At 38.4% G+C, this 60,948-nt stretch overlaps 3 protein-coding genes and 2 long non-coding RNA genes across 9 annotated transcripts; 1 reads left to right on the forward strand and 4 right to left on the reverse strand.

Moving 5' to 3' along the window:
• The first annotated feature begins 8,993 nt into the window (after window positions 1-8,993).
• Window positions 8,994-9,949, forward strand: LOC6503055. Its single transcript, XM_001963303.4, has one exon. The coding sequence runs from the start codon at window positions 9,075-9,077 to the stop codon at window positions 9,837-9,839; it is 765 nt and encodes a 254-aa protein (XP_001963339.1). The 5' UTR covers window positions 8,994-9,074; the 3' UTR covers window positions 9,840-9,949.
• A 7,916-nt stretch (window positions 9,950-17,865) lies between these two features.
• Window positions 17,866-18,105, reverse strand: LOC123257539. Its single transcript, XR_006507634.1, has 2 exons — window positions 18,053-18,105; window positions 17,866-17,994 (listed from the first exon to the last, which is right to left on the reverse strand). It is a non-coding gene; the product is annotated as an uncharacterized LOC123257539 (long non-coding RNA).
• Window positions 18,106-22,599: 4,494 nt separating this feature from the next.
• On the reverse strand, window positions 22,600-23,631 carry LOC6503050. Of its 2 annotated transcripts, XM_001963304.4 has the most exons (5): window positions 23,376-23,631; window positions 23,133-23,313; window positions 22,877-23,061; window positions 22,781-22,817; window positions 22,600-22,716 (listed from the first exon to the last, which is right to left on the reverse strand). In XM_001963304.4, exons 1-5 carry the CDS (start codon window positions 23,524-23,526, stop codon window positions 22,674-22,676), a joined length of 597 nt encoding a protein of 198 aa, XP_001963340.2. In that variant the 5' UTR covers window positions 23,527-23,631; the 3' UTR covers window positions 22,600-22,673. The 2 variants fall into 2 exon arrangements, with proteins under 2 accessions (XP_001963340.2, XP_014761292.1); XM_014905806.3 differs by having other exon boundaries at window positions 22,610-22,817.
• Window positions 23,632-25,257: 1,626 nt separating this feature from the next.
• Window positions 25,258-27,021, reverse strand: LOC6503049. 2 transcript variants are annotated; one of them, XM_001963305.4, is made up of 3 exons: window positions 27,003-27,021; window positions 26,614-26,761; window positions 25,258-26,548 (listed from the first exon to the last, which is right to left on the reverse strand). In XM_001963305.4, the coding sequence occupies exons 2-3, from the start codon at window positions 26,683-26,685 to the stop codon at window positions 25,304-25,306; spliced, it is 1,317 nt and encodes a 438-aa protein (XP_001963341.1). In that variant the 5' UTR covers window positions 26,686-26,761; window positions 27,003-27,021; the 3' UTR covers window positions 25,258-25,303. The 2 variants fall into 2 exon arrangements, with proteins under 2 accessions (XP_001963341.1, XP_032308950.1); XM_032453059.2 differs by lacking the exon at window positions 27,003-27,021 and having other exon boundaries at window positions 26,614-26,784.
• A 10,772-nt stretch (window positions 27,022-37,793) lies between these two features.
• On the reverse strand, window positions 37,794-60,188 carry LOC26514321. Of its 3 annotated transcripts, none has more exons than XR_006507580.1 (3): window positions 60,032-60,188; window positions 59,879-59,957; window positions 37,794-38,221 (listed from the first exon to the last, which is right to left on the reverse strand). It is a non-coding gene; the product is annotated as an uncharacterized LOC26514321 (long non-coding RNA). The 3 variants fall into 3 exon arrangements; XR_001408537.2 differs by lacking the exon at window positions 37,794-38,221 and adding an exon at window positions 59,430-59,631 and having other exon boundaries at window positions 59,903-59,957; XR_004310459.1 differs by lacking the exon at window positions 37,794-38,221 and adding an exon at window positions 59,430-59,631.
• Between the last annotated feature and the right edge of the window lie 760 nt (window positions 60,189-60,948).

Consider the following 60,948-nt stretch of genomic DNA (forward strand, 5'->3'; position numbering starts at 1 on the left):
TCCCAGTCGTAGTTCTTCCCAGCCGGTCATCTCACATCAGTTCCATGTCATCGCCAGCCGGAGAGTCCATCAATCTGTCAGGTGAGGCAAGTAAATTGAAACTCTATTGAAAGCCCAAGGAAGCCACCATGACAGATGGGGCGGCAAAAGAAAACTTGCAACGACAAAGAGGTATATTAATTACTCGACTCTGTTTGAAATTTTCACAACGGAGATTGTCATGGATTTAAGGTAATTTTTAAATTCATTCTAGGAAATACTACTAGTCTACTGAGAAATATTAATCCAAACTATTTATTTCTTTTCAATATCATACTTTTTTTAAACAAAAAAACAAACATGTTTGTTGAACACTTTATAGACTTAAGGCCTTTAAAATATATAGTTTAATTAAAAGCTCCCATACTATTAATTTTTATTACCCTTTTTCTTAAATCGCCTGCAATTATTTCTTGAAAATAATAAATATTTTATGCTCGGTGTGTTCTTAATTGGTTTTCCACCGCTTTTCCAACAGCGCCACGGCGTTGAATTCTCAACCGAATAGCAGCCTTTCCATACGAAAACCGCACTTTGGAAATAGTTTACCTGGAAAATGACAGCCACCTCTGCCACCCACGGTGGCTTGAGGTCATTGTCGCTGGTTTTGGGCCAGTTTATACGGTTCGGACGGCTTGTCCGGTTCGGGGCAGTTCTCTTCATTTATTCATGTGCAATTCTCGGACATACACACACATCCCGCCCCCCCTCCCGGGTCGATGTGCGAGTGGGCGTGAGTGTGTGTTTGTTTTCCACGTGTTTTAATTAGTTTTCCAGAGTTCATCAGCTTACTGTTTTTCCCAGTCTTTAACTCCCCGAAGGATTTTTCATCTCCTCCCCCACTACCATCTCCTGCCACTTGCCGCTTGCCACTTGCTGCTTGCCACTTGCCACTAAATTGTGAATTATGACGGTCTCAGTCTCCTTTTTTTTTGACTCTCCGGAGTCTCTCTGGTTTTTAGTCTCCGGGTTCATTGCCGAATAATGAACATAACAAATCAACGGATCGTCATTAGGCACAATGGTCCTTCTGCCTTCATCCTTCAGCCTTCCATCCGCTATCCTCCATCCTTCATCCTTGGGCCTTTGGACTGCGGGGCGTATGCATAATTTTTCAGCTCACTGAAGCAAAAACAAAGTGTTGATGGCCCGAACGGGGATCTCCCACCCACCACAGCAGCCACACTGGCTGTTAGAACAGGTGGAGCCGCAGGAGGTGGGTCTACAAAAGTAATTACAGAACAACCAGCTGTTGCCTAGATTAATTGCCTCCAGACTTTGGAATGGTCTTTTGTGTGAAATGTGAGCAGATCGAAATAATAATTGTCTTACAAAGTATTACTTTCCTTATCCTTTTATTTCATTTAATAATAAGCTAGCCAATTGGTGTAAAAACAAATAGGAAGTAAGAACTTGTAGTTCCTGTTTATATTTTTTTACTTGGCATACCCTTCAATACAAGGTATATGTGTTATTTGTATTCCTTTCATAAAAAACTGGCTACATTTTCATTTAAAATTGTTTAAAAAAAAGCGGCTATTGAATCGCAACAATAAAAGGACTCAAGAATTAATTAAATTTTTAGCTTTAAAAAAAGTAAAATCTCATTTGAAAACAAGTAAATAATTAGAGTATACCAATCCCACTTTTTGTATTTTTTTTGTATGGATGCAACCCCCCCTTTTTTGTCAGGGCGGAAATAAATGTTATTCGGTTCGTTTCAAATTGCTTTGTTTCAGGGCTATGTTGTTTCTTGCGTTTGTTTTCAGTTTTACAGGGTTTTTTCCAGGATATTTTTTACATATTTTTTTGATAGAGGGGCTGAGTATACCCCCGGGTCCCTGGGCCAATCAAAAGGAATCAATTTTCCGAGCCCCCCCCCCCCGACAGTAACGCCGATAGGAAATGTGTAATTAAAACCAACTTCATGCACAAATTATAATTTCGTTAAATGTAACTTTTTCCTTTTTCAGTTCCGTGCCCCCCAGAAAAATGCAATGGAGATAAATTTAACAAAAAAAAAAAAATATACAAAACGTGGCGCTGGAAAATGAAAATTTGATTTGTCTGCATTTTAATGAGATGTGCCTCCGGTATAGTTGGTAATTACGCGATAAAAACGCTCGCTTCTCATACGTTTCGCGGCTTAATTCGATTCGTCAATAAAAAATGCGAAAAAACCCCAACAGAGGGAGGGAAAAATAGTGGCACTCGCTGGCATTTAATTGAAAACATTTACTTAACCGCCAAATAGACAATTACAACCTAAAACTCAACTAAGCTCCATAAATTTCTGCAGCATCATCAAATGTTTTTCTGCCTTTTCCCCATTTTTTTCTGCCGAGCATACACACACAACATGCAAATTAGCCAAAAACGTTAAATGGCTAATTCAATTAAAATTCTATGGCAAATAAAATAAAAATCAAACGAGAGAGAGATGGGCGTATATGTGTATTTATGTGGGCGGGGCATAGGTAAATCAACACGCACAGCAACAAATCTCCAACACACACTCCAACCCACACACAGCACAATGAAGTTTATGTTTTTTAATTAAAAATTTTCAAGCGCCATTTCGAAAAGAATTTTCACGGCTCTAAATGAAATATTTTTCGGTGTTTTTCGAGAAAAGTGTATGGAATTTTTGATACTTATTAGTACGAGTATTAATTAGGTAATAAAATAAAAGGATTTAAAGGGATATAATATAGATATAAAATAGAAATAAATTAAATAATTGGAACCATAGACCATTGAATAATTATAATAATATTATTTATTTATTAATTAATTTATTTAAGCATTTATTTTACTAAGACTATCTATTTTATGTGAAGACTTTCCACCTTATCTACTAATATAGAATATTATATTGAAGAATAATGGCAAAAATTCAAATTTCTTTTGATACTTCCCAGACAAAAAACCATTTAAAATTAGACTCTTATATTTATAATTTTAATTTTAACATAGTTTCCTATATATTTTAACTTTCATAATAAAAAGACAGCCTAAGACACCCTCAAGCCCCAACCGCTACCCTAGGAATGCGCCAAAACAATTGCCTCGTTGACCGCATTATGCGCAGGTGTGACTCAGGTGCGCGCTTGGCTATTTAAAAATTGGTCGGTGGTCATAAATTTGAACCAATTTAGGCCACGTTAACAGAATGTAGCTGGCCAGCGTGGGTTTTTGGCTTTTTCAGTGTGAACTCTAAATGAAATCAAGCATGCCCGATGAGCATTTCCCGGCCAGGATAATGGCCGGCAACGAGAGGTTGAGGTTGGAGACTGAGAGGCTGTCCTGTGACTCCTGTTTCCGGTCCATGTTGCCATGTCAAAATAATTGTGTTGCGTTTGTTTGTTTGTTTGTTTGTTTGTCCGTGTGTGTGTGAGCGTTTCGGTGTATTCGTGTTTATATCCATGTTTATATTTATGTTTATGTTTATGTTTATTCCACCTCCTCCTCGTTGGCCATTGCAGTTTAATGCGTTTTTAAAGCGCCCGAAAATTATGTTCCTGGTTTTCGGTTTCAGCTTGTTCTAGTTTTTCCGACCGAAACATATAAAAATAATTTATGGCAAATTAAAAAAATATCAATTTCCACATTGGCTTGCTTGGTGGTTGAGTTGCGAGATTGTTCTTTTCAACTGTTTGCTTTGATTAAATTTTAAACGGAGGCAAAAATAAATAAATAATCGAAAGTGGAAGGGAGGTTTGTTTATGGAAACTAATTGAGATATTTTTTATATAAATTAGATAAAGTTAAATAAACTATAATGGAGAGATAACTTGAGGTAATTCTTTTGATCTTTTAAGCTCTATATATTTTTCTGAAAAAGTCTCAAGAACTAAATCATATCATAGGATGGAATCATATACTTAAGCTTAAACTTGCTTGCCATGGTTTGTGTTGTAAATATTATGAATAGGACATTTTAAAGCTTCAATAAGGTATATTTTATTTAATAAATTAAATTTTATATTATTTTTTAGTAGATGTTATTTATAGTACTTTACCCATCGACCCATATTTGTCTTAATGGCAATGGACAGATCTCAATGCTAACACCTGCTTAAGCTTTTATAGATAAATCATGCCAGATCTAATATTTTAACAGTGCTCATAATTAAAAGTTTTATTTTAGTTTGTATATTAATCTCATTAATTATTATTAATAATTATTTTATTTATAGTAATATTTATGCATATGTATCTAAAATGAAAAATTCTGATATACCCAAGAAACTTTCTCCTTTTTTGTTATTTATGAAATCGGTGTCTAATCGATTGGCAAATAGTTTAAACAATCGATTGGCACTCAAGACTTTTGATTGCACTTGGCCCCCACTTGCCACCCCCTGTATGCCACCCCCTGCCTCCTTTCACGCCTCATTTGAGGAAGGCAAAAAAGAAAAAATTGAAAAAAATGAGTGGCAACGTCAGCTTCAGAAGGGTGAGCGATTAATTATGCGCATAGCTGACTGCCAGGGGCGCCCAACCCCACTCCCAAAAAAGGGGGAAAGAGGGTTGGGGGAGGGGAGGCATACACACACATGTGACGTGTCGGTGTTGGCATAATATATGCATTCTTATTAACAATCTCGTCGCCATTCCGACTCTCAACAACTTTGGAAGAAACCTCCAACCCAGGCCACAGGCCAACTTAAAGCCCCCCCTTTCACCCACACCCCTGCGGCTGCTTCATTTGGATGTGTAAACGTGTTATTTATTTCCCCCGCCACCCCTCCCATACCCATACCCCATCCCCCATCCCCAAACAAAAACGCAGAAAAAAAAGCTCGACGAGAGAGTAGAAAGAAAACTGAATGTTGCCTTTTAAGTGGCAATAAATCAAATTGTCCTGTTTCTTGCCCTCTGGGAAGCTGGGCTACAAAAAAAAAAAAACACCAGAAAGAATTCCAATGGATAAGGGGCGGTAAAGGAGGGAGGGGGTGTGGCATTCAGTCAGCGAGCTGTTGGCAACTTACTTTCATATTTGACTTAGTCATAAAAGGCAAAAGCGATTCGCTTTCCAGCTAGCCGAGCCAGAGCATCATCACACAGAGGATAAATATTTAGGACACTAAATGGTAGTCCATAGGGGTTTTTATTAAAAGATTTCAATAAATAATATTATCCTTCCCCATATCCTTTTCTAGTCTTTTTTTTTTTGAGAATTTAAGAATGGTAAGTCTTCAGAACGTCTGTTCGATTGGGATAACTATTTTTGATAAAATAATTTAATAAAATATAATAAAATTTTTCTGGCTTTTGAAAATGTAATAATGCAACTATTTATTAATTTCAAAGCTTGATTTTATTTTAACATACTTTCTAAATTATTTCTTTAATTCATTTTTCTAATAAAACACTTTCAAAAATATTTAAAAAATGAAAAAAAAAAATTAAACCTTCCTTGAGACTTTTTCTTTTGGTGCAGAGATCCAAAGGACTAAAGACTAAGGATCTGCCTCAGCCCCCCCTTTAAGTCAGTCAGCTGTAAGCCACTGAAGCGTGTGTGTGTGTCTTCTGTCGGCGTCTCTGCTGACGTCGCGGCTTTGTGTGTGCGCTGTTTGTTTAGCGTTCCATAAGCTCTTAAGCTCATTTTGGTTGCGTTTTATTTGTAACTTGAGGCACACACCCCATACACCCATAGACCCACACCCTAAACACACACATATAGCAAAAGCTGACTTTATTTATTTAAAATAAAGCTGCCAAGCAGCTGAAATATTGAGTCAAACAATTGCAAGACGACAGCTGCAGCTTCCAAATTAAAGGCAAAGGCAAAGGAAATCTGGGGGAGAAGCACTTGCTTTGGGAAAATGGAAAAATTAAGGAGAGAACGAATGGTTTTCCGCAGGGCAAATAGTTGTTAATCTAAGCCAAATGTTGTCAGCGAAAAGGACTCGCATTAACGGCGAGAAGTAAGGCAAGTGTCTGAAGCTTTTGGCTGTAAGAAGGTATTCATTCCAAAGGTAATTGATAAAAGAAATAAACAAAAAAAAGGGGATATTTGGGGATCCCCCAAAATGGAATTAAATCTAATCCAAGCTCTCAAGTTTAAGTGAATTTTTGAGTGAAGCAGTTGGGAGGTTAACAGCACGGGACCAACAAACAATTGACTATTAATAAAGATTTTTAAACGAATATATGCAAATAGCAGTAGGTCCTTTCAACCCAGACACACACACACACACACCCCATACAACCACTTTCCCCATTTGGTGGTGCATGTCTTTGTGGTTCTTTGTGCGCTTAGCAACATCAGAATTTAACACCTTTTGATCGGCAGACAGCAAACGACCTGGGGGAGTGTCAGTGTGAGTGCTACACTCACTGTTGCTGTAGTTATGGCACAAAATAAATTCCTATAAGCTTTACACACACACACTTGTATGCTTAACACCCACAACACACACACACATCCCCCACACACTCTTGCAGTTTTGGAGACTGCGAGTCCGACTTACATATGCTCGTTATTCATAAACTTAATGCCAAAGAGAGCATAATTTTCATTTTGCCAGCGTTTCGGGTTTTGTTTGCTACCCGTTTTCAAGACACCACCACTCCAGACCACCACCTGCCACCACAGAACACCCAACCGCCCAAGGAAGAACCTCCAAGCCACCAATCCAAACAATGTTACCCATTCAAATACAAACACGTTTAAAAAAAATATAACGAGTGTCTTATAATTTAATATATATAATATGTATATATAAATCTTAAAAATTCCTTAGAGATTAAGTTCCTTATTTTATAAGTAAAGCTTAAAAAGAAATATAAATTTTATTTATTTATTTATTGATTAGATTTTAGTCTTTAAAATACACTTTTTTAGCCAATCATATGCATTGAAAATAATTAAAAAAAAAATTAGAAAAACTTCCTTTACGACTTCCCTCATTTCCTATATTTTTAGAAATTTCTCTCACTGCACTTATGGCAGACTTAGAAACATACAAGGCAAATAAAAGCCAAACATGGCCAAGAAACATGGAACAAGGAACAGGAACAAGGTGGCCTGCCAGGGGCGCGTTCGGGAAAAGGGGATGCTCGGGAGGCTCTGAACGGGTACAACAATAAACTTGTGTAGCAGCGTCGGTAAGTGGGAATTATATAAACATATACATCAGTAATCAAACACACACTCGCACACACACGCACTGGCACACGCACCGCTGGCAGCTGTTGCGGCTTCATATCAGAGCCCGGATCACGGGGCGTATGAGTAATATGCGCAGTCAAAGTTGCAGGAAAAATGCGATGAGCTGAGTGATTGAATGACTATCTGAATTGAAAAACATACAAGTAATTTAAGGAAAGTTTCTTCTTTCAATTTCAATTTGAAGTAAACCTTTAAGGTCAAAGGTCTACCCAGAGGGGACTTGTGGGAGGGTCGCTATTATATCTTTGGAATTATATTTTCTTGCAGGGCTCCGTTGTCATTTTCTTATCTGCTTGTCGGGGCATTCACTCGATTCGTATTTCAATTATGCATTCCGGCAGCACGACCCAGGACCTCTGCAATCCTGTCAGTCGCCCTCAAGACCCCTCCTTTCTGTTTTTTTCTGCATTGCAAGTTTCTGAATAAAAAAAAAACATACTTATATATGAAAAAAAGAAAGCTGAGAAAGCAGCGGAGTGTGGGCGGCGAATGTGAAAAGAAATTTTCTGTTACATTCCACATTCCGGTCATTAATACGCCATCAACAGAGCAAGGGGAAGGGGTGGGGCAGGACCTCTAGACTAGAAAGGGAGAGAGCATAGCTGCAGTCTCCGCTCGGCAGTCGTCAACCTTCTTAAAAGCAGTGCTTACACAGTAAACAATTTTAAGAAACCGTGAAAAAATAGCTCTAAGTAGCTTTGAGATACATCTATTCTATATTTTTTGTAGGGGGGTACATGGCTGTCAATTTCAAAATATCCATATCTTTGGATATTTTGATTCAATTCACACCCGATTCTTGATAGCAATACATTAATAGACTTGTGGGCCAATTCGCCACGAATCTGCATCGAAATGCAAACAAAAACTATTTTTTCAATATTTTTCCAAAATTTTCCTTATGCCAAAACCCTTGCCAAAACCGGAATTGTAGTATTGGCCCTTCCCGATGTCTATAACTTTGGCAATTCACATCCGTTTCTTGAGGAAAATAAATAAAATATTTTTGGGCCGATTCCCCATCAATCTGCATAAAAATCTTGTCACAAAATATTTAAAACAAATTTTACAAATATTTGTGGGGGATCCCCTTGCAAAAATCACAATACCTGTATATGGCTCCTCCCAATGTCTATATCTTTGGCAATTTTTATGCAATTCTTCAGCGGAATACCTGAACAGATATTTGGGCCGATTCGCCACCAATCTGCATCAAAACCTTTCAACACAATGTTTTATTTAAATTTTTCAAAATTTTGTGGGTGCATCCCTTGTAAAATCGGGGATTCTCAAATATAGCCACTTCCAATGCCTAGAACTTTGCCAATTTTAGTACGGTTCTAAAGCAAAATATCTTAAACATTTTTTTGGTACATTTCCTTTCAATTTGCATCAAAACCTAGACTTGTAATATTTTTTAATAAATTTTATGAAATTCTGTAAAAGACGCTTTTCCAAGTGTCGCGTCATGGGCACGTCAGGTTGGCCCGTGCTCTTCTATTTTTTTTAGTCGCCCTCCGCCGGACACGCACGGCCGGACAGCTGGAATGCAGTTGCAAATGGCGATGACAATGGCGATGCGAATGCGGATGCGGATGTCAATGGCAGGAGAAAGCTGTCGTTGTTGCCAGTTGGTCGGTAGAAATGTTGCACGCACGTTCGCCCCCCAGAGCGAAATGAAACGAAATGCTAATGACGGCAGTTAAAAAAAAAGCCTTTTTGTAATTTGTAATATTAATTTAAATATTTTTTTAGGAAATTCGAGCCAATCTTGATCGAGTCCCCGTAGCGTTTGCCTTTCAAAATCAAATTACCAGTGCAAGGAAAGACATCAACACAGGACTCTTACTGAAAAATGGAGCTCAGCGGCGTGTCCGGGAAGCGGATAAGAGAGGGCCGGGCGAATGGCCAGCCGGCTGTCTGCCCGGTCGGCAATTGCCGGACAATAGTGGCCCACACCCACCTGTTGCGGCACATGATCAGCGACCATCTGGACCCCCGGGCACGCGCCCTGCCCTTCCAGTTGCGCCTCCGCGAAGTGGCCATTGGCCAGAAAACGATGCTGATGCTGGCCTACCGCCAGCTGGTCCTCGACCGGGACTATTGCCTGGCGGTGCTTAACTGGCGCCAGCCGGACATCAAGCTGGGTCCCGGGGAACTGGCTCCCGAGCAACTGGATCTGCCGCCGTGCCACCAGCCCCTGGCCGGCCACCTGCCCGTTTTGGTGATGGTCTGCCGCACCACCTGGAAGGCTCTGCTCACCCACGAGGATCGCACCATCCGGTCCGAGCAGTACGCTATCGGTGCCCGGCATCCGGACCCCAGCCGCGAATGGGGCACCGTCTACCTGTTTTGGCTCCTCTGCCCCGCCACCCGGCGGCCGGTGACCGCCACCCTGACCGTTCTCAACAGCGAGCTGGAGTGCATCGAGCGAAGGAATCGCCGCCGGATCCGTAACTTTGCCTGCCGCATGCCCATCGAGCAGTTCATCAACGGCCTGGATCCCACATTCGTTACCATCAACGAGGAGAAGATGGACAGGTGTTGTAGGGGCACGGGTAGGGGAGACAAGGCGTCCGCCATCGTGGAGGTCATCATCGAGGGGGAGGCTACTCCCTAATCCACAGAAGTTTCGCTGCATATGGTACTGAAGAGTCTTAAATTGTAATTTTTAAGAAATTGTTATAATTTTTAAATATTAAAGACATCCAGGATCTGGCTGATCAACTGTTTTTGTGGTAATATTTGAAAATTTATGCAAAAAGTAATCAGGCAAGTTTCGAGTGTCCTTGCGTCCTTGGCGGCTTCGGTTAATAGGCGGAAATCAATCTCGATGGGCGTGGCGCACTTTGGCACCTTTTGGCACAAATTCTGTGCCACTCGTTTCGGTTTCGGTTTCGGTTTCAGTTTCGATTTCAGTCTCGGTTTTTGGGGTTTATGGCCATTCGAGCCTGGCTGGGCAATATTGATTCCGTTTTGCCAACTTTATTGCCCCTTTTTTTTCTGGGGCATCGCTGTTTTTATGGCCCAAACAGACACACCGGATTTTTTTTGTTTTGGTGTCGGTGATGGAGCTGCAAATGTGCCATAAATTGTTGTCCTTTATGTTTTTATGTCCTGGCAGGCAGATCAAATCAGATCCGATCAGCCACACAAGCTGCTTCAAACAGAATCTAAATCAAAGATTTCCTTTTCACAAATTTCTTTAAAATCGAAACAATAAGTTTAACAAAAGTTTTCCCAGAAAATCTGTGAAAATGCCTGCCTTTAAGTAGAGAAAAGCATGGGAGGGAAAATGGCAAATAAAAAGCAAGCAAAAATAGACAATGGAAACTAGAGGGGGCTACTTGAGATCCCAATATAACGCGACGACATGTTTACGATGCATTTGTATCTGAGCATAACGCCCTCCAACTCTATTTTCCCTTTTATATTTTTCTTTTTCCCTTTTTTTTGTTTGTGCCTCATCTTTTGGATTTTGTATGCTTCCATGTTGGCATTTTCATTGATGCGAAGAGGCAAAAAAAAAAAGAAAAACACAAAAAATCAGTAAAGTCGGCGCAAGGATTTCAAATTCCCATTCTCCCCCCTTACTCTTCGGACTAAAACCTCTCCGACTTAGTCCGTCTGTCGTCCATTTGTCCGGCCGTGTCCGTTTGTCCGTTTGTCCGCCAGCCTCTATGTCCGTACGTGTGCGTGCTCCAAAATGGAGAAACATCCCTTGGGTGGGGCAACCACGACAACGATGAGGACACATAAAGGCTAAATTGGACTTGAATGTGCACCGTGAAAGACATTGGGCCATTGGATGGCCAATGGACAAACACTCAAGTCATTTATCCACCTAGGCTACCATGCTACCATGCTACCAGGCTCCCAGGCCACCATATCCTACATCTCCTCCAGGAGCCGTAAAAATATCAGGCAACCCCGTCGGAGCCTATTGAATTGGAAAATTCAATGGATATAACCATTCAATTGCGTCCTACAAGTGTATAATTACGCAGCGTTCTCCTGTCTCCTGTCTCCTGTCTCGAACTTGTCCGATATCCTGTTGGCTTCAATCCTTTACCAGCCCCATCTCCGCCCTCCATGGAAATCGCACAACCAGAACGTGTTAACATGAAGGCCGAAACGTGTACTTTCGGCCAAGTGAGTGGGAGCCATCAAGGCGAGTCGTGCCGCATGTCAAAAGTTTTTGTTTCTATTCTGTTTCTGTTTGCCCAGTAGTTCCCAGTAGTTGGATTTAAAGGTATTGCTTGACTAGCGGATGACTAGCACAAATTTGACAAGGTATGCAAATAAAAAAAGTGTGACCATACCATTAAAGAGATTCAAGTGGGGTCTTGCTTTGTATTTTTGTGGATTTTTTAGGTACTTTATCTTGAAAACTACACGGTAACAATGAGTTATAGAACCCTTAATGAATAGATTGTACATTGTTTTTGGCATACCTTTTCGTTTCATTCAAATATGGAGATGTTTTGAAGAACAGGAGGCTCACCGTTTCTGGACAACTCGGAGCCAGAATGAAGATGCCGGCCGTAAGCCTCCGAGCGTTTCTGACAAATCGGACAGACTGAGAGACAGACTGACAGACCATTATAGAAAAGGGGGCGTCGCTGGGGATGGATTTTTGTCAAGTGAGCAGCTGCCCTGAAAGGTTGTTCCAACTAAATGAGAGAAGAGCTCCAAGGTTGTGCCTTCTGGCCACATGAGCCAAGTAGACTGAGAATATGTATGCAGAGTTGTTCTCGTTGAAAGAACTTGGGGAAATGATTTCCTTTGGACATGATTTCACTTTTTACAGAGTGAGAAATAGGCGACCTTATAATGTTATACATAATTCATAAGTTACACCTTTTAATGATTTAAGTTTTGTAAATAATGAATCGTATTTTTTGGGAAGGAATTAATTTAAAATTTTGAAGTACTTGAATCTCTTTTTTTCAGTCCAGACTATGTTTGTTAGCTGACAAAACTCTGCTCTGCTGGAAACTGACTGACTGGCTCTCAGGACTCTCTCGGCATCGATGGCTGGCATAATTGCAGGACTCACATCGTTAATGGCCAAACCACTCGAAAGGCAGAGGAGCGTATGCTCATTAAATGGAGATGCTCTATCTCCAGATACCTTGAGCCAACCGAACCAACAAAAAAAAAAGGAGACTATTTAAAGCGAGAACCTTCGCCCACTTTGGCCCACTTTTTGGGGAAATCTAATGCACATTTAAATGCTGGCACTTGGTCGCAGTCTGTTTGCTCAACTTTTCTGCTGACTTTTTAGACTAAAAGTCAAATATTTCATTTGGAAATTCCTAGCGACGAGGCGAGAATGAAATGTGAAAATTTCCACCCATTCTCCTTGTCTCTTTCTCCCCACATCTGGCTGGCTCTTTCGCACATTCGACTTTTCTTCCATTTCTACTCACTGTGATAGCTGCGAAACACATTTTTCTAACTGAATAAAAAGCAAGCCTCCCACTTTGGTGGCTGCTTAAAAACTATAAATTAAGTTTACAACTTTTCCGCAGAAACTTTTCCTTTATTTTGTTCCCCAGCATCCAGCACCCAGCACCCACACCCTCCTGCTATATAGTACATATATTCTTGTTGTTTTCCGGTGCAGTTACTGTTATTTTCGCTGTTCTATCACAGTGTGACAAAATGGCATTGTCAAGCAACGGAATTGGAATCTCGACTGTCTCCGCTTGGCCCATTTCTCTGATAATTCAAGTGTTACCAAAAGCAACTTTGACATCCATCATTCGGCATCTGTTGTTGGCCCACTTGTTGACCTTTGTTGGAAGCAAGTTGGAGAGGTTGGATTGGGTTACTTGGTTGGGTTGGTTTGGAGAGGTGGTTTGTAGGTTTACCCACCTGACAGCTAATCAAAATGTCGCACAAAGTTCATTAACAACATTTTCCAGTCAATTGTCTTGTCAGGTTTAGGAAGTATGAGATTTGTAACAAAAAAAAACATAAATTCAGGAGATGGGTGGCATATTTCTGCAGCTATTGTATTTATGTTTGCAACTGCCACCCACCAGACTGGCTCACCCTTCGTTGAGGTCGCCGGCTCACTTTGTTAACAACTTGGCATAAAGTTGTTTGTCTTTCACCTCGTCGTGTCGATGACAAAACAACGAATACTTTCTGCCGGCGAAAGGGAAGAGGTAAGTTGGCTCAGGGGTCAGAGGGCAGAGTGCTCTGCAAAATTATTGGAAACTTAACGAACTGCTACAAACAGACAGTACGGCATTTGGTTGCCCGGAAAACAATTCACTTGTACGAATTTCAATTTGCCTTAAAATTAACTTAGACTTAGGTGTACCAAGTGTCAAGCATTACAAAATAATAACTACTAAAGAATGAGTTTTAGATTTAGTAGAATAGTCTGATTTAAGATTAAACCACATTTTGAAAAGCAGTCCTACGCACTTCCATTTATAAGCCTAATAAAAACATTAAATAATTCTTTATTAAATAATTTCAAACTATAGTGCAATTGCGCCAAAAACAAAAGCGTCAGATTTGGCGTGAAAACACCAAGTCTGGCAGTCCTGGCTTCCGGATAAGACTTTTAAATCAGTTTAGATTAAAACTACTATTTATTAAAACTGATTCTTAAAACATTAAAACACAAGTCCATGTCTTGATAATAATGTCAAAATAATAAATTTCCCCCCAATCGTTATTAAAGCACTTGAATGATATAGGATTCCGATCAGAATCGACAAACCTAGTCCAACCTAGTAGAAATGGAGGTCAGAGAGGGATCCCCCATTTCGTTTCAAACATCTCTAAAAAATGACAACACCCTGCCTGAGTGTAGAAACGCCAGATCTACTCTTAATACAAATGCAATTTACCCATTTTTTCCATTTTCTTGGGAATATAATTTTTTTTGCAAGGACTCGAAGTAAACCAACCAAAGGCCAGGGGTGTAAAAATCAATCAAACAAAACGAACTGACACTTGGACAGACGATTAAAGGAAATGGAAGTCGGAAAATGGGATAGAGAATGATATGGAGATGATTGTGGGGGAAAGGCTGAGGCGGCAGGACAGGACAAGGAAACTCAATATGCAAGAAAGGAAGAAAAAAAATAAATATATCGGAAAACGAAAAGAAGACAGATGGAAAACTTTATAGATGGACAAGGAAAAAACATAAGGAGAATGGATTCTGTCATTGTTTCGGTCAAACGCACAACAACATAGCGTTAAATTCGCAGAAAACGAGCCAAATGAAACGAAGAAATGAATTCCATATCGCAAGCCATAGTAGGCTTTGCACTCTGGGATTTTTTCGGCATCATGAAAAATACTGACCCTGGCCACATTAATTTCCAAAACATCGAAGTGGTAAATTGTCGCACATTTTCAAGTCAGTCTGTTGACTCGCCTCGTGGAGGAAGGAACTACTTTCCTTACTTCCTCCTATTTTATTTATTTATTTTTTCTTTTTATTTGAACCAAAATAATATTTTTGCCTGGGCTTCACAGTAAGTCCTTGGCATTATCTGGGTCGCTGTTTTTATTTTTATTATATTATAACCGGTGGTACCTCGGAATCATATGCCTCAAGCCGTAGTGCTTCTGTTTTTGGTGTCCAACTTCGGAACATTCTTATTTACTTATTTTATTTCAACATTTTTTTTATTTTATATACTTTATTAACCATGGGACTTATATGCCTCATGCCGTAGTGTTTTCATTGTTCCCATCATCTGGAACCTTCTTATTTTCTTATTTAATTTCTAAATTATTTTATATACTTTATTAACCATGGGACTTATATGCCTTATGCCGTAGTGCTTTCTTTGTTCCCATCATCTGGAACCTTCTAATTTTCTTATTTAATTTCTAAATTATTTTTATTCACTTTATTAACCATGGGACTTATATGCCTCATGCCGTAATGCTTTCTTTGTTCCCATCTGGAATTTTCTTATTTTCTTATTTAATTTCTAAATTATTTTTATTCACTTTATTAACCATGGGACTTATATGCCTCATGCCGTAGTGCTTTCTTTGTTCCCATCATCTGGAGCCTTCTTATTTTCTTATTTAATTTCTAAATTATTTTTATTCACTTTATTAACCATGGGACTTATATGCCTCATGCCGTAGTGCTTTCTTTGTTCCCATCATCTGGAACCTCCTTATTTTCTTATTTAATTTCTAAATTATTTTTATTCACTTTATTAACCATGGAACTTATGTGCCTCAAGCCGTAGTGCTTCTGTTTTTGGTGTCCAAGTTCGGAATATTCTTATTTTCTTATATTTATTCAAAATTTTTATAGAATTTATTTACCTTGGCACTTATATGCCTCATGCCGTAGTGCTTTCTTTGTGTCCAACTTCGGAAATTCCTTATTTTGATTTAATATTATTTTATATACTTTATTAACCATGGCACTTACATGCCTCGGACCGTAGTTCTTCTGTTTTTGGTGTCGAATTTCGGATCCTTCTTGTTGTCTTATTTAATTTAAAATTATTTTATATACTTTATTAACCATGGGACTTATATGCCTCATGCCGTAGTGCTTTCTTTGTGTCCAACTTTGGAAACTTCTTATTTTCTTATTTTTATTTAAATTTTTTTAATTTACTAAGCATGGGACCTCGGAATCATATGCCTCAAGCCGTAATTTTTTTTTGGTGTACAGATTCAAGATGGTTTTTATTTTCTCATTCAGTTAATGGTCCCTTATTTTCTTATTTAATATTTATTTTAACAATAACTTACTTTGGGACCTATGTTCTTGGTGTACAAATCAGGCGACTAATTCTTTCTTCGCCATTTTGTTTCATCTCGACTTATTTTTTTTTAATCCTTATGGAACCTCCAAATTATGCTTTTGTTTTTGGTATCCAAGTTCAGCAGTTGGGTTCTTTTTTCAAACTTCTATTATCAAATTGATCATTCATCTTGGTTGCGCCAGTGGTTTCTTATTTTTTATTAATTCATTTTTTTATTTACTTCGCAACTTGTCCCATTTATAAAACTACTAAACCAGTGGAGTGTTGTGCTGATCCATTTGGTGGCAATTGTGGTCTCTTATTTTCTTATTTATTTAATATTCCCTAAAAAGTATCATAAAAATTCAAATCTGAATCTAATTTTTTTATTTTTGGTTAATAAAACTACTGTAACAAGCGGATAATGATTGGGCTCGGAAGCACCTGTTGTCTCTTATTTTCTTATTCATTTAACTTCTCATATTTTATTTTTGACAGAGGGCTCCTACAACGAAGTTTTGTTCTTGGTATCCAAGTTCAGCAGTTGGGTTCTTTTCTTACATATTTTATATTATTTTTTATTTTTTTTTTGTTAATAAAACTACTCACACCCTTACTCCCTTATTTTCTCGATTAGTTAATATTATACGAATATTTTTTTTCCCAAGCTTAAGGCCTCGGATCTCTGTCTTCGATGTACAAGTCCGGAAGAAGTGGTCTTATTTAATTTTTGCTATATTTTTCTTTTAATCTATAAAACTTCCTTTTTCTTTTATTCATTATTTTTATAATGAATGCCTAATGAACGAGCCTCGGAATGATATGCCTCACACCGTAGTTACTCTGTTTTTGGTGTCCAACTTCGGAACCTTCTTATTTTCTTATATTTATTAAAAATTTTTATATACTTTTTAACCATGGGACTTATGTATATGCGTCATGCCGTAGTGCTTTCTTTGTGCAAAACTTCCGGAACCTTCTTATTTTCTTGCTCTTTTTAAAATTTTTTATTTTATTTACTAACCATGGGACCTCGGAATCATATGCCTCAAGCCGTAGTGCTTTTGCTTTTGGTGTACAGATTCAAGATATCTTATTTATTTCATTACTAGCAGTACCCTGCCACGTTTCGCTGTGGCATATTGTTGTTGCACGCATAAAAAATAAGTCAAACAAAAAAGAATAATTTTCAAATTAATTAAATTCTGTAATACTTGTGGGTATACAATATTCTTTGTTTCTCCTCCTTAATCATTCATTATTATTTCTGTATTTTAGTACATAGGTTGCTCTTCACTTAAGCACCTTGTGATACACGACATTTTTTGTTTTATTATCAGGCGCAAAAACAAACAACGCAGATGGTCTTCCGACCCGTGAACATGCCACGTATAATTGACCATGGGAAAAACATGAATGTTCTAGATTTAAACCACAAACTTTTAAGGATTGGCCTTGTGATTTGTTGATTGTCATGGCAAATGCAAGACGTATCGGAAATTGAAGTCTTTTAAATTCAAACGGCATATCGGTTGGGATCATCGGGATCCTCGGAATGAGAACTTCCTCACCTTTGAATTTTCCTATCATTATCGTAGCGTAAATTACATTGTTCATCAATTTACTAACCACCAAACTCGTACCGTTGCACAGTTTTGGTTGGTTTATGTTTCGAAGCATGATTACTACGGAGCCAACCTTTAGGCGTAAATTGTGCGGTGGTAAGCCAGGCACGTCCAAAGAGTTTAAAAATTCAATTGGATAGTTGGTGGCTTCATCTTCATTTGTGACGCAGTCAATAGATTTGAATGAATGCATTGTTCCAATGATCTTATTTTGAATTATGTAGTTCAGGTCATCTACATCTTTATTCTTAGCCGCTAAAATTGCTCGCTCACTCAACCATTCATTATTTTTGTAGTTAGAAATAATATTTGGAAATACATTGTTGATAAGTTCGTCTTTTGATGAGACAAAATTACAGAAATTATTTGGAAATGATATTAAACCGCTCGATTCTATCTACAAAATAAAAACCAGATTCTTTAACTACATTCTATGTAAGTACAAAAATAAATACCTTAAATGTCGGATTAAAACCTCCTTCTTCGATAATGTCTGCCCCAAATGACGTCATTTGGAAACAACTATTGTATTTTCGAGTATTTGCAAGAAAGTGGCGTGATTCTTGTGTTTCGCCGCAAAGCAATGAATACAATGGCTCTTGTGGCGGAGTCAACACTGGCAATTTCACTTTACCATTAACGCAGCATAATCCAGGCGTTTCTCCGGAAAACTTTAATGCACCACAATACTCGCAAACAACGTCCATTTGCCCAATGCAAACGCTAGGATGCAAGCTGTAATCATTGCTGCAATCGTATCGAAACGCAGCTCGATTCAAATCAGCTAAATATCTGCGTCGCAAATTGAAATCTATTTGAGAAGCACGAAGTCGAGCCATACTATTGCGGCGCTGTTCACGTGCAATTTCTCGTTCTTCTTCAGTCCTTTCATATGCAATATTTTGTATTCTTCTTGCATTACGGCTTTGTCGGGAAAGATTCGACCGTCTTGGTCGCGGCATTATTAATTAAACTTCACTTCACTTCAATCCACTTGTTAATTATTTATTTAATAGAAATAGTTTTAATATTGATTTCAGCGCAACACAATCTTTTTGGTTCGTTGTTAAATTTGAGAGCCTGACTATGAATTTGACTTCGTTTGTAACTGACATTTTGACATTTGACATTTTCTTCTTAGCTGTCTGCCTAAATAAAAAAGTATGGGCCAGGGAGGAACGCTGTCGAACGGGACAAAAAGTATCCTATGTCCTTCTCCTGGCTCTAAGCTACCTCCCTACCAATTTTCACTCAAATCTGTTCTTCCGTTCTTGATTTATAAGTGGTGTAACATAAAACACGATGTTCTTTTATATATATAGATTAATAAATATTTTTTTATTTATTTATTTGGCCACATGTTTTATTAATAAGACCATTTAAGACTGATGGCCTTACAAGAACTGCCCAGCCTCCCTGTACTTGGCGACCAATGCACTTCCCACTATGGTGGAAAGAAAGATAATTTACTTTCAGTCGCAGTGCTTTGATTTGCCAATTCTATTTCCCGATGGGTGCTGATCTTTCATTTAAATCAACGGGGATAGTACACATCCTGTGGGTATTGATGAGTCTCTTCAGTTGACTTGGAAAATAAATACTACCTAGGGAGCGATGGAAGTAGCGGCTATCGTATCCTTTTTCTTTTTGCCTTTGTTTTGCCAATGTTGGCCATTGGCAGAATAGATTATTTTTGCATACCAAATGGCCGAAAGAATAGTGGAGGAGCGAGCCCCTCTACGAGCACCTGGCCCCCTCCAGCATGCCGCCTACAACTGGATCTGAATAAATCCTTTAGAGCTGAGGACACGCACAAAAGCGCAAGCAACGCAAACAGGTCAAGGATATTATGCATATGTGAGTAGGCAAAAGCGAATGGCTAAAAGAGTGGGTCAAAAATGGGGGACAAGGGGGCTGGCTGGCTGGCTGGAAGGTGGAGGTTGTGTTGGGCAAAAGGAAAACTCTCATTTTGACTGCCATTGTCACCATCAGCAGCACCATCTCCATCTCCATAGTCATCGTCATCGTCATCGTTGCGTTGCAACGTCATCTACAACATCATTGTTGTGCCACGCCACTCGAAAGTCGCACAAATGAACGCGTAATTGTTTGCACATGAATACATTGAGTAAATATTTGCAAACACATTCAGCATTCAGAGGCATTCCACCGCTTTTCCCTGGCTTTTCATCCCATCCGCGCTTTCCACAACTCAACGCATTTCCTTTAACTGCATCCTGAGCCGGAGCTGAGCCATCATCATTTGCATGCCGAGGCAAAGGACTTGAATTGCATTGCCAAGTCAAAGAAGGCCTTAATCTGCTTACCTTGCCTCGGTGACATTTCTTTTCACAATTCTCCCGACTCCTGTCACCCTGCCATCCCTGCCACCCTGCCATTTTCCTTTTCATTATTTTTTTTTCGTTGTTGTTTTTGTTGCTTAGTAAAGACTAGGAAAATGGAAAACCGCCGGAAAAGTTGCTTAGCTTCGCAGGGCTTTGCTTTAATTACGGTGGCCCCCGACTTTGAGAGCATAAACAAATTGCAAATTGTTTATGGCATGCAAATTAATCAAATCTCTTTCTCAATTAAGCCTGCAAGCCAAGAACCGGAGAAGACTCTGGAAACTGGAAGAATTGCAAAAAACGAACGATGGAAAACTGGAGAAGAAAAATTGCTAGAAAATTGGTAAAGCAACTGGCAGATTCAGAATACGCAATAATAAGGGCATTGCAGAATATTTCGTCCTTCTATGTTCCACAAAAAAAAATGCAGTTTTAAATATTAAACTATCATACTACATTAGCTGGAATATAATCCAAACTTTATTTAACGTTTCACTGCGTGTATGGCAATTAAATAAACTTAGCTGGGTAGTTCAGAGTGAGCTTCCCCCCTATTAGTTAAAACGGAGGGAGAAAACTCATGTAATTGAGTGTAAACTTGTCAGAGCATTTATTTAATGCCTAATCAAGTGATGTATAACACATGACTTACCCCCATCCCGGTTTTATTTCAACCGATTTGGATCGGACCTGGATGTCAAGGGTTAAAGGCAAGGGGCTTTTTCGGAGGAGGGTTAAGTTGAAGTGCAAAATGGTAAGTGTAAAGTGGCATCGTGTCACTTTTAGAGGAGCTTGTCAAAGTTGTGTTGTCCAATTAGCATAATTTCTTGTCTCAACTTTAGCCCAGATGCAACAGATATGAGAAAGTATCCTGTATCCTGTATCTGCGACACATCTAAATTGCCGGATGCTTTGGCTTGGAATTTGTCCAAAGACCCGACCCCAACCGCCCCCATTAAATTGTCCTTTCCCTCCGACATGGCCGTTCATTAGGAGAACTTATCCAGCTGATGGCATTTTCTGCTTAGATGGATTCGCTCATTAAAGAATAAATTGTAATTATTTTAGATGTGCCAGCAAAACGATTAATCACAGCTATCTACCTAGGATTATGTGCAGAAAATGCTTTGTGTCTGGTCTCTATAGGTGGAAATGGTGGACTAGTTTTTGTATAAATTGGACTTCGAATGGGTTATATTTTTGAAGGAATTTATTTTATATTTTCACACTAGAAAGGACAGTATGTTTTACAAATTTAATATCTCCAAATAAATTATATAAACAATTAAAAAAAAAAACACTTTTCTTAAAACCTAACGCTTATCTGCACTTTTGAGAAGCGCAGAGAAGGGCGCTGTATCTACAAATATTAAAACGAAAAAAATAACAAAACGCCAAGAAACATCTAAAATCTAAAATGTAAAATACTAAAACGTTTAGGAAGCAACTATGCAACCTCCACACGCCTTCTCCTCCTGGCCCGGTGGCAATTATGGCCAAAACCAATTAGAAGTGAACGGCGTTAAGAGAAATATCAACAGCTGGCAAAGAGCGAGCCAAGGTCGTTCACTGGTGCCGGGCCTTCTCTTTTCACCACGCGAAGTGAAGGCGGCTGAAAGGATAACGAGGACTACTCACCACACAGCGACGACGATGGTCGAGGACGAGGAAAAGCGGTCGGAAAAGCCGAGCATTTTCCGTGCGGCGTTCAGTCTCACGTCGAACTTCGCAGCTATTTGTTGCCAAATTCAAAACAACCGGCTGGCACAGCCACCGAGCTTACTGGGCCACTGAACCACTCAACCACTGAGCCACTAAACAACTAAACCCACTAAAAATCAAAACAAACAAAGACACAACCTCGACAATTTGTGTAGTGTTGTTACTTTTGGGCAAAAATATCAAAATAAAAATTTCAAAAAAAAATATTACAATAAATAAACCAAAAAACCATGGAGTTTCTTAAGTGATTTTGTGATTACTTACCTGTTTAAATTACAAAAAGAAATACAAGAATAATATTAATAGAAATACCATTAAATAAAGTCCTTACATGTGGCACTTTACTAAAAATAAAATCACAAATAAGTTGTGAAGAATTTTGATCCATTCAGTTAGTCCTTTTTTTTCTGTTTTTGTTTTGTTTTGCCGGCACAACAAAACAACCGAGTGCGTACGAAAAATAATTATAATGATGGTGTGATGGTTGATTCGAGTAAAAATTGAATAACAAGTGAATGCAACAAATGTGCATAAAATGAAAAATTTATTCACACAAGTGTGAAAAGAAACCCCAAGCTGACAAAACTGAGATAATCAGCAGCCAAGCCAAGCCAAGGCAAGTAAAAGCCAAAGAAAAGAAAAACCCAATCAACCAAATAAGCTGAAGGCTCCAAGAAAGTGCTCCAAAAACGGTTAGTAAACACAAATTGTTTGTTTTTCGTGGTTTTTGTTTAGCTTGGGGGTCCTTGCTCGCTAAAATGCTAAAACAGAAAGAAAATAAAGTCAAGCAAGGATAAAAGAGGATAGGGGGGGATATCCTTTCGGCTGCGAAGTAGTAATCCATATGATCAAGGATACTTGCTGGCGGTAATCGTTGTTGCTCTTTTCTTTTCAAGCTTTTAGAGCCATTTCCACTTATAATTATTACATTAAACAGTTCCCCTGATTGATTTCCTTTATTTGTTTTTATGCCCCGGTATAATACATGTTTAAAATAATACTGTAACGTCTAATTGCGACGCATATTAGAGCCCAAAGTCTTGAAACAGGTACTAGAAACAATTCAAGTTCGAATTAAAACAAATGGGGAACGTGAACGGGAACGGGAATACTAACCGGCAGTGTGCGCAAACGTACTGATAATTACAGTAAACTGAAAATAGGAAAATATACATATGTATAAATCTAATCAAAATACTTGACAATATTTACCTGTATAGCAGTAACTGCAGACCATGCCAATTCTTAGTGGGAAACGGTGGCAAATGCACCAGACTCGGTTATCGCCCGGTGGCTTCTCGGGATAATAGAACAGGTAGCGTTCCATCGGCGGTGTTATGAAAAACGATAGGAACTTCATCAATAGACCCTTGAGAGTCTTGAAATGGTTCATGTCACTGGTTCATGAAAGAAGAAGAAAATTTGCATAACCTAAACACGTGTTTGCCAAAAAAAAATAAAAACTTACACCAGCGGATTGGGAGCCCCGAAAATGATCAGTTTTCTTTCTGTGCGGCTGATCAAATAGGAATTGTCGAAACAGTTAAGAGAATCCATCAAATGAATAAAGAAATTCAGGTCCTTAACCACAAACTTCTTGCTGCTGCCCTGGTCGATGATAAAAACTTGATACTCCTTGACACGAGTAACTGTTCATGGAATTAATCAATTTGAAAGGTTTCTTCACTGAATGTCAATGTCGAATACGAACCCATTCTGACTTTCTTGTAGCTGGAGCGATACAGTGGTCTTCCATTGGCTTTCAAGGCAGCCTTCATGGGCTTTGTGGCCATCCATTTGTGATCCTCCTTGCCTTTCAAGAGCTGCAGCTTGTCGAACACGTTGTTTGGCGAAGGTTCCATGGTGCTTCAATGATTCTTTAAGATTTTTTCACTGAACGGCAGGATTTTCAATGTTATAAGCACAAGCACATTTATGAAACTGATTTTTTTTATTAGAAAAACCGATTACTGCTTTTGACAATTGAAAATGTTGCCATATTACCATTATAGTGTTGGGCAAAGCTCAGTGCTTTTAAAACTCAATCGAGCGTCGCCACAAATAATCGATTTTAATAGCGATGATCCACTCCCAGGGCTGCACAAAAAGAAGACAGTATGCCCAGAGCTAATCATATGCAAATGAGGGCCTTATAGTATTTTTTGGTATTTCTATAAGCACTTTCAACACTTAACTGCCCAAAGCTCAAATTTCTATGAAAAAACAAGCCATTCTTAGGCGTCACAATAAAATCCAAAGAAGATCTGCGTAAGTAACTCCATCCGAAGAATGAAAACTATCCCGAGTAAGGCTAACAAGGATAACAAGGACATGGGCGAAGGAAAGTGTGACAAAAAACACAAGGAACCGTCGTAAAGGACCTGCATGATTTATAAGGCACATTAAATTGAATATTCAACATAATGTAGCATTTAAATGACCCACGCACAACGCGTCCTGGCATAAAACAGAGCCAGGACACAAGATATATTATATGTCAGCGGTATGTATATAAAATATATATAAATTTCTGGAGTCGCTCTGGATTCCTCTTGAAGGTCATCGCTGATGTCTAAGCAACAAGCTTCCCGCCACTAATGGTGAAAAAAGTGAGGAAGAGAACCCTTGGAACCATATTGTTTAAATGCGAAAATCGCTTAAAGTTCTGCCAGCGATTGAATTCCATTTCCTTGGAAAGAAAAGTGTGCTAACGCCTGTGTGTGTGTGTGTGTGTTGGTATGCCAAAGTAATTTACCCACACAAACGCAGGGAAGCGTCATAAATCACACGTTTTGGCCAACTACAGAAAGTGACACTTGGACAGGAGCGGGGCCCCAGCAAAAAAAGAAAATAGAGCGAGAGAAGCCAGTGGCGGGGGGACACGCGTTACGTGTTCAGGTCAAATGTCAGAAGTCAGCCAATTTGGGAAACATTTTGACAGACACTGCGCTTAGTCGCCTCCGGGCTGCAACTCTAGTGCGAAGCGATTATCCCGCCTGATGAGTTACTTTCCCCATCTAGACGGGGATTATTCGGTATACGTGATTTTTTGCTGGACCCTAAACCGGAGGCTGGAGAGCATTAGCTGCTGGAATTCTACTTTAAGGCTTTGCTGATCACCTAATCGTGTGGGAGACTTTATACATATATTTAGGTCTTCTATAATCTTTTGGTATTTTAATCAAACCAACAAACCAGAGTGAAAACTTAACCGAACTGTTAACCAACACTACTATTAATTGTGAACAAGTTTTCTGAGAATTTTGATTGTTTGGGATAATAAACTAAATAAAATCAAGTATGCCTTACGTTTAGCTGCAATTTTTCAAGTTTTTTGTGGTTTCTGTTGAAAGTTATTGTCTCATTATGGTTTTGAATCTATTGAAGACAAATCATAGCTTTTGCCTTATCGCTTTTTCAACACTGAAGTGAACTGGTTCATTTTTTAGTGTTTAAAAACAAGTTCCAAAGCTAATCAATTGGTAGCAGCTTTTCTTTGTGTTTAAATGGCTTTTTTCAATTATATTAAGAATGCTATGTAAAATAATAAATAGTGGCCAGGAGAGAATAAAGAAATAGCTCAACTCAGAAAGTCCTTTTGATTTTTTTATTAAAAATATATAGTGCCTTAAATAAAAGCTACTTCGATACCACAAACTTAATTTTCAGTTTTGGCTTCCGCTTGCCCTTTTTCTTCTCCTCGGCGCTGCGCTGCTCCGCCTCGAGCTCCTCCTTGATATCAGCACCGCCATCGGTTATGAAATCGTAACAGATGCGCTGCAGCAGATCGAGAACGGTATAATAGTAGATATTCCAGGCGTTCACAAAGAAGTAACCGCCCTGCATAAAGTCCAGATTGCGATAGGGCTCCAGGTCCAGTTGCGGCTTGTTGGCGGCGCACAGATTGATGATCAAATGGTCGAAGAAACGACGATGCTCCAACTCGATGAGACCATCCACGGGTATCACGGCCAGCTCCTTGACGACCAGCGATCCGCCAGGACGAATGCTAGTGCCCAGCATTAGGACGAAACTGCAACCGAAGTGTCCGGCAAACTCCCGGATGGCCATTTCAGCGTTTTCGAAGGCAATAAATCGGGTGAGGGCCATCGGGAAGCAGCACTGCAGCATTCGCATGGTCCGGATGTCGTCTTTGATGTATCGGGAGGCCTTCACGATTTTGAATTCCCGCCTCAGGATCTGGGGCAGCGACAAGTGGCTTAGATCGAATATGGAACGCACCAGAGTATTGTACAGAATGGTACGCTGATCGTCCCTCAGTTTGCCCAAATAGCGCTCGAGGAAGTGCATCATACGATAGTCCTGGAAGAAACGAAGCTTCGCCACCGGAATGGTCTTGAAGTTTCTGTTTGTCAACAGCAAGGCGGCATGCAGCAATTCAAAGACCTGTACGCAACGCACGGACGCGTAATTGGACATCGAATTGGCATACCGTGCGGCTGCCAATGCCGCGCAGGACCTCACAGGGTACATAACGCGCTGACAGTAGGTGGGTAACCTAGCTGCCTCGCTCTGGAAGCTCCTGTAGTCGTATACCTCTTCGGCGCAATAGTGAAACGGGCTCACATGATGATTGATCAATATGAAGCGACTCTTGAGTAGCAACTCCTCGGCCAGATCGTCGCGAAATGTCAGATGGGTTTCCGCACGAATGCCCTGTTTGGCGAGCAGAAAGCAGACCTCTGTCTTTACCGGAAAATCGGAGCGTTGCATGTCCAATACCGGCACATAAAAATGTGGCAGGCATCCCTTGTTGCAATACCGCAGATAGGCTATGGCCAATGTGCTAACCACCGAGTCCAGATCGCAGCTCTCATGGGTCAAGCATAAGTATATCATCTCGGGTCCGGTATAACCAGGTGCCTAACTCATGTCACATTATCATTATTCTTGCAATATTTTATTCATTTTTTTTCTTCAACACTCACCCAGTCGATTAGACGCTGCGACTCTGCCAAGTAACTTGTAAAGTCCAACGTCTCCGTTTCAGGATCCCCCATTTTTGAGAGACTCCAGCTTATGCTGTACTTTCCGTTCCGAGTTTCATAAAATTATGAGCTCTTACTGAATTCAGTCCTATCGAGTAGAAAACCAAAAGTGTAATAGAAACTACAGGCCTACTACTTGACAATGATTCGAAATAAAAAGCGTAGCTATCTAGATGTTCAAATTTTTCGTTAGCTTGAAAAACTCGCCTCTAACGTCATTCAATTATAACAAATTCCAGCTACTGGCTATAAAACTAAATAATTTCTAAACAAAAAGTTCTCAACACCCGAAAATAACTTTTTCAATAACTGATTAAAAATATACACACCCGAAAAGTCCAAGTGGCAGGGTCCAGGCGGCTGTGAGTTTCCTATAAAAAAAAAAAAAAAATATAGAAAAAAGGAAATGTTATTAAATAGTTTGGGGAAAACTCAATTTACGCCCTGACCCTACGAGATTATCCAGAACTGCCTCGACTTTGAAAAATCTCAGCCATTAACTTTGGAGTGACTGTGATATTGCCAGTAATCCATTCCCTTCCGAGATAATCACTCAGGGAATCCTCTTGACCCCAAATATCATATTTCCCGCCATGAATTATGAGCTGTTTTCCTTTCTTTATACATATATATATATATTTTTGGGGCTCTGGGGCTAACAAGATGTTTATAAAAATGATATTACGATTCACCTAACCCACACATGACGGCGGGGACGGCGAGGACACGCACAATGTGTGAAATGAATGTCAAGAGGGGGTTGTCGGGCCCATTAGACATCCCATTAATCTAATCATATGAGTTCCTCTGTCGGCTCATCTTTTTTTCTAGAGATTCCTGTTCCCCGCCTTGGAAATCATGAACTCTAAAATGGTTTAGGGTCCAGAACCAGCGACTGACAAAAAAAAAAACGAAACGGAAACATATGCAGATTTAAATTTTTGTGGCTAGAAGTTTGGGGAGTTTCTTGGTGCTTTTAAGACTTAAAATATTCTATCTCTACTTAAGTTTAAAAAAATTTATATTTTTAAAAAAATATTACTTAAAAAAAATATAAAAAATTAACGAAAATCATAAGCTATGAAAATATACTACCTTGGCGTTTAAAAAAAAGGGAACTATGCCAAGAGGCAAGTTTTTTAAGTTTGAAAAATAGCAACATTTTTAAACGATTTTTTTTTTATTTAAAGTTTAAGTTTAAAATTATATAAAACACATTTTTAATACAAAAGCAGTCTTGTAAAACAAGCAAATAAATTCCATAACCCAAATAAGACAACCATCAGAGGAGAGATAAAAAATCCTCTTATAGTTTATGAAAGATGTCACCCTCTGTGCTTTACAAATACCAGATCGGATCAAATAATATAATGCCCCCTGCCAGGCCAGGGTATATATATATAATATATATACAAAAAAAGAAGAACAACCACACCAAGAGACATTTGCGAGTTGATTTATAAGCGCGCTGATGTCAGTTACGTGCAAAATGGCAGCAAGTTCTGGCCCACGCACGCACTCAATATTGTTGTTGCTTGCTTACCTGCCTTTGTGCTCAGGTGGGACAAAAAAAAGGAGAAGGGGTGGTGGTGGTGGTATGGGGAATGGGGAATGGGTTTGAGGGGGTGAAAGGTTACTAAAGGGGATTTGGCGAAAGCAAGGCTGGCTGCCATTGCGCAAATTGCTTGCAACACTTTTTGTGCCCCCTTGCCACCTTTTTTTTTTTGGTTTTGGCTTTTATAAATCGTTTAGACACCACCACCCCCTCTACCAGCCACTACTACACCACCCCCTAACACTCCACCACCGGCTCCACCACTCCCTGCACCGCCAAACAGAACAACAATAACAAAATGAGACGACGACGCCAACGACGACGACGGTGCCGAGTCAAAAGAAGCCCGAAAAACAGGAAGCCACTCCCGCCAGTCGCGGCCTCGTCCTCGTCCTTTTCGTCCTTATGCGGCCTGGGCGCCACTCAAAACACATCCATCAACAGCGTATTTATATGAGAAGCAAAAGGTTAAAGGTGTTTTTCTGTTTCTGTTTCTGTTTTGTATCCAGTATCCCAGGCATCCCTCCAGCCCAGAATCCAGGAGGCTTCTCCTAATTGTCAGAGACTTTGCTTTGGCTTCCAACTTGTTTTTGGTCCTTGCATACTTTTGTATGCCTCGCGTAATGAAGATAATTGCTGCTAAGCGGATCCACCAGGATTTCTGAGACACCTCGCACCAGCCCACTCCTCCAACGAAAATCTCACACCACCAACCCGTAAAAAAAAGTCATAAAATCGACACTCTTTCAAGGCGGTAATTTGGCTGGAAGACGTTTCTTTTTTTTTTATCCTCAAGGATCTAGATAAAGTCGGTGCCGCCAAGAAAAAAAAATGTCAGCTGACTGTAATTCTTTTCAAATTAAATTTTTATCTTACACGTACATTTCTGCTCGTAATTACAAAGTCAAATCATGATTTTGGTTTAATTCCGTCTTGAAAAAAAAGGCTTTAAGGAAAAAATATTCTCAGACTCTGGTAGCCTTCGTATTCCTTGGGAGTCCTGTTGGGAATCTATGATATTCGCGTTGAACTTTAGCACCAGCTGCTGGTTTACTATTTAATATGCTTTCATTATATTTTCTTTTTGTCGTTTTTAATTTGCACCCGAGGTGCAGGCTTTCTCCTTTTCTTTGCTTTTTATTTTTTAATTTTTTTTGGAGTAGTAGTAGCAGCGTCTCCGGTTGCCTTAGCAAGGACTAGCATTAATTAAATTCTTTCAGCTGTTAAAAGGTGTCGAGTCTGCCATTGAGAGGGGGGTGGGTGGCTAGTGGGTGTTGGGCGGTGGTCTAATTGGCAAAATGCTTTCAAGGGCCGGGCTAACGAGGCGTATGCGTAATGCGAGCAAAGCTGCAGAGAAGCAGAACAAGAAAAAAAACTTGGCTTATCACTATTTCAGGAGCACTTCGCTTTCCTAATCTTCGAACAACTAGACGAGAAATCGAGAAGTGTTATCTAGAGACTATGAGATACCTGGTACTACTAGGGATTTTTGAGATTTTTAGCATACTTATTGGAAAAAAACATGATTATAAAACACTTTTAAAATAATAAATAGGAAAAAATCTAAAAGTATTACCTAGAGGAATAGAATTAGCTGTATGGTACCCGGTACTTATTCAGATTTAAAGACATGTAGCCTTCTTCTGGGCCTATAAACTATTCGGAGCTAGAATCATAAAGAATTATGTAGACTTCACTCTAAACTCTTAAAAAAAGCAACTATAAACTTTGAAGACTGTCAGATGCCCGGTACTTTTTACAAATATTCAAAGATTTGCAGCATACTTTTGGGCTTATATTGTTTAAGTCTCAAACTCAACACAAACACCAGCCACCAACAGAGCCTGCCTCCCGATTTGTTTTGCATATTTAAAGACATGCCCATTGAAATTTTTCAAGGTGGGGAACACGAAAACAAATGCATATATTTTCTGGCGTAAAATTATTGTGACAGACGTTAACATTTATGACAAACAGCCCACTAGAGGCCCCTGCATAGATAATATGTAACAGGTAATTGTTTTTCTCTCCCGATATTAGTCATGAAAAAATTCCTTGTTCATTTTTGGCTTTTTTGTTTTGTTTTTGGTTTTTGGTCTTGTTGCTCTCCTTCTGCCTATTTTGCTCTACTTTATTTTTTGCTTCATTTGTTTTCTGTTTTCGGTCTTCTGGTCTCGTTTGTTGGCATAAATTTATTGTGTTCGCCCGCCTCACGCATTTGCATAAATATTTTAATTTGCATTTCAACGAACACGAAAGCGAAACGAAGCCAGCCCAGAAATCCAAATAGCTATATATATATATTATATATATATATTTAATATAATATACAAGTGTATATACAATGTATACAAGAGGGCTAAAAGTCTGGGCCCTCATTGTTTTGGCCATTTACAGTTTATGGGACCATGTTCCCTATGAAAAAATAATAATCAGTTGCTGTGGAACCGAAATGACCCAAGACTCGACCGAAAAAAAGCCATCAAAGTGTTGTAACTATTTCCAAATACAAATATCCTTTATATCCTTTCATGTATCCATGTTTTTTTTCTATTTATATATTCATCAAAGTAGCTTTTGTATGCAAATAAGTTTGGCAGACTTTTGCCCAAAAATTGGCATTCAATTTCTCGTTTCTCGCATACAAAATTGAATTAATTTATAGTTATATGTTTTCAATTTTTGGTAATTTTGGATTTATTGTCTAGGATACTCCAGCTACCAGCTACCAGCTAGACTTTAACTTTAAAATCAACTAGTGATTCAATTCACAATCAATTTCAAGGATACGAGACCAAGGACTCATTTGCATTTTGCAGGTGGTAGTCGTCGGTAGACCAGCCAGTTAGCCAAAGGATCAATATTGACTTTAGTAAGACTTGGGCACTGCTTCCAAAATCCATAGATCGTTGAAACTTTGGCCAGAACATTGCGTATACGACACGTAGCACAGTCCAAGTTTTTTGCTTGATTCTTATCGAGGCAGAACACAAAATACAAAAAAAAAAACGAGGAGGGAAAGCCAAGGGAAAACAGAGCAGAAAATTGCAGGAAAAAATAGTAGAGGGTGGTTTCTGGGTAGGGTGTGGTTTGCAGAACAAAAAAAAAAAAAACTAAACAAACAACCCCTCTATACTCTTGGCCAGGCAAATATGTTTTCATTTTCCCTCATATCGCACGGACAATCCACATGAGCCTGGCAAAATGCGAGCGTTGTCTGTGGAGGGAAAGGAAAACTTTCCATTTCAAAATATTTTCTTAGCAAGCTTCTCATTGCTGGCATTTCTTCTCCGGCCCAAGGACTTGGCTGTGGAGTCCTTCTTCATATTTTTGCTTTTTGTGTATGTGAGTGTGTGTGTGAGCTATTGCATTGGGGCCAAAAACCAAAGAAACAAACAAAACAATAGAGTCTCGCCTTTCGTCTGGTCTTTTGCCATTTTTGGCCCGAAAAAATTCCCATCGAAATGCAGATGTTTTGTGTCCTGGTAGGTGCCTTTTTGTAATTCAGCAAATTCATTAGCAGCCATTTCGATAGCCATGCTCGGGCTTTAACAAGCCGATCAATAAAGTTAAAAATTGAATGCAATTTAATTGCCAATGGCCGATTAAGAAAAAGCTAACTGCACTAGAGGCTTTAATTTTCTCAATTTCTTACATTTATTTGGTAAATTATTCAAACAGTTAGGCCCAAATCCACTTAATTCAATCTGGAAGAGTTAAAACGATTCGAGAATGCCCAGTGGGAACAATCACTTTATTAGCCAGGCCCAGGAACACACACTCCTTGGCTCATAAACCGAGTAATGGCCATCAAATTTGAGGCAAAAATAAGAAAGGAAAATGCCTTTCATCCTATTTTCAGGCCATGGCCCAGAGAACCCAAACCCTAAACTGTTTCTGGCCTGTTTATCGATAGATAATATATTTATATTTAAATAACACTTCATCATGTCGACGCGGCGTATGCGTAATATTGTTTGCTTTCATGTTTTCTTATATATCCTCTTGTTGTTGTTGTTGTTGGTGGGGAGTGAGGGAAGGCATCGACTTATAAATAAACTTGATCCATTACAATTTGCCCTGGCTGTGTGGGGAGTGCGATAAATTTTGGGCTTATGATTTTATCCCTTTTTTTAACAGAAGGCTTTCCTTGCCGAGGGCTGAGGACTCAAGCCAAAATGCAAACGCGAAATGCGAAATGTGAAGCATTTCCAAGTCAATTCCTCAGTTTCATTTTCATTGTGAAAGCAACAACGGAACGGGTGGCTCATTCTGGTTGAATCCTTCTTATTGTGAGGAGGTCCTGGCCAGTCATGCATGAAACAGCGCTTCAGAAACAGACAAAACGGAGAGACATTGTCTGCCGCTGGGAAATAAATAAACTACTCGTCGTAACACACAATAAGCGAACGAACTCAAGTCAACCAAATTAGTTTATTCGGTTAACTTTTGGCCGCAAAATGTATAACTTTCAAGCATTATATGCATAAATAACCGATAACGGAAACTCAAATTGGCCCAAAAGCCGCCGCAACTAGAATGGCCAAAAAAAATACAAAAGAATAAAATTAACGCAAAAAAATAGAAACGGATATTCGATAGGCCACCACACACACACACCCACACACACAGAGTGTAGTAACCCCAAAAAAAAGAAAGAAAGGACCCCTCTTTGGAATCCTTGAATGGATGTTGGCCCTCGAGGAGAGTGCCTGGGAATTGCTTCCTTTGAGATGAACTCGAGTGGAAGAGCAACTTTGTGGACGGAATTATCTTCTATGAAGATGTAATTGATAAATGGATAATAGAGGACCGAGACCGACACACATACTGGAGTTCCTCTCCTCCATAGGAATATGGGAATTGAAATGGAAATGAAAATAGGAAATATTAGGCCGCTCCTGCTGGTCACTACTGAGGCGGTTTTGTGAGAGCTCTTCTTTGGGTTTAAGTGGCAAACTTTGTGGCTTATTTAATTTTGGGTAGAAGATATTAGAAAATTTATTTATAAGGATGGTTTACAGTTTAGTGCCTTTGGTATTTAAATATTTGTGGTGTTTTTGGGGATTGATTTCGAATTAATGATATTAAAGAAGGAAATACTATTCTTTATCAATTTATTACATAAGGATTTGCTCTTTACAAACATAGCTAAAGAAGGTAGGGGAACTTTTCAAAACTAGAAATAATTAAAATTTTTACTCAAAATGCATCATAAATTATTCGAAAATAATTGAAAATGTAAGTGTTGTAAAAGGCAAAATTAAACTTATTTCAGTTTAATTACAAGTTAATAACATTTAAGTGTGCCCGTTTGCGTTTTTTTTTATATAATACCTTAACGCTTCATTGCACTTAACTACCCAATTTTGAATATGAAATAAGCATACCAACTAAACAAAAAGCATTATCAAAAATTAAAAGCGCACTGCTGGATAACCAGAATTCTTCAAAAAATATCCTTTAATATTATTATTAAAATGGCTATAGATTCTGTGCCAAAAACCTAATCAAAACCTCTTCAAACACAATAAATCCGGCAATAAATCAACCCAAACTCAACAACGACAGCAATCAAACAATAAATATTATGCCAAAAATAAAAGGAGAATTTCCAGGCAGGGGGCATTATTTATATAGACACTTTAGCATTTCATTCGTCTGGCACTAGATCACTTAACGAGGCAAGGATAATTCCCCACTCAATGAATTCCAACAACAACTTATCCGCAGATCATCTCAATGGGTATTACCTACTTAAACACACACACACACACACGGACATACATACATCCTTACATTTCCATGTACGCCTACGTAACGAACGTATCCTTCGCATCCTGCCGCATATCCTTGTGTGTGTAATTATGTGCTACATCATCTTTTATGGCGCCTCAACCAACAAGGGGGCCATGCATCATTTTCATCCTCCCCGCTTCATCTCATTCTCTTAATCTTTTTTATATATTTTTTTCTTACTTTTTTTATTTTTATTGTCAAGTGTATCAAACGGAATATTGCCAGGACCCTATCCAACAGCAGTGTGTCCTCCAACATGGCGACCACTATGTCTCTCGTTTGTTTGTGTTTAATCTCGTTTTAATGCCGTCGAGCATCATCGTAAAAATTATTACATTAAATGTCAACGCACCGAAGCCTGGAATGGGAAGAGACTACTGCCCGAAGAAACATAAGAAAAGAAAGCAACTCCCACGTACACACATATGAATAGGCACTGAGAGAAATTGGTCTAAACATATTAAGGATATTTTCAAACAAAACTAAAAATTAGAAAACACTAAACAGTAAATATATAATTTTTTATTTTATAATATTTATATAAAATACATTGTAGTTTTCAGTGTATATTTTATGCGAAGAAAGTGAAATGAGCCCGGCTGTTAAAAATGAAAAGGAAGAGATCCAAAGGCAAAGACGCGAAGGTCTGTTGGTTTAAGAGGGTCGTTATTATTAAATTTTACACACAACCACTGACACACACACACACACACTCCCCTACACCCAAACAGTAACAATAAAGTGTGTGTGACTACACACCCACAAGTCTCTTACAAACAATGTTACGCCACTAAAATTCAATTTTTACGAGCATAATATGTTTCAATGGCAACACACGCACACTAACACCCACAAGGACATCCCCTCATACACGTGGCACACCTTTTGCTTAAGGTATCCTTTTGTCTTTCGTCTTATTTTCTCCCCTCTCCCTGTTAGCTTCTCTCCTTCTTGTCTCTTCTGCAGTCATTTTCCTCCATTTTCCACAATCATTTTGGCAACTGCTTTTTATGTGTGTCGCACATTATTAAATGAATTCAAGCGCAGAAAATTGCCTGACTTGCCAGCACTTCCTCTCTCTCAAAAAAAAAAATAAAACACTTAAAAAAAAACACCACTGACTTTTAACCATATCCTGGTCCTTGCTTTGAGGAACAACTTCCTATCAGATGGCCCACAAATTGTCTTAAAAATTTCAGATTACATATAAAATATGTGATTGTTTTTTCAAGTGCATATAAATATGTGTATTTCCATAAATTTTTACTCTTTTTTCTTATCTTGCCCTGAACGGCTCATTAGTTTTTTTTGAATTTGAAAGAAAATGGTGGTATAATAGATATCATAATCATTTCAAACTATTTATCCCTAAAAGGAGACTATAGAAATAGGGCTCGAAGCTAACCCACCTCTAGCTTTTTTCCTTCCTTCAAGAGATGCAGTTTGTATCCTGATTCACTTCCGTCTGACTTTATTTTTAGCAGAAAAAGTCTTGACACGTTCCGTAGCTTCTTCAAATGCTGTCTTCTATGCTTTTTGCTCAACTTCCTGGTCTTATTCTGGCTTATTAGCCAAGTCTTTTGCCATTTCCATACAATGAAATGTAACTAATGAGGCGTATAATCATTGTTATGTCAACAGTTTTGCTGCCTTTTGACAAACGACACACACACACACACACACACACACAGAGCAAGAGAGAGAGAGACGACAACAGAGTCAGAGAAAGAGACAGGGAAGAGGGCACACTTGAGTGCATGGGGCATGGTCTTTTCTTGTCGTATTTTTTTTTGGGGCAAGACGCTGCTAGAAATCTTTCTGCACATGTCAATATAAATAAACGACAAAAAAACCGGCAGCATCCAGGGGGAGTGGAAGGAACTTCATTATTAACATCAAACATGGTGTAGAAAGGCATACACTGTTCAAAAAAATATATATATTTTAAAACTAAAAAGAAATAAAAGTTTAAAAGGTTTTCTTTTCTATTATATTTTTTGCTTTTAATGAAAAAGATTTCTTATATTATAATGTCTTATAGTATATTTTAGTAAGCCCCTTAATAATTTTTCTCAGTGTAGTGTTCACCCACATAACGACAGCTTTTGACACATGCTTAGACGTAATTGCTGCCAGCCAGGACATCATGTAGGAAATAAGCAATTTGGGAGATCATTAAAAAGTTGAAGCGACAAAATAAAAAGTCCTTCTCCTGCTTCTCCTCCTTTCCCCCAAAAAAAATCCAAGGAAAGCGAACAAAAGATGAAGAAATAAAAACGCCATCAACGCCAAAGGATATTAAATGCCAAAGACACACACTCCCACTCCCACACACACACACACCAACACTCACATTTGGCGGAAAAGAAACACAACTTGATTTCTGCCTAAAAAATAAAATCACTTTTTCTTGTAAATAGTTTGGCAATCGAATTTGTGGAAACAATTTTCAGATTCAATATACAATTCAGTTCATATTTCTGATTCTGATTCTGATTTCTTTTTGATTAGTTAGCAGCTTAGTGACTGTATGTCCTGTGAGTCCTGTGTGTCGTTACCAGTCACCAATCGTTTCAACTGACAGCGATTTCCACAAAATCGCATTCAAGGAAACTGAGTCAATTGCCATGGAATTTTTATATGGCCAAAAAAAAAAAAAAGAGGGGGAGGGAGAAAAAAAACATGGCCAAAACACAAGCATCACAAGGCCACAGGCAACAAGCTGGAAGAAAACCTCAAGAACACAGTCAGCCAACCAGCCAGGAAAAGCCAACCGAAAAATTCACAAAAAAAAAAAAAAGAAAATTTGAAGGAAAACTCTTGTCGCTCTCACTCCGGGTCGGAATGCAGTTGAATGCACGCATTTTGTGGCTTTGTTTGGGGGGGGAGCCAGGAGGCTGGAGGCTGGCTGGGGTGTGACAGGATGGGCATTTGATTGCGACTTTTTGTGTTTTTAGTTTTGTTGGCCAGGCCAAAAGACTTTGCGTCAAAAGCAGAAACAGGCAGTCGCCGTAGCAGCCAAAAACACTCGACAAGCGACAGGCGGCAACAAAGCAAATTTTGTTAGTGGCTTTAACGTTGCCCCCGGCTCTTGACAAATGCACTTAAAAATATTATTTTCCAATTTAATTAGTTGCCTCATTTTTAGAAAATGTTAGAAGCCCTCAAGAAAAGAAAACTAATTTTAAAACAAAATATTTGTGACTTTATTTGGAAACAATTTAGAAACTATATCCTTTCTACCCAAAACTTATAGAACTTATAGAAATAAATGTATATTTTCTATACAAGTCTTAACTAGACTGTATTTTGGTTAAAAATCTAAAAAGTTTTAGGGATTTTAAGTTAGCAGTTTAACAATAAAAAGTACAATTTAAAAACAAAGCAAACCATTTAAATTTAAGAAAATAAGTAAAAATACTTTTTAATATAAACATACTTATTATTTTATATTTAAAATAAAAAAATAAATAAATACCTAAAAAACACCTATAAATTAATATTAAAAAAATATATATAATAAAAAAGACTTCAAAAATACCCTTCTTTCTTAAACTAACATTTTTGTTTCTATATGTTTTATCTTAAATCTCAAAATTATTTCGATATTTATTTCACACCTATAATTTCTCTCAGTGCAACCCTAGTTGCGGCTTTCCTTTGGGCCCAGCTGCGTGAATGCCACTGCATTGTTCGGCACTTATTTCTGGCTTTTGTAAATAGTATTTGCATTTCATTTTCTGGTCGTGTCCTGGCCGGATCTCCCCTTGCCCTCTCGTCCTTTCGTCTGATGTCCTTCGTCGTCTTGTCGTCGTGGCGTGCTAGTTAGCGACTTTTCACTGCACTTTAAATGTCATTTGTTTGCAGTTTCGGCGCGGCTGCCTTTAAGTAAATTAGTGATCCCACCCCCTTTCCATTCTTTTTCTTTTTCCAGGGCGACCCATTGTGTTTATCCAGGCGCGTTTCTTTTTGTGCAACATGCAGCATGCCCCCTTCCCCACCCTTGCCACAGTTCTCCCTGAAGTCCTGGCAAGTCTCGTCCGGCGTGAGTCCTTCGTCTGGCCGTCTTTGTTCAACTCGGCCGCACAGTAGTTGAAATTCGTCGTAACAAGATTTGCTTTTGATTTGGATTCGCTTTCCAACGTCTCCATCTGCAACTTTAGTTTTGGAATCCATTTTCCCTATGGCCATGCACTGAGATAAATATTTATAAGAGTACTATTAGAATTATCTGGGGTTAAAGTGGGTTTTAATGGCATTTTCTTTGAAGAAAATAAGATTTTAAAACGTTATATATTTTTAAAAAAATATTTCTTTCATTTCTCATTGTGTTCTTGCCTCTTTATATGGTAGACGCCTGCAACGCCTTTACGTAAACAACGTACAACTTTCTTTGTGCAACGAAATGCGAAGAGAAAAACAACAAAAATAACTACAACAAAGTCACAACAGGAGGGCGAGGTGGCTGGAGAAAGCTGGAGGGGGAGTGGCAGCTTCAGTGGCAGGAAAACAGTCAAATTGCAGGCCTGCCGAGCACTTGAGCCAATTAGGATTTATGACCCAGCGGGCTGTCCTTGCGTATCCTTTTTCCTTCCCCCTGCCACTTTCATTTTTTTTTTTTTGGGGCAAGCAAGCTCGATTGCTTAGAGGCATGCCCCATTGTGGTCACGATTAGCAGAGTTTGTGACAGTTGTTGGACAGTTGAGATCAGTCTTGGCCAGTTTATGGAGGAAATAAATAACTCGGCCATTGAAGGACATCAGGAATTAATCAGGTTCTATGGGTGTACCAGGCGTATACTTAATTTTTGTCGAGATATTATTAATCATACGCCTAGTTGGCTTCTCTAAATGAAAATCTTACTTAGACTTTTTGTTGAAAAAAATACAAGACGTATACTTAATATTTTATAAATAATTACTCATACGCAGTGTTGTCTTTTTAAAAAATGGAAATTTCATCAACACCTCTTAATAAAAACAATTTTAACGCAAATGAAAAAAACTTAACTAAATTGATTTAAAAAATTCATTCAAGTGCAAGTATTAATTTAAAATTTATTAAAAAAAAACTCGTCCAAAAAAATGATTTAAAACACAAACATTAATCTCACGGCCATAACTTGCGAATATATGTATGTACGAACAATTCCACGGATTTTATTAATATTTTTTTGCCTTCTGCATTATTTGACTTCCTTTATTTTTTTTGCTCCTTTCGGCAAACATCTATCAACGCGAATGGCAAATGCCCCGAGGATTCAAAGTCGGATATATATCATATTAGCCCATCTGCGCCACTCGGAATCCCATTGGAATCGAAATACATATATTTTCGGCTTTATACATATGCATCCCGACCGTGTATCTTTATCTGCACGCGTACACTCAGACACTCGGCGAAACACTCACAGCACAAAAATGAGATACAAAACAAAAAAAAGCGAAAAAAAATAGGAAAAAAATTGTGCGAAACACAAGCGAAACATTTTCAGCGTCAATTTTATCTACGAGGATGCACAAGGCGCCACAAAACATTCCCTTCTCCCGCTTCTACTCCTGCCGCTCGTGCCACTTCACCCCTGGCAACACCCCTTTTCCAGTCGACTGCTTTATTATGCTAAAAACTGTGGAGCTAAAGTGTGTTATATGGCATAATCCACTAACGAAAATTGAGCACGAATTTATTATGTTTTCGCATTTTTTCCGTTTCCTTTCCTGATCCTGATATGCCTAAACAGAGCAAGCGAGTCCTGCCGCATTGAAAGGCGGTAGGGAGTGGTGCCATAATGAATTATGCAAGACATTCATGCCCCCCCCCCCCCACACACACACACACACCATACAAACACCCTCTCTATCCTCGGATATACTTTTGGCCCTATCAATAATTCAAACCAAAAGCCCAAAAAGAAAAAAAAAACACACCAACCATAGCACATCGCCCATCGCCCATCGCCCGGCAAAAAGCCCAAAGAGAGCGAACAAAAAGCTGCCGACTTGATGAATTATAGAAGTAAATCTGAATTGAAATATAACTGAACTACATATGTGCATAACTTTTCTATAAATACAAATATCTGCAGAGGATATATGCACATTCATATGGGCAGGACGGACGCCCACCTGAGTCCAATCAGGGATGGAACTATAAATTAATCGTTAGAGGCTTAGAAAGTGACGGGATTTATGGGTTAAATATAGAATAACAATATATTATAAGCTATTTTTTAAGGGTTATAAAAATGGTATTAAAAATTATATTAAAATTTATATTAATATAATATTAATATAATTATATAAAAATTATATTATATTAGAGAGAAAGGTTACTTTGAAAATTTTTTTGAAAAATAGTTAGAATTAAAAGTACCAGTCAAGAACTCCAACTCTAGACCTTATATTTAATTAAGTTTTAATCATAGAACTATTGATAAAAACTTCCTCAATCACATTATCAAAAATTATTATACCAGACTTATCTGAAACCCTGAAACCCTAAAACCCAGAACCCAATTCTCATCTCCAATAAATACAAGAAAATTTATATGAAAACTTTTATGTGGATATCATTTTTGTGGCGTTATTATGAGGAAATGAAATGCATGCCATATGAAGTGTAATATTTCATCGAAGTCAGTCAGAAGACAGGCCGAATGATGATAATGATATCGTGGAGCGAGAGTGCCGGAGGGAGAAAGTTGGCTGAATTTTTCTTTCTTGTAGATGGCCAGGTAAAACGGCCTACATAAATAAATAGATTTATTGCCCCACTCGTTTCGTGTTGGCCTCATGTGTAAAGCCAACATTTGAATTAATTCGTTGGCTTTATCAATATCAGCTCCACTTTCTCGCTCCACCCCACCACCTCTCAAATAATAAGCTTTCTACTTATCCTCTTCTTATAGTATATAGATAGTTATATCCCCGATATACATATGTGCCAAAGTCCTAAGTAGTTTTCCTTTCTTGAGTTGCTTTTAGGAAAAAAAAAAAAGAGGAACTGAGATCAAATTTTTAGTGGGTTCTGATGGAATGACTGACAAAGTACTTTTACTTGGAGTGCATTTCTCTTTTCTACTTTCTCCCGGCTACTTTCTCTCCGGCATTTTCCTGCATTTGAAGTTTTGTGAAGTGAGCTGGGAAAAGTGGTAAGATTTTCTCGAAAGTTTGGCCAAACAAAGGCCGAGAAAATCAAATATTTGAAGACCATAGAAGTTTTGTTAGCTTTCAAGGTAAACTGGGATTAAATAAGGATATTTTAGAGGAAATAGAGATTTTTCTTATTCAATTAATTGTTAATTATTACCCTATTTTACCTACAACGTATACATATATTTAACTATTAACCTTAATATATTTCTCTCTTTCCTCTCAAGTCTATAAAATCCAACCAATTACCATAATTTTCAGCATCCTATCAGGTTGCCAACTTTGGCAAATTAATTTAAACTTAAAATTCCCCTTCGATCAATGGATGCCGGCTGCCTCCTGTTTCTGCCATCAGAGTAGTTAGAAAAGTTAACCCACCACCCATCATTCGTAAATTCAATTACTGGCACAGCCGGTATCCGGGTATCCGAGTCCCAGAATCTGTATCCGGGTCTGGGTATCTGGGTATCTGGGATGGATACCACTACCGTAACGCCTTTCCATTTGCCTCGGCCGTGAGTTACGAATTAAGCTACTTAAACAATAATTGACTTCAACAAACTGCATTTGTTGCGCATTTATCTTGAGGCATCCGCGTTGCGTTCTAACTATTTTCACAATGAAAGGATGTTGCCACAAAAAGGGGGGGGGGGGGGGGAGGGGGGTTGCATGGAGGAGAGTGGAATAAAGGGGGGAGCTAACTAAAAACCCCAATGAAACCACTCAACTAGGCGAGCCCCGTCCCTCTCATTGGAGCCTGAAGAGCCGCAGAAGATGAAAAATAAAAAAAAAGAAGAGTAAACTTTGCGCGAGGGGGGCTTCAAGTGCATGGGGCTTTGTTTACATAGCATGAGGCATGCCACGCCCCCTACCATGCCAGTTGCCCCTCATTCCAGGCACGCCCATTATCCTGTTGCTGTGGTGCAAGAGGCAGTAGTTGCTAAAGCACAGTTCACTTGGAGAAAGAATCCTTAACATTTTTTATTTTAAAAATATATATACAATAAAATATAATATTATTTCTTCAAGTGTAATTTTCTCGGCTGGAGACTCCATCGAATTGCAATATCCGCGACAGTAGCGACATCGACATTAAGCTGCTCACATCGATATCGCCTGGCAGGTCCTTTGTCCTCCCCCTTCCCGCCAACATCCCCTTCCTCAACCCTCCTCCTTTTTCGTCCTACTGGCTTTGTGTCTAAGATTAATGCATTTTAGCCATGGCAGAAAGAGTGTTGCTTGGCTGAAAAGCGAGTATCTTAATACTCTGGTTACACTTCAAAATGAGCAGCAGCAGCAGCAGTGGCGGTAGCGGCGGTGGCGGCAGCAGGATGGCAGGACTTCCCAGGACTTGCCAGGACTTCCCACCTCTTTGCATATCGATGGCCGTAAAGTTAAAGAAGTTTTCGAACAAAGTATTACCCGCGATTGATGGGCGGCATCATTGATCAGGTTTAAATAGTTTTAAATTGCGGTTCTTTGTGTTCTCAAGTTGCAAGTGTTGCAACTAGGAGTGCAAGCAGCCAACTTGTTGATATTTTTTCAATCTCTTTTTTACAAATTTAGTCAGAAATGAGGTTTAAAATTTGAGAGGACTTGAAGGGATTGAAACGAGATTTTTATTTAAAAAAATAACGATACCTGGTACTTATGGAGTTCAATAGGATACAGTTCATTCAGTAGTGGTTACTTATTAAAATTAATTACTATTTTATATAAATAACTTGTTTTAAAAATCTTCTATTGTTCCCGGTAGTTGCAAGCATTTCATTTTTTTAAAAAACCATTATTTAATTTATTCTCTTGACAAACCTCCCCAAAAATGCCTGTAACCTTCTCCTTTTGGCCATTTTTTAATAGCCCTTTTATGACAACTACTTGTACTTAAAATGTACACTTTATCGGCCAGCTGGTGCAACATGTTGCAAGTATTCCTTTTTCGGAAGTAATTTCCCTGATAGGCCGCAAGCGCCATTCACATTAATGCACTCGAGAAATACTTGAAAAAAATCAGTTTTCAGTTTACAGTTTTCCACTTGCGCGGAAAACGAAAAGGCGAGCAACAATATAAAAAAAAAAATTGACCAAACAATTTCCATTAGTGCAAGTGCCGAGGCTAAATAATTGATTAAAAAGCTTGTGTTGTGATGTGGCGCAAAAATGTCGCCCGAGAGTGACAAAGTTGCAATTAAATTACCATTTACAACAAGCCAAACACAAAGAAATGAAAATATCGCAGCAAAGGGCGGACATATGGCTGACACATGCAGCTAATTGAATTATATATTTAATTTAATTTAATGTGACAATAATAATGTATAAAAATAGGACATGAATAGGCTTAAAATAAAAAGCGTTGATGTGTCTTTAGTTTTTAAATTATAAATAATTATTTAGAAGCAGCTTAAGTAATGATTAAGAATCATTAAACAATGATTCAAATTTATACAAAAAATTCTAATGAAATAACATTTTAATATCGATAACACTAACTAACTATCGATAACAATCGATAAAAGAGCTTCGATAAAAAACTAAAATCAGTGCTGGAAAATGGTTTTTCTTTCTTTTCCCTTTCTAATAAACATAATAAGATAAATAAAATAAACTCTAAAATATAATAAATAAAGAAAATAAATAATAAACTCTAATAAACAATAGATTCTCTAAATTTAAAATATAACTATTAATGTATAAGAATCGAGGGACATAAAATATAGAGACAGGTTCTTCTAACAAGCATGTCCTTAATTTTCAATTTATAGATACTTTCAGGATACATATAGTATCCCTATATATATGGACAGATTTGGTAGCATGACTCAAACTTTCACAAAATTGTTTTGCTAACGACAACAACTGAAAAAGCAGCAGTAGTTGCACTTGCAACATCAACTCTTCCAGTCTGCAGCAGTTGCAGCTATAAATCTTAGCATACCGCAGGGCGCCCAGCGCCAGGCAACTTTCCCCCAATTTTTCTCTTCCCCCGCCTCCTCGCCCCTCCCCAACTACCAAGTGCCACAATGTGGCTTAAGCAATTTGTGCAACGACAACAACAACAACAACAACACAATCAATGCCAGCAATAACATTTAGACACTGAGAAAAAGTATAAGAAATATTTCTCTTAGACTCTGTTAAGCTTCGAAATATCCTTTGTAAAATCGAAAAAAATATTCTCGCAGTGCCGGTTCATAGTCTGTTGTAAAAGTATGTGCCACGGACTCGCATATATAGAATGCTTTGGCATTAGTTTTTAGTTTTCGCATCACATGACGCTCGGGGGTGTCATATTGAAAAAAAATTGCTTTCAAATTGGGCCAAGCCAACCAGAAACACAGAAGGCAAGACAAAAAATGAAAACCAAAACCCAGCACACACCTAAAAAAATAAATAAAAAACCAAAAACCTAAAAAGCAAAGCACAGAATACCCAAAAAAAAAAATGTCAAAAAAATAAGAAGAGAGTCGAGGAATACAACAAAATGGCAAGGAAACAAATAGCCGACGGCATCAGCAGTAGAAACAACTACAAATTTTTGTTTCGAAATTAATTGCAGTGGTTTGCGAAAAAAAAACAAAAACAAAAAAAATCGCAAAAAACAAATGGATGAACAAAAATGCTGGAAAAAATTGGAAAGAAAAAAGATTGAAACCCGTTTGAAGTTGGAAGGCAAGTTTTGTAGTTTTTTTATTTTTTTGGAAGCCAAAGTTAAACAATTAACTAGGCAGGGACGTGCAGTTTGGTAGAAACACAAAAAAAGGAATGGGTCAGTAAGGAGGAGGAGGGTTAGGACCAAGTGAGATATATGCAGACATGTTGACATGATGATGGCCAAAAGCGCCGGAATGCAGTTCATGGGATGAGGGGCGGCTGGATGGAATGAATGATAGATGGACGAGTGTTAAATGGCTCTTGGGCAGAGAAGAAGGATTTGCGTGGAGAATACCAAACTGAGGAGCGTGGAGAAAGCAGAGCGAGCGGAGAAAGTAGCGACAGTAGAGACAGCAGAGAAAGCAAACCACCATGAATGCGCTTCCATGATAACATTAAACAGAAACATTGCCCTGAAAATGACAGCCTACAGAAAGCTACATGACAGCCACTACTATATGCTTTCAACAAGATTTATGGCACTAAAATTTTATTTAAAGCAAAGGGCACATAAATAGTACTTTTACTCTTAATAGCCATTTTACAAACTATTGATAACAATCGATAACATTATTTTAGCAATTTCAATTGCACATGCAAACTGCACATAATGCTAGAAAAGGCTTGTGCTTTCCGATTAACTTCACTATTATTACATACTGATAGTTACCATTTATCGATACTATCGATATCTCTAAATATCTCTCTACAAAGCCCTTAAAAGCCTATAAATCAAAAACCAATGAGTAAAAATAGACAAATTCCCTCAACCACCATCAATTTGCATTGAGTTTGTGAATAAAAATTGAACCTTGTCGATAACTATTGATAAAAATCGATAAATTTACAAGTTCTACAAAAAGTACAGATAATAATCTCGATATACCTTCACATAGCCACTAAAATCCTAAAAAAAACCTATGAAACAAAAACACCTGCGAGTAAACACAGACACATCCATTCAGGAACCATCAATTAGCATTCAGTTTGAGATGAAAAGTTCAGCATTGTTGACTGTTTGCTGAGGGAAGTTCACTGTACCTGGGCGTATAGATAGAAATACACGTATATTCTTTAATGCCATGTTTATATTGATTCCGTAGGATGTTTAATGAAATGCAAGCACACATAGCGCCACCTCTTATATACACACAGTCCATATAATATACGCGGGGATATCTGTATGGGGAGTTGGTATATTTACGATTGGCATACGTTGTGCAAATACGTAATAGTGGCGCCCAATGAAAACATCAAAAGGTGGGCAAAAAAAAAAGCAACCGACCAACAATCGACAATCCAATCGACAATATCGCACAATTACGTCAATCGCGAAAATTACTGCCAAAGTTTTGCAGCACGAATGGTGGGGGGTAATCAATATTCAGTTTGATTACACATAAATGTACGCGAATAAAATTAAATTAAAATTAATTTTATTTCCAATTCTGTCAATATGGTCCAGACTCGCCGGTGTCCTGCTGCTCGAATTGTTTATTAGCGACCACCGATGGGGTAGCAGGTAGCAGGTACCAGATTCTGGATTCATTTAATCATAATTATTTACTTCAATCGGTGATATCTACACTTAGAATTGAACTTTGAACCCAGACGCCTGAATAAAACACGATAGCGGTTTGGTTGTCAAGAACCGTCAAGGATTGGCTAACCACGCCCACTTCACACCATATAAATTAATCAATTACAGACATCCGGAGGTTCCCGAGGAGAACCTCTTGACTTATCAACGAAAACTGAAACTGAAACTGGAGATGAAGTCGGGGGCTGTCAATTGGATTTGTTGTCGTTGCCATGACAGACGATTGCACAAACACTACTGGGCACTAACAGATACAGATACAGATACAGATACAAAATGCTATAGATACATATACTGACAGATACTGACATCCTGAGTGGCGAATGTATCCTGCCGGTTTCGCCTTTGGCTATTTGCTGTGTGCTCGTCTATAAATCATGTTAATTACGTTATAGCAAATAATTTTCCAGCACACGGCGGGCACATGTCTTGCATAGACAGATTGTCGGTGGAAACACCACTCTGGCACTGCCACTGCTGCTGTTACTGCTGAACCACCCGCTGAATCCAACTGAACCACTATAACATTGAAACGCCACCCGTCGAGTCGTGTCCCCATTCGTCAGTTGCATGTAAAATGCATCACTTATTTGCGTTCGCTGCCATGCGGCTACCAATATTTGCGGTCCGGTCTCAGCAACTGTACTGTGTACTGTGCCCCACACCCCAAAAAACACCAGCTCCACATCCCACCCATACCAACAACCACCCAAAACAGCCAGCCATCCATCCAGGCATTAAACCACTCAAATTTCGTTTGAAAATATCGACGAAAAAATCATACATTTTCAGTTTATAACTAGCTCTATCACAAATACCAAGCTTTAAATCCAGTAGCTAGTCTAGAATTCAGGGCCACTATTTCTAAAAACCATGCCATTTTCAAGACAATAGATGTTGCAAGTTTAACCAACTGAAGTGGCAGGCACTTGATGAGAAAAAGGCATTTTCTTAACATGATTTCGTTGGGCTCTTTCTTTTCCCTTAAGTACGAGGAGATACTTTCCCCTTTTTTTTCATCCTTCTAGTTTTTGTTTTTTCGAGTGGCAAGTGGCTTGGTTTAGTTTTTTTTGGGGAAATGGTGATATGGCCTCGGCCGTTCGAGATTTTCGACACACAAGTGCCAGACAAAGGGCGATAGGAATCTTCAGTAAGCTCATTTGGGCCTCAGAATCGTGACCATTGTCATCTGTTTCGGGTTTCCAGCAAAGTGTTGGTCTAATAAATATTGTGGGAAAGAAAAAAGACTACTAAGTTTTGGGAAAAATAAAAAAAAACTCATTTTCTAAATTATTTACGGCATGGTGACGAATTTGCCTCAATATGTTTTTATTTCAGTGACGATAACAAATAATAATTATTAATAATATCTTTAGATCAGATTCTTATATTTAAAAACACCAAATACTTTAACATTAAAAAAAAGGGAATTTTCTAAATGCTTTACAGCAAGGTTACGAATTTAGTTTAAAATACTAAATTGTTTTAGTGAAGAATTATTTTTAATTCTTGTAGAAGTATGTTGTAAACTACCCAGTCTTTTAAACTTAAAAACTTTTAAGAATTTACTCCATTATATTTTTAAGAAAACAAAAACCTCCCATAAAATTCAGTTTTTGTGACGAACGCCCCTGATTTTTTCTCCCTGTATCTTTGCTTTGCAAAATATATCCCTTTTGTTAAATGAATAAGTATGGCAATTGTAAGGTCAACTTTTCTGGTAATGCAGTGGAAAAATGATTTGACTTGAAGGCTTCCGTTTCGTGGTTAGAGACTTTTCTTTTTCCTTGGATTTGATTTTATTTTATTTACTTTTTTCTCTCGTTGTTGGCCTATTTGAGTGTGTGAAATTTATTATTTGCCAGAGTGACTTTGAAAATCAGAGTCCTGCCGGAGAAACAGCTTCTTTTAGGCCCTTTTTTTAAAGGATTCTTATTTTTTCTTTAAATTTCGTTTCCTTTTGCAGTTTCCTTTGGTTTCGCTTGACATTTCACTTTTGGCGTTTGCCGTTTGCTGTTTGCCTTTTCATATTTCGTATTTTATTCGGCAAGCCTTTTTTTCCGGTTTTTGTATTTGTGGCTAAGGCCACTGACAAAGGCACAACCCGCAGACCCTTTTGCCACTGCTCCTTGGCAAAGGATGCGTGCACAAAGGATCCAAGACTCGAGAGAGAACAGAACACGTTCTTCCAGCTGCCTTCTTGTACGTGGTGGCGTATACGTTATATATTCGAGATTGAGGTCGAATTCTTTTTCTTTTCCTCCTGCGGGTTGCCGCACAAAAAAAACCAACCTAACCTTGATGCCACAAAAAAAATAAAGAAAAACTCTAACTCTTGGTTGAATATCTTATTGAATTTAAGTTGAATTCCAAAAACCATAAGCCATCACTTTTTAATTAAGAAATGTTAAATTTCCTATATTATTGATGGAAAATAGAGCACCCTACTTTAATATCTTTTAAAACCTCTTTTTGGAAGTCTTCTCCTCGAAAACCCTTAGGCTTATCACAGAGCATTTAATATTCGACAATCTGCGGCATAAAACCGCCTTCTGTTCCGGGTTTTTTAATTATTTTCTTATGCCTCACTTAAGCCGCCACAGCAACCCTTTCAAGGCATATTGAGTGCTTTGTAATTTTTGTGGTTTTTAAGCCTTTTCGCGGCAGGATGGCAGGCTGGCAGCCAGGCAGGCCTCTTGGTTGATGATTCAACCTAAAAATAAAGAAAGCGTATCAATAAAAGGGGATTTCTTGGCGGGTTGGCTGTGGAGGAGGCTCTGTTCTCTTCAGAACCCATTCTTCACTATTCGTCTGGTTTTTTTTTGGGGCTTTCGGGGGTTGCCTTGGGTTGTCGCGATTTAATCTTTGGCTGCTGTGGATAATTGCGAGCTTAAGCATGCGCATAAAAGTCATTATGTTGAATGCCGCAGAATGGGTAATTTAGATTTATTCTAATTAGTGGCACAACAACAGCTATAGTGTAGCAGCAACAAAGGCACGTATTTCAAATGGTAATCACTGAGCCAGGCGGGGGGCAAGGGAGAACATTGAAAAATGTCACATCTTAGGCGATGAAGTTGCTTGGAAAATTAAGTTTTTTTTTTGCCTGCCCTTTCTGGCCACAAAACGGAAACGACAACCAAGTGACAGGCAGCTGTTGTTCGACAAAGTACTTAGACAGGGTATTTTTGGCCAATAACACTCCAGCCACAAGAGAAAGTGGCCCAGCAAACGAAAATATGGCCTAAGCCTTCTTGTTAACTTGATTAAATGATGGCTTAGTCCTGTGTTATGACTTTTTGGACCAAAATTTATTCAAAAAGGGAGAGGGTAGTCCGAAAGTCGCCTTGCCCTGAAAAGTAGACAACAAAAACTGTCTCACCAACACCCACGTGTGAATTAGCCTCGAAATACCCCCCGAAAAGAAAAAAGAATTTATTTTAATTTAAAAGAAAATGCCGGCAAATGAAAGGCAGACAAGGACGGCAAACGATAAGATTGAACTCTTTATTTATTCTAGAGGGGCTAGGACTGGGCGAAAATCAGTGGCAACTGCTGTTCGGGATTAGGATTTAAGGTCCTTGACGGCTGTTCTGGTTTTTAAATAAAATAGAGTCTTAAGGAAAAGTAAGAGAAATGGCAGGGCCTGCTAGTCTAGCTATAATAATTATTTAAAATAATTCCTTAAAGTAAAAAAACCATTTATTGTTATTGCCTTGATGTCTGATGGCTAATTTCTGGCTTGAGTCTTTCGGGTAGAGCATTATCCATTACAATTTAAAGTTAACTACCAACTGGAAACCCTATCAGCCAATAATTGGCTTTCAAGTAACTTTCTCCGGGCCAGAACCGCAGGCTGCAGAGAAAAGTTGGAGAAAGCTTTTGGCAAAATGTAAACATTCTATGGCAGGGTAAACACTTTCCAACCACCCACTAAAAAGCCAACCAACCACTCACCCACTCACCCACTTTCTGCCATATTAATTATCCACACAACGCAAACACTTTGTTGCAAAAATTTTCCAAACGCATCGTGTCCTTGTCGTCGTCGCCATCGTCCTTTCCCATCCAGTCCCGTCCCGAACCGTCGCAACCCTCCATTGTCGCTGTCTCGGCCATTAAATATTTAACGCCTGCCAAAAACACTAATGACAAACACTAAAACTGAACACTAAATTTGGAAATGCTTTAAAATTTTATTTAAGCATCCATTAAGGGGCGGGTGGGGAGCAGCAAGCAGGGGAGCCAGGATACACGAAGGCAGGATGTGATCGCAAAATAAACGCCATATAAAATCAGGCGGGTCCAAATAAATTTCACACTTTAAGATGTTAACCGTGTTGCTGTGCGTTGGTTCATGGTGTCTGTGTGTGTTTTTTTTTGTATCTGTGTGAGTCCTTTTTGGGAAGTGAGTGTTAGTGCCGGATTGAGGAGTCACTATTTTGACGGGGAGAGCCACCCAGCCACACTTTGTTTTTATTGCACGTGCTTGCTTTTAACGATTTGCCTTTGTTTTCCCTTTGTTTTGTTTTTACCTCGCTTAGGGTCCTGCAGGATAAGCAAGGACATTGGCAACTATATATTTTATATAGAATTTGAATTATACAAATAGTGTTTCTAGGAATTTTCAAGAAAATTTATTGTGAAACGAAGTATTTTTTGTATAGAATATTTTTAACACATTGTTTTCAAGAACTATACTTATAAGAACTCCTGAACATATTAGACCTTACGGGAATTTTAAATAAATTTATTGAATAGGTTTTAGATTATTGTAAATAGTTTAAAATAAATATGAATACAAAAAAGGATTTCCGTTCAGTAATATTCAAATAAAAGACAAGATCCTTGTATAAAAATAAAAACAAAAAACATTTGGATCATAATTATAGTGATCAGACTTTATAGTAATTTTTATTTTACTCTATAACTATTTAAATTTATAATAAACATTGGTTTTTTTTTACAACTAAGTTTCCATCAATTCCTAATAAAAATTAATCATTTAAAAGCCACACTTAAGATTCTATAGCTTTATAGCTTTTTTTCAATGTTTTCTCTAATTTCTGACATTTTTATTTTAAAATTTTACCATTTAAAAGTTTCTTAATTTTATTTTGGGTCTTGGGTAGCCGAACGTCGAACTGCTTCCCATAGATCTTTGGAAACATTTCTTGCTTTTCCCAGGAAATCCAGGAGAAAATGCTGGTGATGTGGTGAGGGAGATGAAGGGGAAAAGGATGAAAAAGGAGCCACCAGGAGCTCCGCTCTTTTTTTTTCTTCTCTTACCAAGGCAAACAGCCAACGACAGCCATACAATTTTAATCACATTAAGTTCGCGCTGTCGAGAGAAACGGCGAGACTACTTCCCAACTGCCACGCCCCCTCCTTAACCCGACAGCGCTACTGTGTTTGTAGTTGTATATGTATTTGTATGAGTGTGTGTGCTTGTGTTTGTTTGTAATGAATATTTGCAAGTTGTGCCTTGAGTTTTCAGTGCAAACAAACTTAAAAACTGTAGCGCACTCAAGCAAAATAAATACTTGAGCATCAGCAACAACAACAACAAAAAAAAAGACGACAGCAGCGACAGCAACAGGAAGAAGTGCCACGCCCCCTTCAGAAGCAGTAGCAGCAATCGTAGTAGTAGTAGTAGTAGCACCGTATCCCCTTTTTATTTTTCGTTTTTTTTTTTTTGCAAAAATTTATTTGGTTAAGTGACTTTGCGCCATGTATGTGTGTGTGTCTGTGTCTGTGTACAGACATGCGGATAAGAGGAGAAGGATAAGGGGCAGGAGGAAGGTGTGGAAAAGGAGCCAGGACTCATGCATATTGAAACAAAGTGAGTACTCGCATTGCGTATACGCAGCGTGGCCTCCAAAACAAATTAAATGAATACAAGCCAAATAAAAGCAACAACAAGCGCCACGCCAATGGGCGTGTGGTGGGATGTGTGCGTATGGGCGTGTGGGCGTGGCAGGCAATCATTAGCTTAAGGATCAGGGATTACTACAGTTATTCGAATGAAAAATGTTCAAACAAATGAAGAAGAATGCTTTTGACTCGGAAATCCCTTGAAGTCCTTCCAAATAAAAACGACTGCTAGGGGTTTAATCAGAAAAATTATAAAAAAAATAGAAATAAACAATTTCTTTTAAAGGTTTTGATGTAGATTCTTAGAAAATCTTTCAAAGTAAAGCGCAAGGTCTAAGGTATTCAGTCTAGTCTAACTTGTAAGGTATAGATATGGGGTATTATAGCTATGGGTCAAGTACCAAAATCCAGAATTTTAAGGGTATCCCCGGAAAAAATTTAAAACTTTTGAAAAAATATTTTCTAGCAAGATTTATATGCAAAATGACGTGAAATCGATCCACAAATCGATTAAGGTATGCCTTCCGAGAATTTGAAGAGAATTGTCCGAGATATGGGAAAGGGTTCTCCCAAGAAAATTTTGAAAAAAATATTTTGTTGCAGAATTTTAATGCAGAATGTTTGGGAATCGATTCCGAAATCGTTTAAGGTGTTTCTTTTGAGAATCGGATGAGAAGTGTCCGAGATATGGCTTTGACACTGGGTCATGTATGAAACTTCCCCACTATGCAAGGGGTCGCCCCAGAAAATTTTGGAGAGAAGTGAAGGAATCCCTAGTCTTCCACTGAAAAGTACTACCCAGAAATATGAGAGACTCTTAAAGATATATGTATTTATTGTATGTTTTTCGGTGACTTATTCAGATTCGTACACCTCCACTCAAGTTGCTGAACAACTGCAGCAGAATGCGATGCTAATGACACACTCGCAGACCTTGGCACCCAAATCCCAGTCCAGTGCCTTTGCAAATGCAAATCCGAAATCAAAAGCTCACTTTGGGTTTTCAGCGGGTCGGCAATACAGAGGGGGGGGGGTTTGGAGAGGGATGGGGCGGGGCGGGGTTAGGGGGTACAACATGCCACAACTTGGCGGCAAAAGTACACAATAAATTTGCATGCCACATGCACACACAGACTCGCACTCGTACTCGTACTCGCACTCGCTTTTATGAATAGAAATTGTTAGCACACAATAACGGGCAGACGGAGCGTAAAACGAGTGCAAGACAGAGGCGCCGACTGAGAGGGGGGCTGGCAGAGGCAGAGGGGGCTGCATAATGCCTAATAATCCGCATATTGTAATATCTGTATTATACGAGCGAGCAACTGGCGGACTTTTGCCACACTGGCAAATAGCGAATGTCATTATTTGGCGACAAAATCCAACCCAGACACTCACCCACACTCACTGGCACACTGGCACACTCTAACCCCCACTGGCACACACTCACACACATGCAAATATTGTATAAAATGGCGGCTTAATCACGACACTGCCACACGAAGCAATCTGCAATCTGAAATCTGCAACTGAATGCGAAAACGAAAACGAAATCGGAGCCAATGCCGCCAGGCAGCTGCCAAAGTGCCTCAAAAGTGCATTTGCCAAAAGCCACAGTGGCTTAAAAATATACAAATAATACAAAAAATAAAATAAGTTTAAATTACATTATATAATAAAGTAGATATTTAAATCTTAAAAGGAAATAAAAGTCTTAAAACTAAGCTTTAAAATTCTTAAGAAGAAACGAAACCAAAAACCTCCAGGAGTCCTCATCCAACCTACAGTAACCGACATTAATATCAATGAGAGAACTAAACTGAGATGACGCCTGCCAGGCTGCCACTGTCAGGACAAGTGCTGTTGCCGCCAGGACTCCTTAACCCCAAACTACTCCCCGCCTTAAAAGTTAACCCACGATAGCCCCCTCGTTGGCAAGGCTCCACGTGTCCGCCCTGGCTGCATTATTTGTGCTCTCATATGTGGCCTGTTCCTACTGATTCCTGCCGATTCCTTTGGGGCGTTAACCCCTTTCCCCCAAACCTTAACCCTTCGCCGCCACTCCACAGCCACTGCCCCTTAAGGCTGGCTGACTTTTATGCCCGCAGATTTGGGTTAAAAGTAGCTTCCCTTGTGTATTTAATAGTATTCCAGACTCGCCTTCAATTGTCATGTGAGTGAGTGTGTGTGTGCGCCCTTCTTTCTAGAAATAAAAAAAATATATATATATCCTTATAAAGGACCTTTTTTCTGCTTGGCATGCATTCAGCATTATTTTTTTTTCCCTCTCTACTTTCAAAAAGCCTGGCAAGTCAAAGAATTTTCCTGCATCTGAGATACTTTTGTATGCAAATTTCTCAGCTTTCGAGTTTTGAATTTCTCGTTATTCCGTCATACATTCCGCATTTGCCATTGTTGTTTGAATTCTTTAGATTCGCCGAGCAATTCATTTCCCGTTTAAGATCATAATCGCCTAAGACTTTAAGAATCTCCCCAACAACAGATGCAATTAGTAATTGAAACAAAAATCACCAAAAATAAATGAATGCCATGGGCGGTTGTGTTATTAATTAAATGGCATTAAATGCCAAAAGCCCACACAAAAAAGAGCAGTCCTCTCTTCCAAATCATTAACAAAACAAGAGCCTTGAATTTTTGGAAAGGAAATCCCTACATCAAATAGAAAGAAAGACAATTATTTCCAATTAATTACAAGCAAAGACCTAACATTGTTAATTAGAAATTAAATTCAAAAAAAATATATACATTCTTAGCTATATAGTTACTCTCTACAAAAATAAAATAAAATTCAGAAGCAAACGAGCAACAATTAAATAAGCAAAAAAGGACATTCAGGCAGGACCAATGACGTATCATTAGATTTAATTGATTGTGCCAAAAACCAGAAAACAAATCGGCAATCTCATCGTTTTTTTTTGTATTCAAAACTGGATGACCGCAGAGAACCGGATATAAAAATGTTTTTGGATGCCACAAAATTTGATTTTAATTTGAAATTGTCATGACAACCCATTTAAGAGAAAAGGCCACAGGGACCAGGCCAGGACACACCGAAAAAAAAAACAAGGATAAAAAACCAAACTGCACAGGATGGTCAAATGAAATTGAACACTTCAGTTTCCATTTCGAGTTGGAGGGAGAAGAGCTGGGATGTCCTGGGTTTATCGTTCAATTTCGAATGAAAAGCAAAAAGGTGGCAACAAAATGCCTTTTGCTTTTAGCCGGAAAAGCAATTTGCAGTTAATTAGCAGACTAAGAGCCACAAAAGGCATCTCTCTCTCTAAAGCGGACTCAAAGCGGAAACTTTGGCCCCAACAAAGAACAAATTCCCAGCCAGAAAATGTGCTTGACTTGAAACTTCTAACTGACCGCACATACTACTCAGATACATCTATCTATGTATCCTTCCCAGACAGAATGGAATTGAAATTTTGTGAAAACCTTTGGCCGATTGGCAGATCTCAAGTAGAATGCACTTTAATGGCATTAATTTCATGCGATTTCCTTGCTAATTCAATTACAATTTGGCATTAGAAGATGCTTTCGAATGCGAAGAAAAGTATTTTCATCAAACAATGTGCAATTGTCAGTTGAATGAATGAAAATGAATGCTTCCAAGTACCTCTGTACTGTGAATAATGAGTAATGAGCAAATGGGTAAATGATTAAATGAGGAAATCACTAAATGGATGGATGGATAGATGGCTGAATACATTCACGGAATTGCCCCATTCCTCATATGAAGCGGCAAAAATATGCTTGCACATCGTCCAGTAAATTATAATTAAGGTTACATGGAAAGAAAATGGGAAAAACAAAGTGATTATTCCATTCTGATACAAAGTTTTCAAGTATAAATTATTTTTGTACCAACCCAGTGTGGCCAAATGCGTATGTGATACTCCTTTAATCAAATTGGTCACACTAAAGGTCACACTAAACTAATTTCTTTTTATTTACACATATATTATAGTAGCTCAAGTTTTGTTAATTTAATCCAATGTGACCAAACATATTAAAAACTTCTATGGAAACTATGGCCACACTAAAATTAAATAATATATTTATTTCCCGACATTTTCCGTCCAGTGTAAACATGTGTTAGAGAAAACAGAACAGGCCATTGGATAATTCAGAGGAATATTCAATCGATCTGATTCCGTTGCAGTTTCGTCCTCTTACCCATAACCCCCCCCTTAGTGTGAACGGTGTCAGCTGCTTTGTGCCAGCTGGCCGGCCAGCCCGGCCGTTATTTAACATTAATTTATGCATTACTAGGGCGCTTAAATTAATCAGTGAATGGCAGCCAGTGGCGGACAAAGCGAAAGCAAAGCCATGCCCATGGCAACATCATCATCATCGGCTGGCTAGAAAACAAAAATTTAATTCGCCGCAGAAGGCTTTCTCGTCCCGACAATGAAGTATGTGTGGTGTGTGTGTCTGCAATTAAAACAAAAAGCGCGAAATTCATTAAGGGCTTAAAAAGAATTAACACAACTAAGGCGCAAAGATGCGGCCTTACAATAGCAATTGAAAGAAAGCAAAATAATAAAAGAAAAAGAATGGTGTAGGAATTTGGGTCTTAATTGTATTAAAAAAAAAGATTCTTAAACTGTATTCTTTTTTTCTTACTTTCAGATACTCGTAAAAACAAAGATTTTCATCAACTTTAATGAAGGTAAGTTCTGAAAATATACAGGCTTTGAGGAATATACCTGACCCACTTCATTTTTTTTTTGGGTGGGTTCTGGCCTTAAACTTTCCGTAGCATAGGCCACTCACTCATTTATTCAGACGAGAGAGTTCATAACGCCAATTTTGGTTTGTGCTTCTCAACCTCTCAATCTGTCAGTTTGTCAGTCATTCAGCCAGTAAACTGAGCTGAGCTGAGCCCTGGCGAATGATAAATGGCTGACATTGTGGATTGTAGGCAACATTAAGCGTTGTTGAAGCTCCGCCGATTGCAATCGCACAGCCTCTCAGGCCCAGGCACAAGGATCTCCTTCACATCATTCAAGCCGCCCATTTGGCAACACCCGTACTGAATTTCAAACGGGAGTTTACCTTTTTGATAAAGGTACTTTATGAGATAATACAATTTACCACAACACACTTTCAACATTAATTTCGAAGCCAAAAAATAGGCAATATAATGTTTTCAACATTTCTTGGAAGCCAAAAAGTATGCAACACCATTTATATAAAATTATATCAACTAAATCCACTTACTGAGTATCCATTGGTTAAGTTTCCCCCATCATTTTTACCGTCAGTCCGTTGATTCTTGACTTGAGTAATTTTTTTCTTTCATTCTTGGTTTTTTTTTTTAAGTATCCCACCTGACCCCTGACCCCTGCCACTCTTCAGTCATTCTCGGAGGGATTCTCCATCAGACAGCCAGCAACTTGTTATTTGTAATGTTGAGAGTGGGTCATGATTTTCAAATGAAATGCATTTCTGAAGTTTTGCGGTGATTTAATGATGTTGCCCGGGAAAGTGCCTTCCTGCTTGCCAGACTGCCACAGGACTCTTGAAAATATGATTCATTTGAACTGGATAGGGGAGGGGATATATACGATAAGCCATCCATCCATCCATCCATCCATCTATCCGGCCTATACCATCCGTCTAAATCAAATTTGTAAACCAAATCTAAACTCTTAATTAAAAGGTGCTCGAAGCGTAACCAGAGATGGCAGCCATGCTCATTGAATTAGCGGTTCTAATTAGCTTCAATTAAGTGATTAAATACAATCAACCGCCATTTGAATGGATAACTTGTTACGTGGATGTACTGACGTCGATCTGATCTGGTGGCCACCATACCATATCCCCATAATTCATTCATCATGCAGTCGGGTTATATTTTTTTTTTTGGGCGCGATTCGCATAATAAATGCCAATTAATTATGACAATAACAGTTACAAAATAAAAGCAACGAATCCCTGACAGATAAATCTGTAAATTGTCGTGTGTCCTGGCGATAAATAAGTTTATATGCAGTTTGCAATTATGGAAATATGACCAACAACAATATTGTGATGACTTTTTAATTAAAAACAATAAAATTGTTTTGTCACACGATAGGTATACATATATGTATTGTCAGAGGACTGAGGACCTATTTTAACTCGTAATATGTATAAACACTTTTGTTTTGTTTGTTTAACAAAACGGTGACAGTCAAAGCTGTTATCAGTTTCATTTTTCTCTAATGGATTTGATACTTTTTCAAAGGGATTCCATTTTCAACTGAATGCCATTGTCATGTTTATGTGCTTTTTGGGTAGAAATAGTTGAAGACACTTAGGTGTATTGCTAAAATTCTCAAATTCACATAAATAATAGTCAAAGAATAAAATACTGCTTTAATTTCAGGCATTTTGTATGAAAAACACTTTTCTTTTATAGCCCCCTCTCTTAAGCGGACACTTAGCTTTGAGTTAAAAACTCTAAAGCTTTAGCTATAATTCCCAACATTTTCCAGTCAAGAAACCAGTATGATAACCACATTGGGGAAATTTATGCATCCCCCATCCTGTAAGGCCCAAAAAGGCGAAAGGACACCCGAATATTACGCATACGCCGGGTGGGTGGATAAAACAAATGGCTGTCAGTGAAAGCCCAAAAACCAATGCTCAGTTATTAGCTGCCAGTTCTGTTTGGTGTTCAATTCGATTTGGTTTCGTTTCGTTTCGTTCAGTTTGGTCTTGGTTTGGTTTCCAACTCTCCGTGCTCCGTGCCCGGCCCGACCCGGCCAACAAACAAATGACCGTTTTATGGTCGGCAATCAAACACAAGACCACAAATACTTAAACTTATGGGGGCTATACACGAATGTCTGTATGCAAGCAGTCAGATATGGCTGCCATATGTACATAAATATATATATATTTTGGATCCCTGCCATCGTCATCATCGCACTAATATCATCATGATCATCCTCTCTCTCGGTTGGCAAAAGTTCAAATTTTTCAAATAGAAGGGGGGAATAGAAAAAAAAAAAAAGTAAACCTCAACCACAAAATAAAAAACACATTCTTATTACAAATCGTGGCAAAGTGGTGTGCCAAAAAAATAAAGAAGAAGTATTGGGGCTTCTTGTTTTCTATATTTTATTTTTTTTTCTTCATTCCCTTAAGTGGAAAAGAGGCCAGGGGTGCCAAGAACCAACTGACGCACTTATTTTGCGCTTTGAATCCAATCACGTACCAATTTTCCAAATTTAACCTTTTTGAGCCTCAGCCCTGAACGGGAGAGACCCGTCGTCCGAAAGGAAAGGGACCCGAGGTCAGTTTTCTGGCTGCCAATAAAAACCATTTGCCAGAGTGAAATTTATATGGCCGCGTCGATGAAAAAAAAAAAAAAACAGAACAGAAATATAATGTATAAGATGTATAAGCCGAGAAGAGCAAATAAGGCTAAAGACCACCGCAGGCCAAACGCTCTTTGAACCGTTTCAATTGACCGAAGGCCATTGCCTGCTTTCAGTTACCAATATGCCAGGCAATATATACATATATAATATATATGTATATTTATGTACTTACACTCCCATCGGACACTGCACCCACCTGGTACTGTATAGTAGTGTTCCTCTGTTCCGGGTCTTCTGTTTTCACAATTTTGCTTTTAATTTTCACAAACAAATTTTGTTATTAACAATAATTTTTTCTTCAAGAGTAAAAGCAAAAGCCACTCACTCAATCGTCTTCTTTTAATTGGAGAATCGCGATTGGCCAACACTCGAAGATTTGAAAACAAAATATATAATTTTAAAAGCGGTTTAAATGTAAGTATTACGTGCTTCTTGAAAATTTCACACAATACTGTGATGGTTGCTTTCTCATGACACTTATTTCAAAGGCTACTTGGTTTTTTTAGAACTATATCGAATCTTTTATAAATTCATACATGGTGGCTTCTTTCCATAATCCGATTATTTGAAAATTAATTTAATCTGATTTTATGCAGAGACCAAAAAGAAATAAAGTTATTTAATTAAAAAATAAGCTGAAAAAAATAATAATAGTTTGTAGAACAAAGAAATATGCTTTTATGTTCCGATAGTTTTTAATCGATAACATTTTTTACCGTTAGCTTGTCCTCTTAAGTGGACACTGCCTTTTCTCTTTCGGTGGTTATAAATTATTTATTTTTTATTTGTTTTCTAGTCTAGTAGTAGAGTAAAAAATCAACATCTAGTTAATCCAGGAAAATCAAATACTTCCTTATTTTTCGAATAATTTTCTATCGATTGGATTGGAAGAGAGGGACCTATGAATAGTCCCTCTCTTAAGCGGACTCTGGACTCTTTTTTCTATCTCTTAAATTAAATCGAAGGTTATTATAATATACCTAAATACTGTCTTATTTTAATGATTATGGGATGAATATTGATAGCTCCCTCTCTTAAGCGGACACTGGATTTCTCGCAGTGCACTACTTATGCTCTTTTCCTTTCCGTGGATATCTGTTTGCTTGGCTCCCATGCCTGAAAGCGACACCATAAAATATTGAACACACACACACACACACCCAACGAGTGTGCACACACAAGTGCACTTTCCCCGACCCAAGCTGCACTCATACATGTATATACAGGGATATGGTGTATATA

The sequence above is a fragment of the Drosophila ananassae genome, chromosome XL (genome assembly GCF_017639315.1).
Source record: "Drosophila ananassae strain 14024-0371.13 chromosome XL, ASM1763931v2, whole genome shotgun sequence".
In the NCBI taxonomy this organism is placed as follows: Eukaryota; Metazoa; Arthropoda; class Insecta; order Diptera; family Drosophilidae; genus Drosophila; species Drosophila ananassae.

Excerpts from the sequence above, each read along its gene's own strand:
- LOC6503055 (XM_001963303.4), top strand. The coding sequence starts at position 9,075 with ATGGAGCTCAGCGGCGTGTCCGGGAAGCGGATAAGAGAGGGCCGGGCG.
- LOC6503050 (XM_014905806.3), bottom strand. The coding sequence starts at position 23,526 with ATGGAACCTTCGCCAAACAACGTGTTCGACAAGCTGCAGCTCTTGAAA. Across the intron at positions 23,314-23,375 it reads CTACAAGAAAGTCAGAATGG|TTACTCGTGTCAAGGAGTAT; the intron begins GTTCGTATTCGA and ends TTCCATGAACAG. Across the intron at positions 22,818-22,876 it reads CTGCAGTTACTGCTATACAG|TTTACTGTAATTATCAGTAC; the intron begins GTAAATATTGTC and ends TCCTATTTTCAG.
- LOC6503049 (XM_001963305.4), bottom strand. The coding sequence starts at position 26,685 with ATGGGGGATCCTGAAACGGAGACGTTGGACTTTACAAGTTACTTGGCA. Across the intron at positions 26,549-26,613 it reads CGCAGCGTCTAATCGACTGG|GCACCTGGTTATACCGGACC; the intron begins GTGAGTGTTGAA and ends GACATGAGTTAG.